Source organism: Culex quinquefasciatus, chromosome 2 (genome assembly GCF_015732765.1).
Source record: "Culex quinquefasciatus strain JHB chromosome 2, VPISU_Cqui_1.0_pri_paternal, whole genome shotgun sequence".
Classification (NCBI taxonomy): domain Eukaryota; kingdom Metazoa; phylum Arthropoda; class Insecta; order Diptera; family Culicidae; genus Culex; species Culex quinquefasciatus.
Window position 1 is genome coordinate 131,378,561 of NC_051862.1, and position 72,089 is coordinate 131,450,649.

A 72,089-nucleotide genomic window follows, 5' to 3' on the forward strand; every position below is an offset into this window, starting at 1 on the left:
GATTACACTCAAATATACTTTTCAAACCGCCCAAAATTTATATATCTTTATTTTTTTTTATTTTTCCCGTGATCAGGAGGTCATTCTGAGCAATTATTGTTCTACGGAAAACATTACTTCTCTTGTATTATGTTCTTCTTGTTTCATTTTTAGTATTTTAATTTGTTTGTTTGTTTGTTTGTTTATTATTTCTAGCAGTGTAAGGTTTCCACCTTTTAAAATTACTGCTTTCGATGTTAAATTGGTTCTTTACATAAAATTTGATAACCTAAATGAAAAACTACATTAAAAACTAAAATTTCAAAACTAGGATTTCACTAGACGGATTAGTCCTCAGGCACGTGTCATCTTCCTTGTAGTCGTCATGGGTTGTATTACTCAGCGTCGTCCAGGGTTCGTCCGAGGGGATAGGGGGTTTGCCCCTTTATACGACCTCTTCCAGGGGCACTCGGGAGCCCGGGGGGTATTCCCTATTCCACTATTCCTGTAACGTGTGGTTAGGGGGGTCCCAGGTCTCCCGAGCGCCTCAGTGGATTCTCCAGTTTGCGTCGTGTCTTCCAGGCACCCCGGAGGAGCCGGGGGGTTGTCCCTATTCCACTCTTCCTTTGGCTTGTGGTTAGGGGGGGCCCGGGACCTCCGGGCGCGACAGTGGTTTGACTTTTTGCGGTTTCCTCAGGCAAAGTTAAAGCTGGTTAAAAAATTCAAGGCAGCCTCTCTTAAAGATCACTTCCGATGTCGAACATTTTACTGCCACGGGTAATGAATTCCAGTAAGCCACACCTCTCACGAAAAGGGAATTTGCGTAGGTCTGCGTGCTGTTTCTTGGAATCACAAGGTTCTGCAGACGGCGACCTCGGCACGGGATAAGCTTTTGATACAGTACAGGTGGAAACTGGGACGCCATCAGCCTTCTCAGGAAAACGCAGCAACGATACGCGTACAAGTTCTGTATGGGGCATCCAATCAGGTTCTTCTGCAGATGACTCACGTGGGCGTAGCGGTTCAGGTCGTATACATAGCGTACACAACAGTTGAGAGCAACTCGAAGACGATTGAAGCAGCTTGCGCTTGGATTAAGCAGGAACGAGTCTCCGAACAAAAAGTGGGGCAGGATTAATGTCTTGAACAGCTTTAGTTTAGTTGAAACAGGCGCGGTTGGCACACAGCTGTACAAGGAGCGCAAACCAGCGTATATCTTCCCGCACTGTTGCGCCACCAGGCCATCCCATTTCAGGTCGTTTTGGAACACGAAACCCAGATTGATAACTTTATCAGCCCATTCGATTCGCATGCCATCCATCTCGATGTCTTGCAAAGGTTGAGCAGCAATACTCCGATTTTGGCTTCGGACGAACACTGCTTTGCTTTTGGTGGGGTTTACGAGAAGACCATTTCGTTGGGACCACTCGGAAACTCGCTGAAGATCGGCGTTCACCATTCTGGACAGCTCCCGTACGCATGGGCCAAGACCTTTAGCATACAGTTGAACATCGTCGGCATACATCTGTATGGAACAGTGTTTGAGCTCGGTTGGGAGGTCATTTATATGACAGCAAAAAAGTAAGGGTCCGAAAATAGAGCCTTGAGGGACACCTGAGGTAACCTCACCACAGCTAGAGGATTGATCGCCACAGAAAACCGTTTGTTTTCTGTCAATCAGGTACGACTTGAGCAGCAACAGAGCAGGGTCCGAAAAGAAGAACTGGTTTTGGAGTTTTTCACAGAGTTTGTCGTGGGGGATGGTGTCGAACGCCTTCGAGAAATCCAGTAGCACTAGAATAGCAGCTCCTTTTTTGTCTACTGTAGAGCTAAGATCGTCGTGGACACGAAGTATTGCCGTTTTGATGCTTTGGCCTTTCCGGAAACCTGCTTGGTGCTCGGACAGTAAACGGTTTTCGTCGATGAATTGGGTCATTTGTCGAACAAGCAGCTTTTCAAACGCCTTGGAGATCGCACACAGAATAGAGATTGGACGTAGGTTCGTGATGTTGTTCAGGTTTTGTTTCTTCTTCAAAGGCAAGATCTTTGCATGTTTCCAACGGGTGGGAAAGACTGATTTTTCGATCAGCATGTTAAACATGTGGGTGATGTGGCGGAAAACCAAAGGAAGAACGATTTTCAGGAAGTTTATGGGTAGCCCGTCTAAACCGGCTGCATTCGAACCAATGTCGTAAATGGCATTCACCACTTCCCAGTACTGCACGGGACGAAACGAGAAGTTAAACGGTGTGGGTAGCCTTCGTCTGGAGAAACCATCGCCGGTGCTGTTTACCGTGAAGTTGGATAGAAACATTTGATTTATTTGGTCAGGATCGAATTCGCAAACATGCTGTGCTTTCTCCTTTCCGATCCCAAGACTACGTACTCGTTTCCACAAAGTGTTCGAGTTGGTGTTGCTCAGAAAGCCGTTAAGATGTTGCTCCTTAGCACGTTTCACAAGAGCATTAGCTCTGTTTCTCAAAAAGTTGTAAAGTTGTCGCTTCTGTGCCTTGGAATCGGGTGTAGCGTGTTGCCAGTCTTTGTACGCCAAATCCCATTCGAGCATGGATCGCTGTACAGTCGCTGTGAACCAAGCGTTGGCTTTTTTACGATTTGACCTGGTTCTCAGTGGAATGTAAGCATCGTGTACCGTCTTGAGCTGATCCGTGAAGAAGTCCACAGACTCTTCTGGTTCGGAAAACTCGTAAAATCTGTTCCACGGAATACAGAGCACAGCGTCCTTCAGACTCTGCGCATCAAAGTTGACGTAGTCACGGTAGGTTGTAGTGGTAAGGGGTTCTGCTACATCAAAGTCCAGCGACGCAAAAATCAAGTCGTGCTGAGACAGCCCCGGGAAGCTTACTTGTCCAAAACGTAAAACTTTCTCCGCACTGGTGGTGAGCAGCAGGTCTAGTTGAGAGCAGCCGTTGTTGTGAAAGTATGTGGCTTCTTCACTGACCGGACAGATTGAGAAATTTCGCAGAACGGATTCGAATTGTGAGCGTTTGTTGCTAGGCCTCAACAGGTCCGTGTTAAAGTCTCCTATCAGAAGAATGTCCTCATATTTAGTAGCGAGTTCAGCGAGTTTAGTCTCTAGAAAGTTTGAGCAGTCATTTCCGGGTGGGTTGTAAACGACGAACAGCAGCAACCGATGTCCTGCAACGTGTAGGTCCAACGCCAGACCTTCCGTCCTGTCAGCAGAACCCGCAGTCAATTCAGTGTGGAAAACGTTCCTACACGAAACACGTTTTGAGTAGTAAACTGCAATTCCTCCACCAGTCGTGTAAACTCTATCGTTGCGAATCAGAGAATATCCATCAATGCTGACGCTGCGGTTTGATTTCTTCGTTGACAGCCATGACTCAGTGAAACACGCCACGTCGATATTTGCTACTGTCAAAACTTGTCGTATTTCGTCCAGTTTCCCGAAGCTCCTTGCACAGATGCTCTGGGCGTTTCCGTGGCAAATGCTCAATTTACCGGGGAGTAAAGCTGCGTTCAGAACCGCTCCAGGAATATTCGTGAAGGTTTGAATCGGTTGGTTAGGCATCATGTAAAGTAAGGAAAACAATTTTTAGAGGGCTGTACTAATATACTATGAAATAATTTGATAGGTTTACAATTTTCACAATTTTACAAATTTCAATTACATACAACATTTAGACAAACTTCAAAAATAAAAGGGCGATTCAATAGTTACGTAAATTTGTTCAGATCTTCTTCGGAGAAAATGGCTACAGATGAAGTGCCTCCAGCCTGCTTCACGTAGACTATCCCCTTGCTGGTGTAGACGGATGCTAGCTTGCCGGCCTTTTTCAGCCTTAGAGCAGCAGACTTCAGCTTACGCGCGGCAGTGTCCAAGTTTTCGTTGATGTAAACGCGCCGATCCGAGTTTAGTCCCAGGTGTCGCAGTTTGAGGTCACACCTGCGCATGTACGCACTGTAAACTTCGTCTCGGGCTGATTTGAGGGCAAACTCTACTACGACGAGGCTTTCATCACCGTTCTTCAGGCTCTCCAGTTTCATCCGTTTACAGCTGGCCAGGGGGTTACTTGTCGAGGGTAAAAGCTCCTTACAGATTTCTTGCAGGTACGCGTACAGATTTTCGCCGGACTGGAACGGGATGCCGCTGATGATCAGCTCGTTGCGGAACTCCAGTGCGCCAACGTTTTGTGAAACACTACCAAGCCTGTCGTTTATCGATTTCAGTGCAGCATCGTTTGTAGCGAATTTGGTAGTGCACTCCACCTTCAGTGAGTTGATATCGAGCTTCACATCGTTCAACTTTTCCTCCAGGTCAGACTTGACGGCATCGATTTTAGTATTGATGTCGTTGCGAAGACCATCAATCATAGCTCTCGTTTCGGTGAACTGACCCATGAGCATTTTAACCGCCGCTCCCAACGTCAGTGAGTTTGTAGTCTGACCAGTTTCGGTTTCCAGCGAATTGTCCCAGGATTCCCAGGACTGGTTGTTTACCTCCTCTCTTCGTCGTTTTGTTGCTGAATTTGCTGAATTTACGTCGATCAAGTGACCAACACCAGGAGGGGTCCTCGACAGGCTAGCCATACTATCTCAGACGAGCGTGAGTACCAAGCAAAGTGTGCGTGGTATCGAGGACTGATACGGTCAACTCGGGAGGCAGCAACAATGGCAGTGCACGTTATTCTACTGGATACCGAAAATTTGTCGTCAAAAATAACAGCACGACAGGTGGGCTCGTACGAAACTAGCACTCGCGGGTATCACACGGGGACTTAGCGATCACGACGGTAAGAAACCAGTGTCTTGCGAACCTTCGTGGTGAACGGACACTAGAGCTGCGGTATTTTTTACTACCTAAGCTCAGAGTTATTTCAAAACAAAATTCACAATCTTTTTAAAGACTACCTGAGTTATTTTCCAAAATTCTAAACAGTCTTTTCAAGACTAACACCACCTGAAATTTTGTTGTATTTTACAAACGAAGCCATCTTTTTAAGAGAACTTTGCTTGCAAAATGCGTCAAAACAAAGGTAAACGCAAATCTTCTGAAGATTTGGTCGTTACGTCGGTGAAGCGTTTGAACGCTAAACCGGCTAACGGAAACAGAAAAAGAAAACAGCCTCTTCTGAGGTCTGATTCTGATTCTGAATGTGAGGTCAATCCTCCAATTCCATTGACAAACAGTTTCGGTGTTTTATCCGAAACTGATGACAAGGAACCTTCTCCTCGTACTGAGCCTTCTGCCGTCGAGAAACGAGTAAAGGCTCCGCCAATTGTAGTGACTTCCGTCTCCGATTTGGCCAGCTTTCGAACGCAACTAAAGAATTGCAAGGCAACTTGCAACTTGAAGGTTTCGTTCCAGCTTGGTCGAAGAGGAGAATGTCGCTTGTTGACGGAATCTTTACAAGATCACCAAACTTTTGTTGGTTATTTGAAAAACCACAAACACAATTTCTACACGTATGAGACCAAGAATGCTCGGCCATTCAAGGCGGTCTTGAAAGGTCTCTCCAACGACTTGTCGGTGGATGAGATCAAAAACGAACTTAAGGTGTTGCTTGGCTTTGCCCCATCCCAAGTAATACCAATGAAGAAAAAATCAAACGGGAATATTTCTCGCTTTGGTTTGACTTCACAATTTTATCTGATTCATTTCAACAGAAATGAAATCAACAATTTGAAACTTTTGGACAAAGTACAGTTTTTGTTCCATGTACGGGTAAAGTGGGAGCATTTTAAGAAACATGGCGGTAATGGCCAGAATCTGACCCAGTGCCGGCGTTGCCAGGCATTCGGTCACGGTACTGATCATTGCGCCATGGTTCCAAAATGCATGGTTTGCGGGGATTCTTCTCACGACAAGGACAATTGTCCCGTGAAAGAAGTCACCCAATTTAAATGTGCAAATTGTGGTGGAAATCACAAATCAAATTTCTGGAATTGCCCCATCAGAAAAAAGGTTTTGGATTCTCGTGCTAAGCATCAGCCGAAATCCAAACCGAAATTTTCTCAAAGTCAGGTTGTACCTGCATCTTTAAATCAAACGTTCGTGCTGTCTCACTCGAACAATTCTAGAAATACCCCTACCGTGGAAAAGTTAGGTAACAACAATGGCATTTCTTATGCTAACGTCGTTTCGGGTTCATCCACGAATTTTAAATCCTCTACCAATCTTTCTGAAATTGGGCAGGTACCTCAAATCTCATTTGAAAATTTTTCTGCTGGCAACGCTTTGGGATCTTCTGATCTCGGCGATGTTACGTTTGAAAAATGACTTTTTGCAAAACTCACTGTTTGGTTTGATTCAAACAATGAGTAATGCTACATCCATGATGGAAGCTATCCAGATTGGATTAAAATTTGCGAATGATGTTGTTCTTACCCTGAAGTTTAATCATGGATCTAAGTAATTCCATCAATATTATGAATTTTAATGCTCGCTCTTTAAAAGCGAAAGAAAATGAATTTTTCAACTTTTACGAGTTCATAACGTGCATGTTGCTGTTATAACCGAAACATTTTTAAAAACTGGCACTTATTTGAAAAGTGATCCAGATTATAAAGTTATAACTAATAACCGAATGAATCGAAATGGCGGTGGAGTTGCAATAGTTATCCACCGTAGTATGACTTATAGCACGTTACGTGACTTTAAGTTAAAAGTTATTGAAAGTTTGGGCATTGAACTTGAAACTTCTTTTGGGAAAATTATGATTGCAGCTGCATATTTGCCATTCCAATGCACTGGGGAAAATAAAAATTATTTCAAAGGGGATTTGAATAAACTTACTCGGCATAGATCTCGATTTTTGATCATCGGTGATTTTAATGCCAAACACCAATCTTGGAATAATTCAAAAGTAAATTCCAATGGTAAAATTCTGTTCAGAGATTGCACTTCTGGTCTTTATTCGGTTTTATACCCGAATGGGCCAACTTGCTTTTCTTCTGTTAGAAATCCATCAACAATTGATTTGGTGTTGACAAATCAAAGTCAGTATTGTGGTCCTTTAGTGACTCATGCTGATTTTGATTCTGATCATCTTCCAGTAACTTTTTCACTTTCTCATGAAGCAGTTACCAGACCCAATAGTTCTGTGTTTAATTACCACAAAGCTAATTGGGACAGGTATCAGCATCATATTGAGAATAATTTAAATCATGATTTTGTTTTAGAAACCAAAGCTGATATTGATTCAGCCTTGGAATCTTTAACTAATGCAATTTTGGATGCTAGGAATATTGCTATTCCTAAAGTCCAAGTCAAATTTGATTCTCCCATTATTGATGACGATCTTCAGCTTCTGATTCGTCTGAAAATGTTCGCCGAAGACAGTATCAACGTTCTCGTGATCCTGCACTGAAGCGAATTCAAAAGATTTGCAAAAGGTTATTGACCACAGATTCACTCTCCTGCGAAATGAAAAGTTCGCAAGAGATGTCGAACAAATTAAACCTTATTCCAAACCTTTTGGAAACTTTCAAAGGTTCTTAAGAAACCTCAAAACCCATCCCTTCTTTAAAAGATGGTGATAATATTCTATTAACTAATGGGGAAAAAGCTCAAAAACTTGCTCAGCAGTTTGAGAGTGCTCATAATTTCAACTTGAATGTTTTGAGTCCTATTGAAAATCAAATTTCAATAGAATTTCAGAATATTGTTGAACAAGAATTTTCATCAGATGAAGTTTTTAATACGGATCTGAATGAAATAAAATCTATTATCAAAAAATTTAAAAATATGAAAGCCCCTGGTGAGGATGGCATTTTTACATTTTAATTAAAAATTACCAGAAGCAACTTTAAGTTGCTTGGTCAAAATTTTCAACAAATGTTTTGATTTGGCATATTTTCCCAGTAGTTGGAAAAATGCCAAAGTAATTCCGATTTTGAAACCGGATAAAAATCCTGCTGAAGCCTCAAGCTATCGGCCCATTAGTTTGCTTTCATCTATTAGTAAATTATTCGAAAGAATAATTCTTAATAGAATGATGACGCACATTAATGAAAATTCAATTTTCGCTGATGAGCAGTTTGGATTTCGCCTTGGGCATTCAACTACTCATCAGTTGTTGAGAGTTTCAAATTTAATTCGAAGCAACAAATCTGAGGGCTAAAAAAAGCATTTGACAGTGTTTGGCATAAAGGTTTGATTGCAAAATTGAAAAGGTTTAATTTTCCGATTTATATCGTGAAAATTATTCAAAATTATTTGACGGATCGTACTCTGCAGGTATGTTATCAGAATAGCAAATCTGATCAACTACCTGTACGTGCTGGCGTCCCTCAAGGAAGCATTTTGGGTCCAATTTTATACAATATTTTTACTTCTGACTTGCCTGATTTGCCCCAGGATGTCAGAAATCACTTTTGCTGATGACACAAGCATCTCCGCCAAAGGCAGAAGCCTTCGTGTCATCACAAGAAGATTACAAAAAGCTTGGATATTTTCAATTCTTATTTGAAAGAATGGAAAATTACTCCAAATGCTGCAAAACTCAACTTATTATTTTCCCTCACAAACCAAGGGCTGATTTTCTTAAACCAAAAAGTCATCACATTATAAAGATGAATGAGGTAAATTTAAATTGGGAGGATCAAGTGAAATATCTTGGACTTGGTTTTGACAAAAACCTTACTTACAAGGATCACATTGAAAGTATCCAGGTTAAATGTAACAAATATATTAAATGTTTGTATCCACTTATAAACAGGAATTCTAGACTTTGTCTCAAGAATAAACTGTTAATTTATAAACAAATTTTCAGACCTGCCATGCTTTATGCTGTGCCGATCTGGACAAGCTGTTGCTTAACCAGGAAGAAAAAACTTCAGAGGATTCAGAACAAAATTCTGAAAATGATTCTGAAACTTCCTCCCTGGTTCAGCACCAGTGAACTTCATCAATTAGCCGAAGTTGACACTTTGGATGTTATGTCCAATAAGATAATTGATGCATTTCGACAAAAATCATTGCAGTCTTCAGCTGCATTGATCCGCTCTTTATATAGTTTATAAGTTAGTTTTAAGGTATCCCTTTTCCCTTTTGTACATGTAGGACCTCCTACATTTGAAATCACTGAATAGCGAAAGCTACAATATTTCATGAATAAATGAAAGTTGCTAGTATTTAAAATTGAGGTGAAAAGTCATCGTTTGTGATTGGACACTCAATAATATTTTAACTGAATGAATGTACATGGAAAAGAAATTTCAATAAATATAAATTAAAAAAAAAAAAAAAAAACGACGGTAAGAAAAGTTTTGAGCGGTGCAACGTTTTACACTTTAATTTTTGAAGTTTTGTTTGCTTCAACTATTCACGACACATCTTACTAGCTTGATGTGTGATTCCATTTCGTTAATCGTAACCCATGATATCTTATCTTTGCAATGACCAAACTAAATCAACTGTGGTCAAGCTTCATATTAAAAATATATTTAATTTTCTACATTCAAGATACACCTGTGACTTCGTTAATTATAAGAAAGATTTTTAATAGAAGGAAACGAATTGTAATTGTAATTGTAATTTTATTTAACTACAATATCCTGTAAGGGGTCGTGCATAAACCACGTGGCCTTTTTTTGGTGAATTTTTGACCCCCCCTCCCCCCTCATGGTTTTTCGTGGTTTCACGCCAACCCCCCCCCCCCTATATGGCCACGTGGCTTTTTCCTCCCAGGTGAAAAATCTTAAAAAAAAAAACAAAATAAGTATAGATTTCAAAAATGTTTATCCACAAATGATGTACCGTCAGTGGTGGTGACTTTTGGTCAAAAAACGATATTACTGTTGTTATTTTAACACAATAAAAACATTTCAAATTATATCGAAATAAATATTGCTGGGGAATGCTCCTAAATTCACCAACATTTTCCCAGAATATGGCTAGTATAATCACACCGTTCATAAATGCCAATCGTTTTAAAATTAACTCAAACTCACCCTTTAGAGGGGGTGACATTGGGTCAAACAGAAAACATTTTAATTTGTGTAGGTGCTGTAACACCATTAAAACCAATTTAATAATATATATAAAAAAACAGAAATTCACTTAAAAGTGTGAAAAAAGTATCATGTCTCAAAGTTTAAGGTAAATAATAACAGTATAACAATTTTTTGAAATGGTACAGAAAGTAAAAAAATACTCTCAACAAAACAAGCAACTTAGTTAAACATATGTATTCAAAATTATGGAATTGCAGTGCAATTAATTGCATCCAGAATAAATATGCTTTAAGAATTAAAGCTATTTTGATATATAAACAGAATTCCTGATTTAATTTAAATGCGCTTTAAAATATTTTCTTAAAATCTAAATTAATTAAATAGAAAATTTTTGTTTAAGGAACAAAATATTTTCATTTTATTTTAAGGAAAATATCTAGTTATGAAAGCTCCTAGTGAATATTTATTTTATTCCAAACATTCATAAAAATCCAAACTAAAGCAACTTTTCTTTTTAATTAAGCATGATTGATTCCAATGATTCAGTGTGTCCAAAAAAGTCGAGCTGTTTAATTTTTTTCTCCATACCAGAATCAGAGACAGGGACAAACATTCAATATTACGACCTTTTGAAATGTTAGTCTTATTTTTTTTTTGAAAATATTGATTTCGAAAAGATTGGAAAATTTCACGAATGTTTTATTTATAAACATTGAAAATCGCACCATTAGTTGCTGAGATATCGACTTAAGAAAATTATCGGTTGTTTGGGTAGTAAAAATCAATTTTTCTGTTTTAAAATCTTTGCATGGCAATATCTTAGCAACAAAGCAACAAAGAATTTTCTCAGCATTTCAAAAATATTTTTTTTTCAAAATTAGGCAAACATGGGCACTTATTTTTAAAATTAATAACTGCAACTAATTAAAAAAAAAAGTTACCTAAAAATAGCTTTAACTTGAAAACGGTGCACTTTGATTAGTGTGGTGCTTTTCGGGACGCGCAGTCCTGTTTTTTTCGTGTTATTTTCCGTCTCTTTTGTGTCGCTGTTCGAGTGAGTGCATAATTGGCAAAGGGAGCGCGTGGTCGTAAAAAATATTCGGAGTGAAAGGTGATTTTTTGTGTGCCTTTTGTTTCGCATTTTGTCGTGAATTGTGTGCTGCGAGGAAAAGATTACCCTCTGAAAATGTAGCGTCATCAGTGCATAATTGGCAAAGGGAGCACGTGGTCGTAAAAAAATATTCAGAGTGAAAAGTGATGTTTTGTGATTTTCAAAGCCCTTCCTATATCATCGTTGATCGGAAGGCACGGCGTCGGGTGGAATGTGTTTAAATTTTTCGAATAAGGTTTTATTTTTTGCGGTGAAAAAGCTATTTCTATATAATGATCGAAAGACGCACTGACAATTTGGATCGTCGAGTTAATAGTGGAGCAAAATAACTGTGTGATTTTGTGTGTTAACCAAAAGACTTTCCCATAGCATCGTTGCTCGGAAGGCTCGCCGACGGGTCTGTTATGAAAGTCCTTCCCATAGCGTCGTAGCTCGGGAGGCATCGAAAAGCCAATACCTTATCCTACTAACCCAAAAAATAATCACGTGATGCTTGAAGGAGATGCTGTGGATTCAACGGTCTCAAGCGGTATCAACAAGTATATAGCGAAAAACTATGTGCTTGATGAGTCTGCAACTTCAACTATCGGACTAACATTCCTCCCTTTTGTTGAACTGCAGGCTTCTTGGGAGGGCGCCGGTATTGACTTATAAAGTAGGGATCTTCAGAGGTTAAACAGTGAACGGATGGTTGGCTCCCACTGATCATTTTTGATTCATTGCTTAACTTCAGCTGATCCGTCAATAAAGGAGTAGCAGCTCAATGGCAGCCAACCATGCTCATGCTCATGCTCATGCTCAATTTGAAAACGGTGCACTTTATGAAAATTTCACTAATGTACTTTTAGATTGCAAATTCGATTTTACATCGAAAAATAAAATTGAAATTAAGTTGCGGTCAATACTTCGATTTTTTTTTAATCAGTATTGATTCAAACATTCATAACTCAAACAACGATTTTTTGCCCATTCTGAAAATTTCTGAAAAATTGGCAAAATTTAAAAAAAAATAAAAATAGTGTTTTTTTGCAAATCATTTTTAAGTGACAAAAAGTGAAATTAAAAATAAGCAAAGTAAATTACCATTTATCATTTTTTTCAGTGTAGTCCTTATCCATACCTACAACTTTGCCGAAGACACCAAATCGACCAAAAATTTCTTCAAAAGATACAGATTTTTTTAATTTTCATTGCTGCCAAATTTGTATGGAAAACTATATGGACAAACTAATGATGCAAAATGGCTTGGGCACCAAAAAGGTTTCAGACGGATTAAAAAATCAAAAATAAATTTAAGAATAAAGACCGATTTTGTATAGAATTGCTCGAAAATCGATTTCGTATCTTTGGAAAAGTTGTAGACAACGCTTTTAGTCATGGACATCCAAATTGTTTACGTCTTACTCTTACTTTAAATTGATTTTGCTATCGACTACGTGTTTTGATAAATTTACAAAAGATTAAGCTAAAATTTTGAATTTATTTTACATTTTTTTTCAGTTGTTTAAATAGGCAATTATCTACGATTTAAGATTTTTGATCCAACTTTTGGTTGGAGATATTACCTCAAAATAAAAACAAAAAAAAATTAAATAAGTTAATTTTTCAATCTTTTCAAAATCTTTGAAATTATTAACACTGGGACGCCCAACGCATGTCCCACGGATGCCAAAGCCTCCCTAAAACGTTGGAACGGTAACTTCAACTCACAGGTTTTCGGGCTTGTCTCCGCGGATTTTCGAGCGATTTTTTTTACTAGAGCAAACAAAAGTTGGAACGACGTTTTTGATCGCATAAATTACAGATTTGATCATATCGAGTTCTGCAAAGTTTAAGGATCATCTAGACATCCTTATAATTCACTCAAAAAAAAAATGTCCCGGTTGGTTGAGTTATGCCCGAGAACCAGCGAGTTTAAAGTACCGTTCCATCTTTTTAATGAATTTTATTTATGTTGATCTTGACGGCATTGTATTGAAATTTATTTCACAAATTGATATCGGCATTTGAAAATTAAGTGACTCTTTCAAACTTAAATTATTTTAATGTGTCTATATATTTGAGTGGTTTTATCTCAAATATGAAGTTGAGGGTATAGTATATTTTCTCAGCTTAAAGAAAAACCAATATTTTCAGGAAAGGGCACCTTTGGTCCCTATTTATTTAATCTTCTAATTAATTGAGAAACAAAAACAATGTTTGCTTGAAGCTCTTTTTTTTCTCTAAAAATCTAAAATGTTTGCCCATGATTCTCTTTGGCTCAAGAGATGGTCCCTATTAACATAAAAAAATAACCTACTACTTTGGATAGTAAACGTGTATTTTATGAAATGTTATGTAATATAACAATCCGAATTGTGTAACCCATGAAATAAGGAATATATTTTAGATCAAAATATTCATCAAATTTTTTGGTAAATCTTAAAGTATGTATCGTTCGTTTTTTCGTTACTGGTTTCTTTTAAATGCAAGACGTTTCACTTGCAAATGAGGTAGTGAAACTGATATTTTGCGCAATAATCTTGAAATTGGGGTTTTTAGTTTCTTTGAACTTAAAAAATATTGCATGAGATAGGAGATACAAGATATCTTGAGTTTGTTTTAAGTGTCAAAAGGAATTCTTTCGATTAAGATTCTTCGATCACTTATAGGACCAGCTACGGTAATTAGCTAAGATCTGAGATTTTAATTATTTTTTTTGCAGAGAATCATTTTTAGACACTTAATTTATAATACATATTCAGTTTTTTGCCTTGTTACGAAAATCTTATAAAATTGTCAGCAATATTTATTTTTTAAGTTGTTCCAAAATAGAACTATCGAAGACTACATCTACTTTCAATGCAAATTTGCAAGCACATTTTTAGCTACTTGATACCATCAACAAAAAAATTAATTAGTGTTTGCATTTTGGTACGCATTTTTAGGGTATATTAACTTTGGATACTGTCACTTTATTTTTTAACAGCTTTTAAACTTTTGCAAAACGTAGTTACATGAGTACTAAAAAGTGTACATTCAATTACAGGCTCAAAGTATTGATATATATATAATTCAATATTGAATTTGAAAATATTATGACATTGAAATATAAGTAATAATTTTAAACACAATAATTGTATGGTTTTGAAGTGTAACAAAAAATGTATGCATATAAGTAATAGGGTGGGTACGTTTTTCAAAAAGTTCTCGGATCAAGTTTTAGTATGGTTCCCCTTGTAGGGCATGCCCATAGGGACTTTCATGCCAAATATCAGCTCATTTGGTTGTAAACTGGCTGCGCGCATCAGGGTTAAAGTTTACATGGGAATTACTATGGGAAATTGGAACTTTTTGTTCAAACGCTCCTACAGGTCTGGGAAAATCACGCGCCAACTTCTGGTATGGTCAGGCCTATGGGGAATGGTCTGGAGAACACTTTTCCCGAAGAGAGCATATGGATTCGTTGTCCCTAGACCTGGCGCATCGGCAAACAATCCGATGTCTTCGGAATCAACGGTTTTCCCTAGAAAAGCATCAAATTTTTCTTAGCATGCTATGAAAGCTTGATGAACACCGCGGCGCCATACGTCAGGCAGCTACCACGTGGGTGAGAAACGGCTGGAATATTTAATTGCAAACCTTCTTTTAACTAGAAAATGATCATTTCGAGTAATCCTGACATTATTTAGTCGAATTCAGAATCTTTGCATGGTAAATTTGTATTTTTTTGCAAATATTTCAACCACGTGGTAGCTGCCTGACGTATGGCGTCGCGGTGTTCATCAAGCTTTCATAGCAAGCTAAGGAAAATTTGATGCTTTTTGAGGGAAAACCGTTGATTCCGGAGACATCGGAATGTTTGCCGATGCGCCAGGTCTAGGGACAACGAATCCATATGCTCTCTTCGGGAAAAGTGTTCTCCAGACCATTCCCCATAGGCCTGACCATACCAGAAGTTGGCGCGTGATTTTCCCAGACCTGTAGGAGCGCTTGAACAAAAAGTTCAAATTTCCCATAGTAATTCCGATGTAAACTTTAACCCTAATGCGCGCAGACAGTTTACAACCAAATGAGCTGATATTTGGCATGAAAGGCCCTATGGGCATGCCCTACAAGGGGAACCATACTAAAACTTGATCCGAGAACTTTTTGAAAAACGTACCCACCCTAATAAGTAAATTCAAAGCGCGTATTTTTTTGTTTTTTTTTTTTTAAGAAAAGATTTTTTTTAAAGGCCACGTGGTCAGCCGTCGACCCCCCCCCTCCCCCCCATGGCTTTTCATGGTTTTTTTCGGTCGGATTTTGGACCCCCTCCCCCTAAGGAGACCACGTGGTTTATGCACGACCCCTAAGTCAGACTTTTTATCAGGTTAAGGAGGTGTATAACCCGAAAATTTAAATTAGGACAATCGAAATTGACTAGTAGTTACAAAAATTGAGTTTTTTATAATCAAACCTTATTTCGCAATATTGAAAAAAAAAATGATCAAAAATGTGTTATTGGAAGGTAAGGGGTACAGATTGTCGAGAGAAACAGATTAGCCAATGTTTGACAGATCCAAACGCGCTGGACACCAACCGCCCTTTACGCCCGGCAAAACTGGCAGTGTTGCAAGCGCAAAACATACGTTGCCAGTGCTGATTTATTTTGCAGAGTCCAATCTGTTTCTCTCGACAATTTGTAGTAAGGGGTACTTTTTGAAAACTAATCAAACCTCGAGCACATTATAAACAATACCTTTTTGGCACCGTTTCCCGAATTTCCCAAATCAATCTTACACAAAATCACCAAATTGTTTCCGAAGAACATTTAATTACGTGTCACCGTTTGATCCCCGTCATTAATTAGTCGTTTGATAAAACCTCGCCCCTTAAATTGGACGCGGCAGCGCGTTCATCAATCTCCAAGCGTTTCCATCTGATTGATTCACTTCAAACAACTTCCCACGTTGGTCCCTATTGGATGCTGCTGTAACCCTGACCTGTTGCGTTGTCCTCCTGTGGGAAAGGTAAAAAAGGCAAGTCCCAAATTTCGCACTCCCGGCGGCAGCGGGGACACACTGCTAGTAATTAAGTTGTCTGGGACAAGGGACCCGGCTTCCACACCGGTAATAATTCTCCTCTCTGACCTAGCCTTAAAACTGTCCTATTTGGGAAGAAAAGGTTGCTCAGAAGTAAACGAGCAGACAAAAATCGATAAAATTCAAGGTGAGAGCAAAACACCTCCAGGCATTGTGTTGTTGGTGCTGCTGATGTTGCAGAATCAGTAGTTTGGATTCATATTTTACGGTTGTTAAAACCTGTCAAATTAGACAAAATTTATGACGCAATAAAGTCATTCATTTCTTCCTACACGATCCTGCCCACAATTGTTGTCCTTAGCGCCACCGGCAAGTACGGCACAGATTTGAGGAGTCGCCGAGCGGTCGTTGACAGCCTGCCGAGAAGATGTCCCAGGAGAGATGTCGACTGGACCCGGTCATCGAGAGAGATAACAACACAAAAGTAGAGGCTCACGAAAATGATTGTTTGGCGCAAGAATTGGTCCAACAATGCGTGTAAATAGATCTTCGGTAGTGTATGCCTCGGGTTTATCTTTATTGCAGTTGGGATGGCAATAAAATAAACTCAACTGTGGGACTATCGCCGATGGATTTGCTTCCTGATGCTGGGATTGCCCTGAGGGATTCAGCGATTTGACTGTTCAGGAGTTGTCGGACAAGGTCAATTATGTCTGGAGATAAGCCGCGATTCGGTGAAAATTGTCTGGAGTGTAGAGTTTTGAAGGGTCAGCTATGATGCTAGGAACAAGGTTTGACGGACATGGTGCGAAATGTTTGTGATAAGAAGGTGCTAGATGTTCTTAGAAGTATTTACCTGAGAAAATTGAAGTTGGTGAAACTGTTATGTTCAGTTTAGGTGTTGACCTAAATCTGTTCGAACTTTGGCTAAAGATGCAATTAAGGCCGATGTTAATATTTTTCAAAGCTTTTGTCCCTCGGCTCTGGCCGGGATTTGATGAAAAAAAAATTTAGCGAAATAAACATTGAACATTTTCAAACATTCGAAAGATTTATAGGGTACATTACCCAGTAGTGGACCCCTTTCCTATAGTGGACCCTCTGAAGTGTTTTTGATGAAAAAATCAATAAAATCACAATTTCAAGCGTGTTTTTGTCTACAAATCTGTTATTTGGCATGTTCAGCATAATTTTAATCAATGTTGGCTGACATTGACGTGTCCTTTCAGCCAAAATAAGTGTTTTGAGTTCGACATCTGAAATCAGCCATGGCCACTCCCAAGTAACATTTTTTACCAGGAGTTCTACAAGAGCTCTTCAAGATAGCTACAGCATAGCAGTTTGGACCGCGGTAGGATAAAATTCTCTTCAAAACTTCTTCAGGAGTTTGGAAGAGTACTTGAAGAGAGTTTTATCCTACCGCGGTCCAAACTGCTATGCTGTAGCTATCTTGAAGAGCTCTTGTAGAACTCCTGGAAAAAATGTTACTTGGGCTAGCATTTTCACAACAAAACTGTATTTATATTTAATGATTGAATTAACTATTCAATCATTTTTTGACTGATTATTCAACTTCAGCAGGTCGAAATAATGTGAGTTTAAGAAAGTTTACTAAAGTAAACTTGCTCATTTTTGAGCAAAAATTAGGGGGGTCCAATATAGGACAACGAAAATCTAAACTTTTCCAAAAGTGGACCCCTGTTAATTTAACTTACAAAAATAAAGAAAACTGTGTATTTAGGCAAAAGTTTCTCTTAAATATACAATAAATGCTTGTTGTAATCAACCTAAACGCATATTTTTTTCAATTATGAGTATAAATATTAGGGTGTTTCAACCACACAAAAAAGTTCTCAGAATCAGGCCGAGGTTCCCCTAGTAGAGGATACCCATAGGGACTCTCATGCCAAATATCAGCCCATTTGGTTGAGAATTGGCCTGTCCCCAGCGGTTTAAAGTTTACATGGAAATTACTATGGGATTTTTGTGCTTTTCGTTCAATCGTTCCTACAGGTCTGGGGACAACATGGATTCACTCGGAATAAAGACAGGTGTGTAGGGGATGGTCCAATGAACACATTCCAGAAAGAATTAGGCTTGTCCATTCTGTCCCCAAGGTGCGCATTGGATCGACGTCTGGTGTCTCCAAAACCAACGATTCATCCTTCAAAAGCATCGCATTTCCTTAGTATGTTATGAAGGCTAGGTGAAAACCACGACGCCCAATATGAGACGGTGAACACGTGGAGAGGCATCGATTGCATTATTAACACAAAATCATCATTTTACGTTATTTAGAATAGTTGAAATTCTTTCAGGAACAACAATAATTATAATTTTAGTACTTTAAAGAATCTTTCTGAGCCAAAACTCGAGTAGATGTTCTGCCACGTGTTCACTGTTTGACATGGGGCGTCGTAATTTTCTCCTAGCCGTCATAGCATACTAAGGACAATGCGTACATTTGAAGGGTGAATCGATGATTCTGGAGACACCGGACGTCGATCCAATGCGCACCTTGGGGACAGAATGGACAAGCCTAATTCCTTCTGGAATGTGTTCATTGGACCATCCCCTACACACCTGTCTTTATTCCGAGTGAATCCATGTTGTCCCCAGACCTGTAGGAACGATTGAACGAAAAGCACAAAAATCCCATAGTAATTTCCATGCAAACTTTAAACCGCTGGGGACAGGCCAATTCTCAACCAAATGGGCTGATATTTGGCATGAGAGTCCCTATGGGTATCCTCTACTTTGCCTGATTCTGAGAACTTTTTTGATTGGCTGAAACACCCTAATAAATATAGCTGTTTTCATGTTATAAGTACCAAATATGCTGAAGCCGAAAGAATGTATAATTAATCAAAACTTTAGTCAATGGTACTTAACTGAAGCATCATAGTTGCAGTTTGAAATGATATTTTATAATAATAAATCAATTACAAAACATTTTTTTTTTAATAAACATGCGTGGTCTTATCAGCCTGTAAACTGTAAACAAATCTATTGTTTAGTTTCGGTCAATCATTTATGTAATTAATATGGAAAACATTGCATCAAAATTACTTTTTTAAATTATTTGTATGTTTACAGTGGTTTTTGAAACGTTTTCTCTGATATTTTTCGGAAATAAATGTGTTTAATGTCTGTTAGGTTTTTGTTGTTGTTTTAAGCCAAATTTGTTAACAAAACATATTTGTTCATGATGAAAAGTGAGCAAAATCCATCTTTTATTCATTATATCTATTAGGGTGGGTACGTTTTTCAAAAAGTTCTCGGATCAAGTTTTAGTATGGTTCCCCTTGTAGGGCATGCCCATAGGGCCTTTCATGCCAAATATCAGCTCATTTGGTTGTAAACTGTCTGCGCGCATTAGGGTTAAAGTTTACATGGGAATTACTATGGGAAATTTGAACTTTTTGTTCAAGCGCTCCTACAGGTCTGGGAAAATCACGCGCCAACTTCTGGTATGGTCAGGCCTATGGGGAATGGTCTGGAGAACCCTTTTCCGAAGACAGCATATGGATTCGTTGTCCCTAGACCTGGCGCATCGGCAAACATTCCGATGTCTCCGGAATCAACGGTTTTCCCTCAAAAAGCATCAAATTTTCCTTAGCTTGCTATGAAATCTTGATGAACACCGCGACGCCATATGTCAGACAGCTACCACGTGGGAGAGAAACGGCTGGAATATTTAATTGCAAACCTTCTTTTAACTAGAAAATGATCATTTCGAGCAGTCCTGATATTATTTAGTCGAATTCTGAATCTATGCATAGCAAATTTGTATTTTTTTTGCAAATATTTCAACCACGTGGTAGCTGTCTGACATATGGCGTCGCGGTGTTCATCAAGCTTTCATAGCATGCTAAGGAAAATTTGATGCTTTTTGAGGGAAAACCGTTGATTCCGGAGACATCGGATTGTTTGCCGATGCGCCAGGTTTAGGGACAACGAATCCATATGCTCTCTTCGGGAAAAGTGTTCTCCAGACCATTCCCCATAGGCCTGACCATACCAGAAGTTGGCGCGTGATTTTCCCAGACCTGTAGGAGCGTTTGAACAAAAAGTTCCCATTTTCCATAGTAATTCCAATGTAAACTTTAACCCTAATGCGCGCAGCCAGTTTACAACCAAATGAGCTGATATTTGGCATGAAAGGCCCTATGGGCATGCCCTACAAGGGGAACCATGCTAAAACTTGATCCGAGAACTTTTTGAAAAACGTACCCACCCTAATATCTATCATTAGACCCACACAATGCATCAAAACATCAAATATCGGTTAAATTAGGTATAAAAATAACAGTTTGCCTATAGTGGACCCGGGTCCACTATAGGAAAAGGGGGTCCATAACAGGCAAAAAAAAACTTTTTTTTTTCAAATGGCTATTTTTCTGCTCAAAAACAAAAAACTGATGAAACAAATACTCAAAATTGTTCAAAACACTCCAGATTCCATTTTTTTTGTTCAAAGGGTTATGAAAAAGTGCTTAAAATATTGAATACCCTAAATCAACTCAAACATGCTAAAAGTGATTCTAAACGCAGGGAAACGCATTCTCTCTTGATTTCAGCTGATTGTATTTAAATTTCCTTTGAAATTTTGAAGTTTTTAGAAAAACATTTAGTTTGGCCCCCTAATTTTTCGGGACAACTTTGAAGGGGAGGGGAGGATGGGAACAAAAACTTTAAATCAAATTTGTACCTGCCTAATAAGAAATTTGAAAATAGAAGCTAATGCATTTTTAAAAATTATTATTTCTCAACATGTACTATAGATCGAAACAGTTTCAGCAAATTTATATTTCTTCTTTAAAAAGTTAATGTAGTTGGTGCTTCTTGATCTGGATCGATGTCTTTTATAAAAAAAAATGCACATCCCTTTTCTACGACTTATATTCACCACTAAAGAGTAACTCACATCTTGTTGAGAGAGTCTCGTACTGGATTTGCGGCTTCTGGTTTACTTTCTATTGTTCACAAGTTCCATTGCTTCTTTTGCAGGCACGCAATAAGTTGAAGCATGCATTATCTGTTCAACTGGTTTTAATTGTTACCCGCACTAAATTTATTCGTTAATCTAATTATACATAAAATTATTATATTATTCTAGTGTACCTATATTTTTTTATTCTGTCAAAAACAATTGTATTTTATACGTCTACACTAGCAATTTTTTAATCGTGCTAAAATATAACCATTGTGCAGATTTTTTTTCTAACTTTTCCCACGTTTCGAAGCTTTCTTAACGTACAAAAGGTAAGTCGATACAAAATGGTGTCATTCCCCATTTCTAAACTGAAATCTTTTTTTCTGGCATACATGTGCTCCCACCAGAATTGACCATGAGTAGCGGCAATTACTACAATGCCCCGCAGCGGACCATCCCAGATTTGGTGGCCAGTCTGGCCTCCGAGAATGCTAACAAGCAGCACCATGGCCGGCACTACGGTGGCAACCACGGCAACCAGGGCTACAACGTTAAATACTATAACAATTACCAGGTGAGATTAGACTTTTCTTTATAATTAGGATCATGACCATTTTGTATTCCATATTTTCTAAAAATTATCGTACTTTTTCTAGATTTTAAAACATAACCTACTTTGATTCATACTTTATTTCAATAATGTTATCTGAATTTTTCATAAACACGTTGTAAAAAATAAAAAGAGTGTTTACTTTTATTTTGAATATTTTTCCAACCTTTCAGACACCGTACGTTCCGCAGATGTATGGCAATTTTTACCAGAAGCAACGTTACGCGCCCTACCCGAACCGTAACCACGGTCACAATCAACCGTTGCCTCCATCGACCACAGCGTCATCGTCGTCGTCGGCCTCCAATCAGAGTAACCTGTTCCAGCAGTCTTCCTCGGCTAATGTCAGCTACGGAAATGCCAATAAGTCACTGAACTCGTCGCTGAACAGTACCGGCTCGGACTCTGGCAAGAACTCGACCTTCTACAGTACCAGCAGTTCAAACACCAGCTCCGGTGCCATCTCAAGCAACACAAGCCAGTGCAGCAACAGCAGCGCCAGTGGCGGAACCGGAAGTGGGCTGAACAGTTCGTACCAGCAGGGCAACGGGATGGCTTCGACCGGCGGGGACCAGAAGGAGATGGTCGTACTGCAGATCGGGAATCTCGACCCGTCCATCGACGAGCACAAGATGCACCAGTATCTGCTGTGTCAGCTCAAGTCCATCACGCCGGTCATCTCGTTGGTCATCGAAAGTCCTTCGCTGGCGAAGGTCAAGGTGCCCTCAACGCAGGTGAGTTGTTGACCATCCTGCTGGGTCAGTGTCCCAAAGCAATTCTAATCAACTTACGTTTGCACTACAACCCGCAGTTTGCCAAGTTGGTCGTTGCGAATCTACACCGCAAGAAGATTGGCCACAAGCGCATGGTCGTGTCCTACATCAAGGACCCCTCGTCGGCCGAATCGTCAGCGCTGCGCTGCCAGGTGGCCGGTCTGCTCAAGGACGTGCCCTACTACAGCCTGCCGATCAACAAGTTCCGTGAGCTGTTCCAATCGCGCTTCAAGTCGTCGATCAGCGTGCTGGACCTGTACCGCATGCCGGACGTGTGCACGATCACGCTGGACAAGAATGAGGAGAAGTACATCTGCCTGCAGCCGGACGTGATCAACACACTGCAGAGCAATCCGTTGGTCGAGTCGTCGCAGCACAGCGTTCCGTACTGCATCTACCACTTCAAGCAGGAAAAGGAGAAGGGCTGGGCCGAACAGGAGATCGAACCGCTGCCCAACGTGATGATGAGCATCAGTCAGCTGCAGTCGTTGATCTACTCGCTGCTCAAAACCCACAAGGACGACATTCCGGTGGCCAGTATCCTGTACTGCGTGGCAAACGAGCTGCAGATTAAGATCGTTCCGAACGATAACGGAGTTCCGCTGGAGCACCTGCTGTGCTGCATCCGCGGTGTGCAGATCACCAACAATAACTTTGGGATCAAGGTTATGACCTGGTTGGATCACGAGCTCAACTCGACCAAGGATAATGATGGTGAGTTTTGATGACTTTTGGTATCAAATCTATTTTGAAAAAAAAAATATTTCTATTATTTATCTGAAAAACTCTTATCAAGATCGCATAAAGGCAAGTTTGAAACAACGTTAACTTATATTTTTACAAAACAGGAATCTGATAAACGATAATGACTGATCTGATCCACCTCGTAACATCGAATTTCGAATGTTACAGGGCATATCAGAAAAAAATGTCTCAATTTCTTTTGAAAATACGTCTTCGATCTTAATATCCGCCAAAAATCCATATTTTAACCAATTAATGAAATCGAAAAAAAATGAAAAGAAGAACCTCTTGAAGTTTTAGAAAAATAGGTATGGAAGCAAAATAATAATTTGCTGATTCTTGCGACCGTCACGATATCTCGTGAATTCTCTTCTTATATCTCATGTCTTCCAGCAAGCGCATTCTCTTTCTACCACTCCACAGTGGGCGAAATGGAACCCAAAATCGGACTTAATTGAACGCGGCTGGTTCCCTGGTATGAATAATAGTGTTTCTTATGTAAAAAAATCCGGGGAATCGATTGGTAATGGTTTCATCCACCGCACAAAACGGCAAAGGGTCCATTTTGCCCCAATTCCCCATGTTTTCACATTTTTTCTTGAAAATCGGTCTGTATTTAGAGCGGAGACTTTATGCGGCCTTCCAAAATGCACTCAACTTATGTGAAAATGTCCCAGGAATCCAGTAAAAATAATCACTTGCACCGCAAAAATCATCTAGGTTCCATTTAACCCCATTTTCGCTATAAAAGCGTTTTTGGCCGTTTTCAAATGTTAGGTCAGATTTTAAAAATCTGAAAATATTTTTGTCGTAAAGATCAGACAATTTTACATAAGAATGACGATTTGCACTTGATAGTTTGACACATTTATGTTGATAAAAATAAAATGTATGTGAAAGGCAGTTTATTCGGGTGTACCCCATTTGGCATAATGGACATTTGGCATAACGGGTTTTCAAGAAGGACGTTTGGCATAATGGACGTTTGGCATAATTGGTCCAAGACATCAGGGACGTTTGGCATAATGGACATTTGGCATAATGGACGTTTGGCATAACTTGTTTAAAAACCATCAAGGACGTTTGGCATAATGGACATTTGGCATAATGGACGTTTGGCATAACTCGTTCAAGAACCATCAAGGACGTTTGGCATAATTATTGCTATCTTTTTTTGTTTTATTAAATTAGTATTTATTTTCTGTAAAGTATAATAATTTATAGCTTTTTTCCTATTTTCTACACAGATAATTTTACTTTAAAAGATGATTTTTTTCAAAGATATCATGTATCTATTTTTTCAATAGATGTACTGCCGTTCTACGCATAATTGTCCCATGTTCAAAAAAGTGCAACTGAGAAAAACGCGATTGAAATTTTTCGACCGATTTCTGTGTTTCTACGCATAATTGTCCCGTGGGTTCCTATTCGCCCTATGTGTCCCTAATCACCCCAATTAGCAGTTTATCACCTTTATTTGTGATTCTCTTGCTTTACAAAAGGTAAACAAGACATAATGTTTAGTAAAACTAATGATTCCGTGTAAGAAAATACTTGGTGGGACAATTATGCGTAGAAGTTTAACGATGGGACAAACATAAAATACGTAAAGTAAGTACCAGATTTTATGTGTTTTTCTTAAAGTACACATCAAACTAAACTTAAAAATGTCATAAAGTCAAAATCGACCAAAACTGACATGGGACAATTATGCGAAGAACGGCAGTGTAATTTTTCCCCTTTTTGGAATATTTGTTTATAAAGCTTTAAAATGCATTTTTTCATAAATTTATTTAAAATATTTTTTTAGAATAAGTTTGCAGCTATTTTTTTGTATGATATTTTTCCTTCTTTTATTTCAAATTCAACTATCAATGAGATGGCAGTTTTGCCAGTCTTTAAATATTTTGCAATCAAGATTTTATACTATTTTCCCTTTTCCCTCCTTTTTAGAATTCAACCTGAAGAATGTATGAATATTTTGCTCTGCTTTAAAGAAATTCAATTAAGATTTTCAAAGCAATTTTCTTCTTTTATTTTAAAACTAAAAGAAGGCAAAATCTCTCAAAAAAACTGCAGTTTGTTTTTTTTTCAATATTTTGCAATTATTTTTTTATGCAATTTTCCCTTCTTAAATAATCAACCTAAATAAGGGAAGTACATTTTTTCTTACTTTAAATATCTGACAAATAAGTAGTTATGAAATTTTCCCTTCTTTTATTTTAAATTCAATTTTTAGAAGGGAAAATCTCTAAACAAAACTTTTTGAATATTTGACAATTGAGTTTATTTATGAAATGTTCCCTTCTTTTATATAAAATTCAACTTATAGAAGAAAAAGTTTCTTTACAGATTCACAATATGCTACTCTTTAAACGTTTGATAATCGCTTTATTTTTATGTTTTCACCTACCTCTATTCAAAATATCAATTTAATTGAACAATTATCCCTTCTTCAAGATTAGTTTTAAATATATACAAGAAGGAAAATTGCATAAACAACTTTATTGCAAAAAAATAAAGCAACAGAGAAAAATGTGCAAAAATGATAGAAATGTTAAAGAGAACATCTATAAGAGAATTTCTCTTCTTAAAGTTGAATATAAAAAAGATGGGAAAATTGCATAAAAAAACTTAATTGAAAATATTTGGAAAATATTTAAAGAATAGCAAAATCGACATCCCTTCACCCAAAATAAAGGGTCAAGAGTATTGTTCCATCAACATTTATAGGAGTTCAATGCTAAACTCGATAGAATAATGGTTCCAACTCATACCTGCAAAACAATCAATTTCATTAATTAATTAAAACAGTAAATCTTCAACAAGAGTCATACATCGACATCTCACTACTCTTGTGTCACCAAGCTGTTGTGGCCAAGGCAGTTTAGTCATTGAGTTATTATATTAAAGGTCCCTGGTTCAATTCCCGTAGACAACACTTCTGGAGTTTTTTTTTTTTGATAAGGTCCAATAAACCAAATTTCCAGTTTTGCTTTTTCGGTGTTTTTGAAACCGCCATGAGTCAGGGTTATTTAAAAACACTCAAAAAGCAAAAACTGAAAATTTGGTTTATTGGACCTTTTTTTAAAAAAAGCTCCAGACTTTTTGTTTTGAAGGATGAACTTTTTCTTAGAATGGACTCGAGGGCATAATTCTCTCAGTCATCTAGAACTGTGTTCTCTGTGTCTGTAAATTTTGCCGCTACTCTCGTGTCGGACGAGTGCTGCCCAGTTCTGGGTGTTCTTTAGGTTGAATTCGAAAAAAGAAGGGACAAATGTGAATTTATCTACAGATTTTTCCTTCTTCTAGTTAAATTATGATCAAAAGAAGGGAAAATTGCATTATAACAGCTCAATTGTCGAAGATTTCAAGAGGTTTTTTCATCTTTTAGTTGAATTTCATAAAAAAGAAGGGAAAATTTTATTTAAAAAATATTATTGCTAATTATACTGAAAGGGGAAAAATGTAAAGCTAACAAGAGATATTTCCTTCATTAAACTAAATTTTCAATAAAATATCGCGATTTCATGAAAAAATTTATTGTGAATAATAATCAAAAAGGGAAAAAATACTATTTGGGAAATAATATAGAGATACCAAATTTTCGAAAAAAAATAATAATCTCTTAAAGGTATAAAAAAGGTAAATAAACAATACATTTTCATTCGTGAAAATAAGAAATACTCATAAAAAAAACAAAAAAATCTAGAAATAACTATGCCCAACGTTCATTATGTCAAACGTCCTAGATGATTTTTAAACGAGTTATGCCAAACGTCCATTATGCCAAATGTCCATTATGCCAAACGTCCTCGATGGTTTTTGAACAAGTTATGCCAAACGTCCATTATGCCAAACGTCCCTAATGTCTTGGAGCAATTATGCCAAACGTCCATTATGCCAAACGTCCTTCTTAAAAACCCGTTATGCCAAATGTCCATTATGCCAAATGGGGTACACCCAGTTTATTCTGCGTTTGGGAAAATTGGGCCAAAAGTGATTCTTCAATCTTTTTATTTAGTTTAATTTCTATATCAACATAAATGTGTCAAACTTTCAAGTGAAAATCGTCATTCTTATGTAAAATTGTCTGATCTTTACGATAAAAATATTTTCAGATTTTTAAAATCTGACCCAACATTTGAAAACGGCCAAAAATGCTTTTATAGCGGAATTGGGGTTAAATGGACCCTAGATGATTTTTGCGGTGCAAGTGGTTATTTTTACTGGATTCCTGAGACATTTTCACATAAGTTAAGTGCATTTTGGAAGGCCGCATAAAGCCTCCGCTCTAAATACAGAGCGATTTTCAAGAAAAAATGTGAAAACATGGGGAATTGGGGCAAAATGGACCCTTTGCCGTTTCGTGCGGTGGATGAAACCATCACCAATCGAATCCCCGGATTTTTTTACATTAGAAACACTATTATTCATACCAGGGAACCAGCCGCGTTCAATTAAGTCCGATTTTGGGTTCCATTTCGCCCACTGTGCACTCCTTCTCTTTTCCTCATTTACACTCACTCGACGAAGAATCATTTGCTTTCTCAGAAAACCGGAAGGAATGAACGTGAAAATGGATTGTAAATCGACGCATTACATTACGTTAAACTGGTAAATTTTTTTTGTGGTGGCTTTTGTGGATACGCTCTGGGAAAAGCATTAATAAAAGACAACAAGAAAATGTCACACGGGATTGTATAAACACGAGAATTTCGTGACACAAAATTCGCAGTGAAAATTTGGAGAAGAGATGTCGGACATGATAATTGTAGTCGGTGAGAACTGAAAGTTTGGTATTTTTACAACACTGCTGTTTTTTTTACAATAATGATCAACAATCTCAAATGACAAGACGGCCTACTTTTTCACAAAAGATAACAGAATCGTATAGTTTTACTTTTTGATACAAGTTTTGAAAAAAAAAAACTTCTTTTCGGTTCTTTTATCGTGTATAATATGAGCTTGATTGGACGTAACAGGAGCTGCTGCTCCGCTCTTCAACATTAATTGGGATTTAACCCGTTAAAAATATTTTTTCAAAAATGTAAATTTTTGAGGCCCTTGGCCACCAATGCGTTTACCAAAAACATCACTGGAATGTATAGGTCATTGCTGAAATTTGAAAGTTATCGCAGTTTAAGTTGTTTTTTTTGTAAATTTTGTCATTTTCCCGTTTCTGCGCGTCGAAAAACACGGATTTTATTTTCAAAAAATCATATCTCAGAATCCTGTTAATGAACATCTTCAATTTTTTAGTATGTTACGTTAAAATGTTCGGGGAATCCGATAAAAATATTTTCAGGCATAGGCTCTTTGGTTCAGACACCGTGAAAACGGCATTTTAAAGTTTCATACGTGCTTTTCATGTGTGGGTCTCGTGGCGCAGGGGTAGCGGCTTCGGCTGCCGATCCCGATGATGCTAAGGCGGGTTCGATTCCCGCCTTATCCACTGAGCTTCTATCGGATGGTGAAGTAAAACGTCGGTCCCGGTTTCTCCTGTCTCGTCAGAGGCGCTGGAGCAGAAATCCCACGTTAGAGGAAGGCCATGCCCCGGGGGGCGTAGTGCCAATAGTTTCGTTTTACGTGCTTTTCATATGTTAGGCTAGATTTTTTAAATTTTTCACTATTTTCCTTTGAAAGGCCAACCTATAAAATTGGCCCCAGCAAAAAAGATAGGCGTTGCACCTCGCGACGCCTGAGACGCCATTTGAATGTAAGAATGTATATTTTGATGTACAACGATTAAAAACTCGCTTAAAAACCATTTCCGATTACATTTTTTTTTATTTTAATGCAAAAGACAACACTTTTTCGATGGATCAACTATGGTCCCCTAGGAAAAAGTTGTCAAGTAGGACCTTTTCTCTCAAGAAGGACCACAAGGTTTATTTTTTCAAAATTGATTTAGAAATCCATTTTAAACTCTTTTTTGTCATACACAGGGTCATTGTGCTTAGAAAAATAAGCTTTATCGCTGTAAACAATAATATCAGCAATCTAAGCTTAATTTTAGGACCCAATTGTCCCAACCCAAGAGCTCTGAATCAATTAATCAATCTTGTTGCCTTCCTCACCTTACTGAGGATAAAATCACTCGAAAAATGAACATCTCAATTAGACCTCCTAGACCCACCTTCATGTATACCTATCGACTCAGAATCAAATTCTGAGCAAATGTCTGTGTGTGTGGTGGGATGGTATGGCGGTTGTCCACGCTCCATATAAAACAGTTTTTTTGTATGGAAATTATCCACGTATCATTTTTAAAGAACCTTTTGCAATGCAACAGATAGAATAAAGTTAAATACATGACAGAAAAATTCTTTTTTTAAATTAAACTTGATTGGAAAATGGCGCGTTGAAGTGTTAGTGTATTTTTTACAATTTGTCCGAACAAAGTACATTTCTTGAGAAAATATTCTAAAAAAATACACTTGAGCAGACTACTACTTGGCGATCAACAAAATGTAAAAATAACATGTGACAATTATGCGTAAATTCCAAAAGTGTTCTTTAGCATCCTAAACAGATATATGGGAGAGTTTAAAAGCGAGTTTTTCTCCAATGTGAAACAGGTCGTATTTAGGTGCTCTGATTTGGATTAATCAGAGTTTGTTTGTCTATACATGAGATAAACTCATGCCAAATATGAGCCCTCTACGACAAAGGGAAGTGGGACAACCATAAATAATCTTAAAATTGCTCGCATGTCGGTAAAATTCATCAATTCCAAATCTCTTAGATGCATTCGATAGGCCTTTTGCACCCCTTCAAAATGTGCCATAAACATCCAGGATTGTTTTAACTTTTTCTCATAGCATAGCTTAGCTCGACACGACCTCTAGAACAAACCGAGCAAAATCTACAAATACTGCCTCTAAAGCAAAATTGTCTTTTATAATCAGAAGAACTATCTTAACCGTTCTTTCCCAGATGCCTCATCGGTGAACTTGCGCTACATGCCCAAGGGCCCGAACAGCGACTTCCTGCAGCAGATCTCGCGCGAGGTGGTCGAACTGATCAAGATGTCACCCAAGTCGACGATGAAGTTCACGCGCTTCATTCCGGCCTATCACAATCACTTTGGTAAGCAGTGTCGGGTCGCCGACTACGGCTACACCCGCCTGATCGAGCTGTTTGAGGCACTCGCGCCGGTGGTCCAGGTCATGGGTGATGGTGAAAATCGCCAGATTACGCTGACTCATCGGACCCAGATTCGTCGATTCACAAGCGACCTGCTGAAGATTTTGCGCGGCCAGGCAAACAAGTCGATTCTGTTGTCCCAGCTGCCACTCATCTTCTCGCAGGCCCAAAACCGACTGTTTGACGTGACGGACTATGGTGTGTGCGACATTTTTGACATCATTGACGGGCTGGTGTACAACAACTCGATCGTCACGAAGGTGTACAATGATACGGACGTGTTGATTTCGATCGTCAAACGGAAGCAAACTGCGACTGAGCTGGAGAAGACGTGCATATTCGCGGGCGAGGTCGTTGAGCTGTTCAAGAATGCGCCCCAGTACTCGATCCTGTTCAAGAAGTTTGTCCGATCGTACCATTATCACTTTGGGTACCAGTGCCGGCTGAGTGACTATGGATTGATGAAGTTGGCCGATCTGCTGGAGGCCATCTCGGGGATCGTTGAGGTGAGCTTTGGCCGGGTGGTGGTTGAACAATGAGTTTGATTCAACGGTTACTTTCAGATGGAGCAAACCAACGATGAGGATCGTAAAATCTTCCTCAACCACAAGGTGGCGGTGCGCATCTTTGCCGAGCAGATCCAGGACATCATCAAGCACTTCACCGGAAACAGCATTTCGATGATTCGGCTGAGCGAGATTCTGAACTTCCACAAGAACAAGTTTGGCTATCAGCTGCAACCGTGCTGTCTGGGCTTCTCCAACATGTTGGACGCGATAAAGGCGCTACCGTACATCGAACTGTTTGACTCGGGCAACGATTTTATGGTCATTTCGCACATGGAGAATCCCGTGTTCCGGATGCGGTGCTACGCCGCGTGCATTTGCGTCTTGGAATCGCAAAAGGATCGTATACCGCTGACGGACTTTCTCCGCTGCTACCTGGCCAAGTTCAAGGAGAACATTACCGAGAAGCAGATTTTCGACATGAAGCACGCCATAACGGTAGAGGAAGATTCAATTTGTTCCCACGGGGATTGAGCTGATCCTTTTCTCTCTTAACTTCTGCAGATTGAGCTCGATAAGGGAACTCAAACTGTGGCGATGACACCACTGATGAGATTCGTCGTTCGCATCGTACAGGTGCTCAAGCAGCGAAGTCCGATCAGTTTGTTCGATTTGAAGAGTACGCTCAAGATGTCGCTATGCACGTGTTTCGAGTATGGTAAGTTCGCGGAAGGACGAAAACCACAAAATATAAATTCGGAAGATTATTGATTTTTTTATTTAGTACGATGCGAAATCGGTATGATTATTTTTACTGAAGTAGATATTTTTCACGTTAAAATAGATGAAGTGAGATTTTTTTCCCTTTGCAATATTCTGCCTTGACCATTCTTTAGTAAAATCATAATGACATCAATTAATTATGTACAATGTATAATTTTCTACAAACGCATAGCCAAAAAATATCAAACATGTTAACTTCACAACGAAAGTCATCACAATGACTGTCACGTTTGTAATTCTCACCCTTTCCAGGATATCCCAACATTTCCTCACTAATCGGCGCTTTTCCGGACATTTTCGTCAGCAACAATTACCTCCACGAGCGGGCCGATATTGAGCTGAACCGTGACTGCATTTGTAAGGAGCTCCGAACACCGCAAAACTCATTAATAACCGAAAAGATAATTTTTCATCCCGGTCTCATTTCAGTGTGCAAAGCTTGCTTCACGTGCGAGGACAAAACATCCCCCACGCTCGGTCCGGGTGCCATCGCTGGCAATTGTTCCACCCCCGCGAGCTCCAAGATGGCCACCTCCGCTGCTGCCGGAGGAGCCATTGACGAAAATAAATTTTCCCACGTTTCGATGACTAATGATTTTAGGAATTTATTCTACAGCCGACAGGAAGCAGTTGCTCAGCATAATTTGCTGCAACAGCAACAGCAGCAGCTCCTGAAGCCTCTTCAACCGTTGCAACCGTCGCAACAGATGAACCTCCAACCGACGTCCAATGCTTCGGGCCAGGTTCCGTTTTTCGCCAACAATCGCTTCAACTATGGCAACAACTACAACACCATGGTGGCTTCATCAGTGTCGGCCACCGAAACCACCATGGCCGCTTACAACCAACCGCCGTTGGTCCTGAAGAACCAAACCGCCAACAAGGAGAACCTGTACTACGGTTACGGCGCAATGCAACAGCAGCAGCAGCAACAGCTCCAACAGTGCCAACAGTTGCAACAACAGCAGCAGCAGCAACTTGCCCAAAACACCCAGGTCAAGTTTGCCTCAACCGCTGGCACGAACTCTTACGGATCGGCACCGACCACCATCAGCGTTGCCGCGATGACCGCAGCTCTTGGGACCGGAACACCCGCCGCCTCCGCCTCTGCGTCAACCAACGCTGGGCAGCAGGACCAGGCTGCTGGCCAGACCACGGCTTCTGCGACCATGACCAAACTGTACGAGCGCAGACAGCAACAGCAGCAGCAGCAACTTGCGTCGGGCTTACAATACCTCAATTGTAACAGCTTCGCGTACGAACTGTTGTCGGAGTTTTACGAGCCACCGAAGCCGGACACGCCACCGGCCAGGGTGAGTTGAGCAGAAAAAACATTATCCACCATTAAATTAAATTTTTTTATTTACACTTTAATTGTACATAATTTCATTCAAACTTCAGTAGATTGGTAGGTACTTAAAGCCGTTTTTTTTTATTTTAAAAAAATGTTGAAAAATCAATAGATGTGAAAATCCAATTGCATTCTTATATGAAACCTTACTGCTGATCAGGAAAATTCAAAGCAATTTGTTTTATTTTATTTTATTTGACAACAAAATTTCTGACTGATTTATATATCCTCGAGAACGAAATTGTTTAAAAATTACTTTAATATTTGCAAACTTTTTTTTATGGACAGCTGCTTAAATTGTAAAGAAAAAAAAGGAAGCCCACACAAAATTTCAATCAAAATTAAAAAAAATACAGAAAAAAAATCGTAAAACGACCAATGAGAAAAAATTTCAAATAAAGAAGACAAAACGTGTTATGGCCGAGAAGCAATTTGCATCATAAGTTCGTCCAAACATGATATATTTTGGCAGCTGTCCATACAAAAATGCTCACAAAATGTTAAAAAAATTTACAGTCTAGACTCAATTATCTGAAGGTTTGTGTATGGAACTTCTGTTAATCGAATCATGAACAAAAAAATTTCACTTCATATTTTTTATTTTTTTTCATCAATATCGAGTTCTGCGCCCCATTGACGAATTTGAGTTCTTGATTACTTTTTAGAAAAACGGGTTTTGAATGGAATTTCATGTCAAACATATGTTTAGTAAATTCAAAACAAAATAAAATTTTTGCTTTTCGATACTAGTGCTGAAAAGTTCAATCTCTCAGCAACCATTTCAGTGCTGTAAAGTAGACTTTTCAGCATTAGTATTGAAAGGTATTAATTTTCCATTCTGTTCCCCTGAACAATTCTCTTCGAAATCGGCCGATTTCGATCATTGTTTTTTTTGTATTTTTTTATTTGGCTCAAACTTTGTCGGGGCCTTCCCTATGACCAAAGAAGCTATTTTGTGTCATTGGTTCAACGATACAAGTCTCCATACACCAAATGGTACGTATATATTCGAAAATCTATAAAATACGGAATTTGGGAAATTGACTTTTTTGTGATTTTGAACTAAACTGCATCATTAACTCAATATTTCTATGTTCATTGAAGTAAGCGGATATTTACATTTGTTTTTAGGACCTAATAAAGATACTCAAGCCCCGATGGTTTGACACAAAGTGTTGTCAAACGAACGGGGTCACTTTTTAGTTTGACACCCCATTTACACGGAGTTCACAAACTCTATCAAACGTTTGTTTTGATTGTGTGCGTGAGCACCGTGTAAAAAGTGGCAGTTCGTCACTTTTTAGTTTAACTTTGACCAACCAACGGGGTTCAAACTAAAAAAGTGCCAATCGAAAAAGTGAGCAACCACCGGGGTTTGAGTGTTATTTTCGAAAATTGTTAATAAATCTGACAGCGAAATAAAATTCGACGGCTTATAAATAAATCGAGTTGATTTCAACATTTCGAGCTCAATTTAAACTGCTTGGATTCCAACGAAATAAACATTCATCATTCGAATCTGTTCCCAGAATATCCCATACTGGATTGATCCAATCTGGACCAGCGAGTCGACCCCGGCCGAAAAGGAACCAACGACGGCTTCTTCGGAGGAACTCGTAAGTAACACCGTAATGTCCCCTTTTGCTGCCATCAATCAGCAGCAAATTGGAATCTCTTACTTGAGTTAACATACCCTTTTTTTCACCCACAGCTCAACATTCCGATGCCGGAGCTGAAGACGTACAACAAGCTGCCGATCATACTGACCCCGTATGTCCTGTCACTGACGAAGAACTCGTCCTTTTCCTTCGATCTTGATAAGTCTAAGCAGATTTAAATTAGGAATCGAGATGTTCCTCACACCCACACACACACAACCCTCTCTCTCTCCTGCGTCTGGATCTATTCGCAACGTACGAAAAGGAAAAAGGACATCACGGAACACAAGGACAGGACACTTTCTCCCTCTCCCCCGTTTCAAGTGCTTATCTTGATCAATCAACTTCACATCACTGTGACCGTTTGTTTTCTTATTGATGTTAACTCTCAGGATCTTGTTTTCTACTCTCTTTTTTTTATTTGACACGTTGAACGTTCTTTACTGTAGTTTGTTAAGTGCCGTGTGTAGGAGTTTATTATGAGTATATTGTACGGATGCTTTCGCCCGCGCCGTTTAGATAGGGTATTTAATTGATGATATGATTATTAGTTTTATAAAATATTCAAACAAAAAAAAATTAAAAGAAAAACAATGCTAAGGATTGTGAGCCAAACCATAAGGAAACGTTTTTTAGAAAAAAAGCAAGCTAACAATGTTTCGTCGAGGATGATAGTTACGATGGCTTTGCTTTGATCTCAGCCAGTTGTGGAAGATGAGATTTAATTGTGTTTTATAATCGTTTAGGATGTGTAGAAGCGTAGCTTGTTGTAACCGATGGACATATTTTAGGAGCTAGCAGAATACCACATCACCAGTGTTTTGTTATTTCAAGAAACCATGTTTTCTCACTTTATAGGCACATTCTTCCTTAGGCATTGAACATTGTGTATGGTTTAAATGAATCGAGTTTATAAATTTGCATGCTTCTTATCAACAAAATGTGTTTTTTTTGCAATTCCGTCGTGAAACTACTTACTTTTCTTGTCATTCTTGAACGACAAAATAGCCTACTTTTCTGTACCAAAAATAACAGAATCGAATAGCAACACTTTTCAAAATAAATGCTGAAAAGTTCTACCTTTCAGCACTGAAATGGGTGCTGAAAAGTTGAACTTTTCAGCACTTGTTTTGAAAAGTGACACTTTTCAACATTTTATCGATTTAAACGATTTATTGACAAAATACATGAAAATTCGACTTAAAATTTCACTCAATGGGTGTTTTTCGAAATTGCAAAAAAATTTGTATGGAGCTCGTTGCAAAACTTGATTTTTTCAGCACTCGTCGTATTTATCCAACTCGGTGAACCTCGTTGGATAAATGTACGACTCGTGCTGAAAAAAAACTCTTTTTGCAACTTGTTGCATAAACTACCGTTTTTGTATTTTAATTTGAAAAATATCTAAATTTGTTTTACAGAAATGTTTATTTGATTCTTTAGCCAAAATTAAGTACTCTCAACGAGGTATCTTGAATAGCCATGAATTTGTTTTGAATAGTTTATCAAACTCCCGAAAAAATCATAATTTTATTTTACTTTTTTTGAGTACCGTTTACCAGAGAGACATTGATGTAATTTCAATTATTTTTTCAGATATTATTCATCAATTAAGACTTTTATCAAGCTTTATATAATTAACTTATTTACTAGGGTAGACTACGCATTGTCCATGCACGATTTAAAAACAAATGCTTTTAAAACATTTTTTTTGAATCGTAAATTGTATTTTCAAATCCGGAATGACTTTGATAGTCAAAAATTTAATTTATTACCACAGTGTTCTAACGGTTAGAGCATCCCCCCCTTGAAAAGGGGATCCATCGCCAAAACGCGATCAAAGTTGCCAATTTCTTAGCCTGCAGAAAAATTACCCGGAATCGTTAATTTTTTTCGCTGATTTGAAAGTAAGTTGAATTTGATCGAACCAGTGAAAAAAAAAATTTCGATGTTTGGGGGATCGGTTTCGTTAGAATTAGCAATTAGTTTTGCTGGTTCAGGAGAAGCTTCCAGAATCCACAATCATCCAGGAGATTCTTCTGCTGGTTTCGGGAGACAATGCGCTGGTCCAGTGGATTGTTTTGCTGGTCCAGCGATTTCTGGCACTGAATCAGCGTAAACACGTAAACGTAAACAATGCAAATTAACCCCTTCCCGAGAATTTTAACTTTTTTCACCATTACTCGTAACTGGATCGACCAAATTGGATGAAATTTTCATGGTTATAAGCTAACATTCTATAGAAACTAACGCAGCTTGAACCAGGTTGAAAAATTGAATGGTTACAGAGAAATTTAATTTTGAAGTCAAAAATTAGTGGTGCTCTGGAGTTACCATGGGCGATAGAGGGTTAATAGAACTGGGAGCTGTGGCAAACGAAAACACAATATTTGGAAAGTAGGATAGTTCTAGCAGCCGGGTCCGGTGGTTTAGTGGTTAGCGTGGTAGTCTCTAAACCCCAGTATGGCCTGGGTTCAATCCCAGACGGACCCGGTGGCATTTTTTCGAGACGAGATTTGCCTGACCACGCCTTCTATCGGATGAGGAAGTAAAACGTCGGTCGATTTGCGTAAAAGAGGTTTTGGGTGACTCACCACTCATAACCTTCGGACGCCTAGAAATGAGCAGAAACTTGCAACAGGGACCACAAAAGACCCGGGGGTCGTTAAAGTGGATTACTTTGCTTTGATAGTTCTACAAGTTATAGTCATATTTCTCAATTGATGAAAGTTTGTTAAAAAAGTTTTCAAAACATATTTCTGTTTGTTTTGATTGAGATGAGAATGACAACTGTCAGCTTTACAGCTTTCATTTAGTTTTTTGACTGTTCCAAAGTAATAAATAGCTCAAATAAAAGTGAGCAAGCAACTCTCCATTTTTGATACATCTAAAAATGTTGATTTAATAAAGGAAAACGGCAAAAGTGATGAGAATTGGTCGAACGGCTAAGAGTGCTTAAAATGGGTATATTTCTCCTACCTCTACAGCAGAATTTATGCCAGAGTAGTAGAGAACTACGCTGTAAACAGCGAAAATTTTTACTAGATTTTCAACTGTCAAATATGTTAAGCAGTAATTAGCGAAAACAAAACAGCAGAACTATGTTTTGCTGGATTTGATTTTGCTCAGGCGTTGGCTTCAGCGAAAAATTTCGCTAGTTTAGTGAAATTTTTCACAAATATCAGAAAAATCAAACCAGGAAAATCCTTCTGCTGATTTGGCGATGGATCCCCTTTCCGTGCATCATCTAGAGCAAAAATCTCGATACTGACAAAAGTGGATATCGACCGTTTTTCAATAATGGACATCATTACAGGTTTGAATAATGTTCATCAAAAATCGTAAAATAACTACTTTCGCACGTTGTCTATTTCACATACGCACGGGTGTGCTAAGGAGCTTACAATGGACAAGCCAGGGAAAAAGGACCTCTCAAAAGAACATCTACCTTGTCCGGTCAAACGTGTAGGAGTCTCATCATAGCAGGATACCAAAACCAGCAAACCTACGGAGCAAAAGGAATGACAAGGAAAGGGAATCTCCAGAGGAGATCTCGTCACGTTGATAAGACATCGTCATTACGTAATTGTCGTCGCCATAGGCTACCGCGTGATAAAAACGATTTCGATGCCTCTGTGCTCTGATGTACTAACTGACTTTTGGGCCAAAATGAGTTAATGATGACATCTTTTAGCTAATTAAATTCCCTACAAAACGCTTCTAAGAGATCTGAAAAATTCGTTTCCTACGCGGAGTTATCGCCCTGCAACCATTTGTACTAACTGACATTTTCGAACGCATCATGGATGTGCTCTCTTATTTTTCATCATGGCTTGACCTTTTGAAAACACGCAAATCCATAAAAATACGATTGCACTATAATATTATGGTAAATTGCCAGGTGTCCTTACTAGTTTGAGCAATATTATGGAGCACTATTTTGAAGGCAATTAGCACAAGTGTGCACATTTGGATACGTGAAGAAGTTGTAAGTTAGACGAAGTGTGTCAATTAATTATTTAGTGGCAGAGTTTTTTAATTGGATGACCCCTAAGTGTGACATTGGTAGGTGGATGTTATTGTTACGCAGTTTTTGGATTGGACAACCCCTGCAGTTGTTCTAAGTGTGCACAACGACTTAAAAATGTTTTAAATTGGATATTTGGGTTAGGCTAAGTGTGAGATTAATTAGTGGATGTTATTGTTACGTAGTTTTTTTACTGGCTGACCCCTACAGTTGTGCTAAGTGTGCACAACTACTTGGGGGGTTTTTGAATTGGATATTTGAGTTAGGCTAAGTGTGATATTGGTGAATGGATGATGTTGTTACGTATTTTTTTTATTGGACGACCCCTGCAGTTGTGCTAAGTGTGCACAGCGACTTAAAAAATGTTTTAATTGCGGTGTATTACGGTGTAACGAATGTCACGGTGTAAAGAATGCTACGATGCAACGAATGTTGTGGTATAACAATGTTACGGTGTAACCATACTTCAGTTTAACGAATGTTACGGTGTAACGAATGTTACGGTGTAACCATACTACGGTGTAACCATACTACGGTGTAACCATACTACGGTGTAACGAATTTTACGGTGTAACAAATGTTACGGTGTAACCATACTACGGTGTAACCATACTTTTTTTGTATTTTCATAAGACCTTTTCTTTTGTTAGGTTGGATTTTTCGATCCTCAAAATATTTTAATTGCGGTGTATTACGGTGTAACGAATGTCACGGTGTAAAGAATGCTACGATGCAACGAATGTTGTGGTATAGCAATGTTACGGTGTAACCATACTTCAGTTTAACGAATGTTACGGTGTAACGAATGTTACGGTGTAACCATACTACGGTGTAACCATACTACGGTGTAATGAATGTTACGGTGTTACGGTGTAACGAATGTTACGGTGTAACGAATGGTACGGTGTAACGAATGTTACGGTGTATCCATACTACGGTGTAACGAATTTTACGGTGTAACAAATGTTACGGTGTAACCATACTACGGTGTAATGAATGTTACGGTGTAACCATACTACGGTGTAACGAATGTTACGGTGTAACGAATTTTACGATGTAACGAATGTTACGATGTAACGAATGTTACGGTGTAACGAATGATACGGTGTAACAAATGTTACGATGTAATGAATGTTACGGTGTAATGAATGTTACGGTGTAACGAATGATGCGGTGTAACGAATGTCACGGTGTAACGAATGTTACGGTGTAACGAATGTTACGGTGTAACGAATGTTACGGTGTAACGAATGTTACGGTGTAACGAATGTTACGGTGTAACCATACTACGGTGTAATGAATGTTACGGTGTTACGGTGTAACGAATGTTACGGTGTAACGAATGGTACGGTGTAACGAATGTTACGGTGTATACATACTACGGTGTTACGAATTTTACGGTGTAACGAATGTTACGGTGTGACCATACTACGGTGTAATGAATATTACGGTGTAACCATACTAAGGTGTAACGAATGTACGGTGTAACGAATTTTACGATGTAACGAATGATACGGTGTAACGAATGTTACGGTGTAACGAATGTTACGGTGTAACGAATGATGCGGTGTAACGAATGTTACGGTGTAACGAATGTTACGGTGTAACGAATGGTACGGTGTAACGAATGTTAAGGTGTAACGAATGTTGCGGTGTAATGATTTTTACGGTGAAACGTATGTTCGGTGTAACTAATGTAACGGTGTAACGAATGGTTCATGGTTCACTGAACCAGGATTGAACCACAAAGGAAGGTTTAAGCCGAACCAATAGGTGAACCTAGCCCAACCGGTTCATTTGGGAACTCTTGTTGTGCACACTTAGCACAATTGCAGGGATCGTCCAATCCAAAAAACTACGTAACAATAACATCCACTAGCCAATGTCACACTTAGCCTAACCCAAATATCCAACTCAAAAACCCTTCAAGAAGTTGTGCACATTAAGCACAACTGCAGGGGTCGTCCAATCCAAAAAACTACGTAACAAAATCAGCCACTAAACAATCTCAAACTTAGCCTAACTCAAATATCCAATTTTAAGTAGTTGTACACACTTAGCACAACTGCAGGGAATGTCCTATCCAAAAAATTACGTAACAACATCATACACTAACCAACCACACACTTAGCCTAACCCAAATATCCAACTCAAACACCCGGGTGTTTGAAGGCCTTCAAGTAGTTGTGCACACTTAGAACAAGTGCAGGGGTCGTCTACACCAAAAAAAAACACGTTACAACATCATTCACGTAGTTGTGCACACTTAGCACAACTGTAGGGGTCGTCCATGTTCAAAGATTTTTTTTGGTGCACTTTTGTTCTAATCGATACAAACTAAGAATCCATTGCAAGAGACACACTTGTTCTAACTGCAATCTACCATAACAGTTCTATGGTTTGTGTCCTGGATATCTAGCATTTCTAAAAAGGTCGTATGACATGATGGAAATAAAATAAACTAGCTCAAAGTTTTTACAAAATCATTTTCTTCTGTTTGTAAGCGTAGATCTATTCGGTTTTCGTCATACTTGATCTTATTGAAGCTATTTCATGGATAATCATACTTATATTTATACAACCTCACACTTCACTAAGTTTTTCTTCATAAAATTCAATTTTTGACGGTTGTTGCTCTCAAAAACTGCAATTTTCACAATAAATTTAATGATAAACAAGTCTATTAAAAAAGTATTGTTGAGAAAAATGTTCCTTAACTAGCAACAATTCTAAGTTACTACGCAAAAAACATTGAAACAACAAATAACTACTATTTTTACAATAAAATGACTCTGCGCACTTTTGTACCAAGTGCCACGTTGGAAGTATACACGACTCTGCAATCGAAGAAGCATTTTAGCTCAACTGCAAAATTCACCCTGTGCACGTTTGTGCTAACTCATACAAATCACTGTTCAAGACACACTTGTGCTAATTGCAAGCATGATTTTTTTTCGTAATTTCTCTGCCAAATTTTTTTTTGCATTTCAAAAGTTTTCATATTTTACCATGTCTTTAAGTTATGTCAGGAGCATACTTTAAAATTATTAGGACAATTGTTTGTCGAATAGTTTCCCAGAAACAGTAATTCAAAGTTAAAAAATCGATTTTCTCGTAACCACCAAAATGTCAGTTAGTATAAGAGAGCACACAAGCATCGATTTATTGGAGGCAATCCGGGGCTTCCCGGTAACAGCCGGGTTGTGACGGGTCGTGTCATGAGCCGTCCGTCAGGCGTGAGATCAAAGTCATCGATAAGATTTCATCTTCCCTTCGAGGGTCCGCTGACTGATTGACGACGATGCTCACCTTAGGGCGCGCGCGTCAGAAGCAGAAGCGGGGTGTTGTAAGTTTGTCCTTAAATTAGTCCCGAAGAATGCTGAAAGGGTCGTCCTTTGGAGCGGACACAGTTTATTGGAGGGATGGCTCAATTGAAGTTCTTCAAGGAAGGTGGCACACCTTCGCAAAGTCAATCAAGGTGAAGGAATGGTGAATCTGTCTGTGCTTACGACCAATGCTGTGAGAAATGGGGTTTGGTTTATGATTAATTAAAATTAAATCCTCTTCTAAGCTGAACAGATGAGAAGTCATTTCTCCAGGATTGTTTCTTGTATAATGGTGATTTTTCCAATTATACTAGCATTCGATGTTTCACCACATTGAGTCTTTTATTCAGGCTTGAGTCATTTTGATCAAATATTCCAACAGTGAAATAAGATAATTCTGCCTAAGTCCAAAGGGAAAAAAATTCAGTATTTTTACAAGGGACCATCCATAAACCATGTGGACACTTTTTTGGAAATCTGTTACCCCCCTCCCCCCCCTTGTGGACAATTGTCCATACAAAAAAAAACTTTTTTGTATGGATCGTGGTCGGCCCCCCTAAAGTGTCCACGTGGTTTATGGATGGTCCCCAAGCTGGCTCAGTCAATACTAATGCTTTTTATATTAAACAAATCGATGCCTCTGTGCTCTATTGTACTAAGCTTGGGGACCATTCATAAACACGTGGACACTTTTTAAAATTTAAATATTTTTAAAATTTAATATTTTAGATTTAAAATTTTCAATTTAAATTTCAACGTGTTTTATTTAATTTCTGACATTTTATAAATGGAAAAAATGTGCAGAAGAAAATGTAACGCTTGGGCAGAAGGAGAACAAGAATTCTTTAAGGCAGATTTTTCAGAGTAAACCAAAAATCAAACTCATTATGTCATCTTAGTTGACTCAACTATAAAATTAATTTATATTCAGCCATTATGCTAGTTATAACATAGATGCAAACTTATTTAACCAAGTTAACATAAGTTTTTGCATTGAAATCTCGTATTTTTTTAGATTGGGTATTCGCCAGTGAAAAGCCCAAAATAATCATGTGGACATTTGTCAAATCACAAGTTTTTCACAAGCTGATCAAACAGCTCATCTCAGCCCACTGGACTTCAATCCAACCTTTTGTTTTGGAAAATTTTCTAAAGGAATTTGAAAGTAACAATTAAAATCAACTTTTGAATGAGGGAAACCCTGAAAACGGGTGTACCCCATTTGGCATAATGGACATTTGGCATAACGGGTTTTTAAGAAGGACGTTTGGCATAATGGACGTTTGGCATAATTGCTCCAAGACATTAGGGACGTTTGGCATAATGGACATTTGGCATAATGGACGTTTGGCATAACTTGTTCAAAAACCATCGAGGACGTTTGGCATAATGGACATTTGGCATAATGGACGTTTGGCATAATCATCTAGGACGTTTGACATAATGGACGTTGGAAATAGTTATTTCTAGATTTTTTTTTGTTTTTTATGAGTATTTCTTATTTTCACGAATGAAAATGTATTGTTTATTTACCTTTTTTATATCTTTAAGAGATTATTATTTTTTTTTCGAAAATTTGGTATCTCTATATTATTTCCCAAATAGTATTTTTTTTCCCCTTTTTGATTATTATTCACAATAAATTTTTTCATGAAATCGCTATATTTTATTGAAAATTTAGTTTAATGAAGGAAATATCTCTTGTTAGCTTTACATTTTTCCCCTTTCAGTATAATTAGCAATAATATTTTTTAAATAAAATTTTCCCTTCTTTTTTATGAAATTCAACTAAAAGATGAAAAACCTCTTCAAATCTTCGACAATTGAGCTGTTATAATGCAATTTTCCCTTCTTTTGATCATAATTTAACTAGAAGAAGGAAAAATCTGTAGATAAATTCACATTTGTCCCTTCTTTGTTCGAATTCAACCTAAAGAACACCCAGAACTGGGCAGCACTCGTCCGACACGAGAGTAGCGGTAAAATTTACAGACACAGAGAACACAGTTCTAGATGACTGAGAGAATTATGCCCTCGAGTCCATTCTAAGAAAAAGTTCATCCTTCAAAACAAAAAGTCTGGAGCTTTTTTAAAAAAAGGTCCAATAAACCAAATTTTCAGTTTTTGCTTTTTGAGTGTTTTTAAATAACCCTGACTCAAGGCGGTTTCAAAAACACCGAAAAAGCAAAACTAGAAATTTGGTTTAGTGGACCTTATCAAAAAAAAAAACTCCAGAAGTGTTGTCTACGGGAATTGAACCAGGGACCTTTAATATAATAACTCAATGAGTAAACTGCCTTGGCCACAACAGCTTGGTGACACAAGAGTAGTGAGATGTCGATGTATGACTCTTGTTGAAAATTTACTGTTTTAATTAATTAATGAAATTGATTGTTTTGCAGGTATGAGTTGGAACCATTATTCTATCGAGTTTAGCATTGAACTCCTATAAATGTTGATGGAACAATACTCTTGACCCTGTATTTTGGGTGAAGGGATGTCGATTTTGCTATTCTTTAAATATTTTCAATTAAGTTTTTTTATGCAATTTTCCCATCTTTTTTGTATTCAACTTTAAGAAGAGAAATTCTCTTATAGATGTTCTCTTTAACATTTCTATCATTTTTGCACATTTTTTCTCTGTTGCTTTATTTTTAGGGATAATTGTTCAATTAAATTGATATTTTGAATAGAGGTAGGTGAAAACATAAAAATAAAGCGATTATCAAACGTTTAAAGAGTAACAAATTGTGAATCTGTAAAGAAACTTTTTCTTCTATAAGTTGAATTTTATATAAAAGAAGGGAACATTTCATAAACAAACTCAATTGTCAAATATTCAAAAAGTTTTGTTTAGAGATTTTCCCTTCTAAAAGTTGAATTTAAAATAAAAAAAGGGAAAATTTCATAACTACTTATTTGTCAGATATTTAAAGTAAGAAAAAATGTACTTCCCTTACTTAGGTTGATTATTTAAGAAGGGAAAATTGCACAAAAAAAATAATTGCAAAATATTGAAAAAAAAAAACAAACTGCAGATTTTTTGAGAGATTTTGCCTACTTTTAGTTTTAAAATAAAAGAAGAGAAAATTGCTTTGAAAATCTTAATTGAATTTCTTTAAAGCAGAGCAAAATATTTATACATTCTTCAGGTTGAATTCTAAAAAGGAGGGAAAAGGGAAAATAGTATAAAATCTTGATTGCAAAATATTTAAAGACTGGCAAAACTGCCATCTCATTGATAGTTGAATTTAAAATAAAAGAAGGAAAAATATCATACAAAAAAATAGCTGCAAACTTATTCAGAAGGAGAAAATTTTTAATATTATTTAGAATCTTTCTAAAAAAATATTTTAAATAAATTTATGAAAAATGCATTTTAAAGCTTTATAAAAAAATATTCCAAAAAGGGGAAAAATTACATCTATTGAAAGAAAATATATACATGATATCTTTAAAAAAAAATCATCTTTTAAGGGCGCACATCAGCCGGGGAAGTTGTTCTCTTCTTCTTCAAAAAATGTTGCATGCGACATCACGAAGAAATGTCGTGCAACGTTTTGAGGTGGTTGGATTGTTCTCTAGAGTGATTTGAAGATGGTTGATTGAAATAGCTTTCAACCTTTATTGGTTTAGTACACATTTTTTGTAATAATTCGTGATTTTACAATATTTTTGAATATTCTGAAATAATGCAACACAAGTGAAACAAGCAATTCTGTTGCGCAGCGCAAAAATGGCAACAGCGCACCATTCTTGGCTGCTGCCGCTGCACACGGCCAGCACAAAGCGAGGACAAAGGAGCGTTATAGGGTAGACTTCACATTTGTGCTCTCTATTATGAAAATAAATTTTAGAATGTTGATATTTTTTCATCAGTATTTTTACTAACATATTGAAAATATATTGCGCAACAATATTTCGTTTGCTAATAAAATTTTGAGATGTCTCAAAAAGACCAAAGCCCATTATTATCCCTTTTGCTGAGCAATTTTTCCTTCTCAAGCTAAAGATAGAAAAATGAATAGAAAAATGCAAAATATATTTTCAATTGGTAGAGCACACTTCGAAATAATAAACATTATATATTCTAGTTTACTTTTTTATGTCAGTGATCGATCGAGTACTGGACCCTATTCCAGCAGCATAGGCTCGCCATGGCCTGCAGGAGCATTGTTTTGAATTTGATCGATTTTGATTGGCTGAAATTTCGAGCACGTGGTTCTCGTGTGTAAACAAACTTACATACTCTCGCGCATGGATATCTCTATACGCATCCTGTCGTAGTAGTTGAATTATTTCTAATTTTGTTTCAATGGAATGCATGATTTTTGGGTTTTTCGCCATGCTCCGTGATGGTCCACGTGACTGCTAACGGAATTGTTTACGGAAGAGTTTTTCATGTGATTACTAACGTGACGACTCAGCCACGTGTCTAGCTACTCACGTGACTGACTTATGGAATGATGACTTTGGACGTTAGATGAAGTGTCGTGGAAATTAGTAGATTGCTCTAATATTGTGCCGTAGTCCAAAGTAGATAATCGAAGAGCTTTCAAATGCTTCGAACCATCGAATCATGAAAAAAATAACGTTTCAGTAATATTTTTAATATTCAGTTCAGCATCCCTAAATGAGACAAATTTTGGTAATTTGATGCGATACCAAATGAATATACTCTACCTACCATACAAAAAAATACAAAAATTCAAAAATACAAAAATACAAAAATACAAAAATACACAAATACAAAAATACAAAAATACAAAAATACAAAAATACAAAAATACAAAAATACAAAAATACAAAAATACAAAAATACAAAAATACAAAAATACAAAAATACAAAAATACAAAAATACAAAAATACAAAAATAAAAATACAAAAATAAATAAAAAATACAAAAATACAAAAATACAAAAATACAAAAATACAAAAATAAAAAATACAAAAATACAAAAATACAAAAATAAAAATACAAAAATACAAAAATACAAAAATACAAAAATCAAAAATAAAAAACAAAAATACAAAAATACAAAAATACAAAAATGTAAAAAAATACAAAAATACAAAAATACAAAAATACAAAAATACAAAATATAAAAAATAAAAATACAAAAATACAAAAATACAAAATAAAAAATACAAAAATACAAAAAAAATAAAAAATAAAAATACAAAAATACAAAATAAAAATACAAAATATAGTCAAAGTGACATAAAATAAAATATAAAAATATAAAAATACAAAAATACAAAAATACAAAAATACAAAAATATAAAAAATACAAAAATACAAAAATCATAAAAAATAAAATACAAAAATACAAAATACAAATACAAAAATACAAAAATACAAAATACAAAATATAAAAATACAAAATACAAAATACAAAAAATAAAAATGTATAAAAATATAAAATACAAAATATACAAAAATACAAAAATACAATAATAAAATACAAAAATACAAAAATACAAAAATACAAAATACAAAATACAAAAATACAAAATACAAAATACAAAAATACAAAATACAAAAATACAAAATACAAAATACAAACAAAATACAAAAATACAAAAATACAAAAATATTAAAATACAAAATAAAAAAATACAAAAATACAAAATACAAAATACAAAACATGTACAAAAATACAAAATACAAAAATACAAAATACAAAAATACAAAAACAAAATACAAAATACAAAAACAAAAATACAAAATACAAAATACAAAATACAAAAAATACAAAAATACAAAAATACAAAATATAAAAAATACAAAAATACAAAATAAAATACAAAAATACAAAAATACAAAATAAAATACAAAATACAAAATATAAAAATACAAAAATACAAAAATAAAATAAAATACAAAATACAAAAATAAAAAAATAAAATATAAAAATACAAAATACAAAATACAAAAATACAAAATAAAAAATACAAAATACAAAATCAAAAATACAACAATAAAAATAAAATACAAAAATACAAAAATACAAAAATACAAAAATACAAAAATACAAAAATACTAAATTACTAAATTACTAAAATACTAAAATACTAAAATACTAAAATACTAAAATACTATAATACTAAAATACTAAAATACTAAAATACTAAAATACTAAAATACTAAAATACTAAAATACTAAAATACTAAAATACTAAAATACTAAAATACTAAAATACAAAAATACGAAAATACAAAAATACAAAAATACAAAAATAGAAAAATACTACAATACAAAATAACAAAAATACAAAAAAAAACAAAAATACAAAATTATTTGAATTATTTGTAATTTGTATTAATTGTTTTATTTGTATTATTTGTATTATTTGTATTATTTGTATTATTTGTACTATTTGTATTTTTTGTATTATTTGTATTTATTGTATTAGTTGTATTAGTTGTATTATTTGTATTATTTGTATTTTTTATTATTTGTATTATTAGTATTATTAGTATTATTTGTATTATTTGTATTATTCGTATAATTTGTATTATTTGTATTATTTGTATTATTTGTATTATTTATATAATTTGTTTTATTTGTATTATTTGTACTATTTGTATTTTTGTATTATTTGTATTATTGGAATTATTTGTATTATTTGTATTATTTGTATTATTTGTATTATTGGTATTATTGGTATTATTTGTATTATTTGTATTATTTGTATTATTTGTATTTTTGTATTATTTGTATTATTTGAATTATTTGTATTATTTGTATTGTATGTATTATTTGTATTATTTTTATTATTTGTATTATATGTATTATTTGTATTCTTTGTATTATTTGTTTTATTTTTATTATTTGTATTATTTGTATTTTTGTATTATTTCTATTATTTGAATTATTTGAATTATTTGTATTATTGGTATTATTTGTATTATTTGTATTATTTGTATTATTTATATAATTTGTTTTAATTGTATTATTTGTTTTATTTGTATTATTTGTATTATTTGTATTATTTGTATTTTTGTGTTATTTGTATTATTTGAATTATTTGTATTATTTGTATTATTTGTATTATTTGTATTATTTTTATTATTTGTATTATATGTATTATTTGTATTATTTGTATTATTTGTATTATTTGTATTATTTGTATTATTTGTATTATTTGTATTATTTGTATTTTTTGTATTATAGGTATTATTTGTATTATTTGTATTATTTGTATTATTTGTATTATTTGTATTATTTGTATGATTTGTATTATTTGTATTATTTGTATTATTTGTATTATTTGTATTATTTGTATTATTTGTATTATTTGTATTATTTGTATTATTTTTATTATTTGTATTATTTGTATTATTTGTATTATTTGTATTATTTGAATTATTTTGTAATCTTGTAATTTTGTAATTTTGTAATTTTGTAATTTTGTAATTTTGTAATCTTGTAATTTTGTAATTTTGTAATTTTGTAATTTTGTAATTTTTAATTTTTAATTTTTAATTTTTAATTTTTAATTTTTAATTTTTAATTTTGTAATTTTGTAATTTTGTAATTTTGTGATTTTGTAATTTTGTAATTTTGTAATTTTGTAATTTTGTAATTTTGTAATTTTGTAATTTTGTAATTTTGTAATTTTGTAATTTTGTAATTTTGTAATTTTGTAATTTTGTAATTTTGTAATTTTGTAATTTTGTAATTTTGTAATTTTGTAATTTTGTAATTTTGTAATTTTGTAATTTTGTAATTTTGTAATTTTGTAATTTTGTAATTTTGTAATTTTGTAATTTTATAATTTTATAATTTTGTAATTTTGTAATTTTGTAATTTTGTAATTTTGTAATTTTGTAATTTTGTAATTTTGTAATTTTGTTATTTTGTAAATTTGTAATTTTGTAATTTTGTAATTTTGTAATTTTGTAATTTTGTAATTTTGTAATTTTGTAATTTTGTAATTTTGTAATTTTGTAATTTTGTAATTTTGTAATTTTGTAATTTTGTAATTTTGTAATTTTGTAATTTTGTAATTTTGTAATTTTGTAATTTTGTAATTTTGTAATTCTGTAATTTTGTAATTTTGTAAAAATTATCTAATTTGATCATTCTCTTTACCAGTCGATAACGACGTGAATGCCAAAATAAATCCAAAACCATGCCTTTGATTGCAATGATTGCAACAAAACAAAGCCTACACACACGCACACACAATCACACACCGAGGCCAGCCGGGCCGGCAAGTTAGCAGAGAAGAAATAGGGTCAATAGTCCACCAAAATTATCAAAATTTTTAATAGAATAAACACTGTTCATTTTTGAAATCAACTGTGATATTTGAAGCTTCAAATTACATTATTATTACATGAAATTTCATTCACTTTTTATCTTCAGGTTGCAGAATGAAAATGCTTAGCCGAGTACGAATTGTACGCTTCCATCTCGCTGTAGAACACCAATAAATTTTATTAGAGTGTAAAATATTATTACATAATTTACTGTTGGCATTATTTCAGTAAAAAAATATTTTGAAAAATATTTGTCGTCCAATATTTATTTTCCTAAAAGCGTACAAAAATATGAAGTCGGCCCTATTTGGCTCCTTTGTTCTCGCTGTGTGCCGCGTGCTGGCCGAGTGCTGAGCAGCAGGCTAGCATGGCGCGCTGTTGCCACTTCTGTTGTAGGCAACAAAATTGCCTGTCGCGTGCCTGTTGCATGATTTGGGCTGGATAAAAATATTTTTTGTAGAATATTTACTATAAAAACGAAAACTCATATCAAAACAAATTTATATTCAATGAATAGATAATTGTCTTGAGAAGCGCGTACCAACTTCCTTTTGGACTGACAATGTGGTTTTGCCCTGTTGGGGTTACACGATCAAAAAACAATATGTAGAGTGCAAAAACAGCATGCAACATTGAACTCTCGGACCCAACATTGAAACAATGGTATTGTAAAAATAGTTTTGCTTAGTTGCAAATTGTTCAGAAATTAAAACTCTAGGGGCTAAATCAAAAATCATATCGATATGTTTTGTAGTTTTCGAGATATACCAGTTTTAGAAAAAAAAAATTCGAGGACGGGTTTCCGGCTGATGTGCCTCGTTAAAGTAAAATTATCTGTATAGAAAATAGGAAAAAAAGCTATAAATTATTATACTTTACAGAAAATAAATACTTATTTAATAAAACAAAAAAAGATAGCAATAATGATGCCAAACGTCCTTGATGATTTTTGAACGAGTTATGCCAAACGTCCATTATGCCAAATGTCCTTTATGCCAAACGTCCTTGATGGTTTTTAAACAAGTTATGCCAAACGTCCATTATGCCAAATGTCCATTATGCCAAACGTCCCTGATGTCTTGGACCAATTATGCCAAACGTCCATTATGCCAAACGTCCTTCTTGAAAACCCGTTATGCCAAATGTCCATTATGCCAAATGGGGTACACCCCCTGAAAACTAACCAAATAACGTCATGATTCGAATTCCCGGACGCTTCGAAACCCGGACACTTCAACTTGTTTTATCAATTATGTGGATATAAGTTCGCATTATGAATGTCAAAACTGTGTTATTTGATGAATTCTAACATCAACTTTCATTTAAAGTTTGTTTGAACGCTGTAGTTAATGCCAAAACAATCAAATAATATAAAATTATAAGTTTACCAGAAATGCGAAATATTTCAACGGAAATATTTCATAAGCGTCCGAAGCACCAGGAAGGCAAAGCAGAAATTTATGTTTTTGATTTCCTGAAAGTCTAGCAAATTTTTGTATAAACTTTCGATTGTTTTGATGTTAACAGCTTATTTGTGACCTAAAGAATGCCATTCACTAACATTTCAGTCCAAATTTGTGAGATTCATAAACAAAATCGAGTGTCCGGAATTCGAAGCAAAAGTGTCCGGATTTCGAATCAGCTTTTAACAGTGTCCGGGATTCGAAGCACAACAAGTCATTTTAATTTTCAAATTCTGATGAAAAATTGTTAGAAAAGACATATTTTGCATGCATTCTCTTAAAACTGACTGTTTATTTTAAATCCTGATGATATTTCTACATTTCCAACTCATTACATGATTTTTTGCCAGCTATAACAAAAATAATGTGGTACTAAGTGTCCGGATTTCGAATCATGACGTTATACTTTAATCAAACTGACTATGAAAAAATGTGCAACTTTAAAAAAATTTGGTCGTGAAATTCCGTACAAATCCGTACTATGCCAAAAATTCCGAACAAAAATCCAGCCCGCAAAAAATCCACAAAGAGGGTCAAAAATCCGTACGGTAGAGATAAAATCCGTACAGTTGGTAGCCTTACGACATTTTCAAAATAAAAAATAAGAACTGCAGGAATGTTCTACACTGATTACTGATACCCGATTTTTTATTTGAAATCCCTTTTTCGTGCTCACACAAACTAAAAATTATCAAACGAACAAGACTTAGTGCTTAACCACAGGGGTTTGAGTGTGAAAGATCTATGTATTCATTTGTAAAAAGGCAATTTGTTGAGGTTTCAAACAACGACTTTTTTACAATTTGAGATGGTTGACAATCAGGGCTGTGGAGTCGGAGAAATTTCTGATTTCCATGTTTATTTTTTATTTTTTAGTATTTGCTATAAAACAGATTAATTTACAAAACTTCTTATATTTTTATTATTTTTTCAAGTTGCATGCGCTGCGTTGCCATTTTTATTTTTTTAGAGATCACTAAATGATAACCTATTGATCAGCTCTTACTCAAGTATATAGTATCATCATAACTAAAAAATTTAAAAACAATATTGGTTTTGTAGTCAGAAAAATTTAATTGATTTTTGACTGCATCCTTTTGCCAATATTTATGTACCCTTTAAACTCAAATTTGACCAAATTTAATCTAGTTCTTTCTGAAAAAGTACACACACAGTCATCTTATACCCCGATAGTGAATGTCTTGGTGGTTTTAAGTAAATCAATGTTCAGGAAAAAAGTTACGAGGTACATCAAAAAATATAAATAATAATCACTATTTATGGAAATCGAAAACAAAATAATCACTGACAGGTTAACTCTTCCAACAAATATTCAACGATTATAACAATCTATTACTTGGAACTCAACATGCGCATTTTGTTTATAACTTTGTACAAAAAAGTGTCTGAGAATGTTGATCCTTAGGCAAACTATTTTGATATTGTTGCAAGTTATCGTTGAAGATTTCAGGATAGGACAGGATTTCAAGATAAAAAAATATCCGTGACCTAGAAAATAATTATCCTGTTGATTTTTGTTTTTTATCCAATTCTAAGTTTTTTCATATATTTTAATGGAGGCGCACGACCATTCATAAAGCTTCGTTTTAGGTGAAGATGCAAGAAGTATCGCGCGCCTCCTTTTAAATATACAAAAAAATTAAAAATTCAAATAAATCCAAAATTCCGAGGTAAAATATTCTCTAGGTCACGGATATTTGAAAAGGACCCCTTAAGCGTTCTTACCACGGAGATGTTTTTAGATACATTGATTTGTAATAATGAACTTCTTTAGTCTTGGCGTGATGTCCATGTACATCATAAAAAATTCAATGGAGCTTTAAAAAATAGTTTCGTTTAAAATAGATATTTAAAAATACAAGGTGTCTATGATAGTCACTGTGCTTCTTATAAATGTCAACTTAAAAGTGAGCAAATTGAATTTATAAGTTAAATCAATCATTAAGGCCAGCTTTCTTTTAATGATCATTAAAAAATAACAATTTAATATTTTAGCTTTTAATCAAATTAACGAAAATTTGAGTTTAAGTAAATAAATCCAAATTTACTTACCAAACTGTTCTTCTGAAAATGCCTTCAAAACTGGCGTTTTTTCTATTTCTGTTTCTAGAACTTTTTTCCGGTTTTTTCCACTAAAAGAGTTTTTAAATAATCCTATTCATCAATGTTTTCGAAATAATAGTAAACTAACTTTTGAAATATTTAAAAATATGTGGAGTCGGAGTCGGAGTCGGAGCCAACCATTTTTTGAAAGCTGGAGTCGGAGTCGGTTGGATCTGAAAGCCGGAGCCGGAGTCGGAGTCGGCTAATCACAGAAAGCCGGAGTCGGAGTCGGAGTCGGAGTCGCTTGAAATATGACCCGACTCCGCAGCCCTGGTTGACAATTTAATGTCACCTTTGCATCATAAGAAATCTCTACATAATTTTGGGAGTTGTTCTTACAAAAAATGCTTTTATTATAAAAATAATATATAAGCTGAGAATAGCTTTTCATGAAATATTGTCCTCAAAAGTTATTTTATTTACACTCGATTAGATTAGATTTTAAAAGTTATTTTGTTTACAAAGCCTGAATCCGATATTTCATGACAGCGTAAAACAGTAAGGTGAAATACAATAAGGATTGAAATCACACTCAATTAAATATAAAACTTTTCATCAAAGAATTTTCAAAAACGCTGATGAGAAAAAAATATTCAAAAAAATCGTCATCGTGATAGTTTTCATACGAATTGTTGATAAACCACTAAAAAGTTTTTTTATATTGACAGAATTTGAAACACCACTAAACCAATTAGAATGAATAATTTGTTTTCACTTCCTACCACCGACTGCGGTTCATAGCTCATAGCAATATATATAATTCAACCCAGTTCTTTCTGGAACGAACGTCCTTTCCGTTATTTAAAATTCGTCATTCCAGATGAGATGTTGGGGTTCAAATTTTCTATTAGATTGGCAAAACAAAATTATTCAAATGTGAGTTGTAAATTCAAACAAGAAAAATATGCATTTCTCCAATTCGACCCAACTTTCCCTATGCAAATCTGACCATGGTCGGGGATAGCAGCATTCCAAGCTATTAGGAAACGTGCAACGAAAGAATCCTCTCGCCGAACGTCCTGACCTGGAGCAAGCAAACTTTGCACTGTTGCGGACGGACGGATGGACTGCGACTCCGAAGCAAACGGATATTCGAAGGTAAACAGACGGGCTGAAGAAGCAAATATCACAAGCGCACACAAACATGTGAGAGAAAAACGGTGCAGAAAAAAAAAACACAGACACACATACACACGCTTGCAACCAATTTGCAAACCGTTCATCCGATCATTTCTAATAAATCACATCAACTCATCAATCTGCACGATCGACCGCAAAGCTGGTGGTGAAGTGGGAGAGGGATTAGAAAAGTGTTTAAAAAATAAAATGCATACCGAACTGTAGGGGACGTTTGTTAATTTTGAAAAAAAAAAATCTCTTTAGTTTTATTGTTGAAAAGTTTTATGTGAGCAAATATTAATTACTCAAATGTGCATCATGAAAAGTTTGCCGTAAATAAACAAATTAACATGTCCAGTGGTGTAATGGTTGCCTCTCACCCTAGTTTGACTGGGTTCAATCCCAGTCGTCCCGGTGGCAATTTTTGAGACGAGATTTGTCCGTTCACGCCTTCCTTCAGATGAGAATGTAAATTTTGGTTGTGTCGGTTCAGGTGTAGAAGTCGTATCCCTGGAAAAGTATTAAAACTGCTTCGGTAGAGTCACTGACTGGCAGTTGAACTCACAATCCAAAGGTTGTCAGTTCGAATCCCGGGGTTGATGGAAGCTAAGGTGTAAATACAGTTTTGGATTGTCTTTCGGACCCTTAGTTGTAAGTAGGAAACTTGTAGGGCGTCCAATTTTCCCGGGTTTTGAATTTCCCGGGAAACGGGAAAAATATTTTTCAAATCCCGGGAATTCCCGGGATCCCGGGAAATTTTCAAAAAAGTCATAAAATCTATATTTTTGTCCAATTTGTTATGTTTTTCAAGCTTACAAACGTAGAATTAGCTTAATACTATTAATTGGTGATAATATTTACTTCAATCTGAACAAGAACAGCAGTTTTTAGTTAGTTTAAAAAAATATATTTTTTTTTGTTTTTTGTTATGCTTTGGATTTTAAATGAATCATAATATAAAATCCAATGGGATTCATATTATTTCATATTAATAATCATAAAATATTAATTATATCTCTTTAATTTTTTTATGTAAAATGACTACAAAAGCTTAGCAAAAATCGTTGAAACTGTAATAAAAAAACAAGAAAGGAAAACAAATCTGGAGTTTTTTTTTTGAAAAGGTCCTATAAACCAAATTTTCATTTTTTGCTTTTTGGGTGTTTTTGAATACCCCTGACTCAAGGCGGTTCTAAAAACACCTCAAAAAAGCAAAAAATTAAAATTTGGTTTATAGGTCCTTTTTTTAAAAAAAAAACTCCAGAAATGAAATGAAACCATCCAATGTTAAATTTTATAAAGTTTAGAATGTCATGTTTTATATAAAACAAATTTTACAAACTATCTTTAAGCTACCACCGCCAACTGGGGGAAATCGGGACAGCAGTCTGAATAGGTACATGATATTTTAGAGCAATTTGAATATTGATGTACTTGTTTTGTTAATTAAAAAAATATCAGAACATTATGCTGTCTTAATTCGTTACTATTGTCCTAATTTGCTCCAGATGCCAGATGAAAAGTAATTGAATATGATTTTTTGCACGTTTAAAATCATCATTAAACGTAAATATTTAAAATAGGCGTTTTGCGGATCCGTAAACTAAAAGTTTAATAATTTTCCATTATAAGCCAAATAAATGTTGATATATGCCGAATACAAATTTGCTAATGCTTTAAAATTGTTATCAATTACTAAGTATTTTACTGTTCATCTGTTTCCACAACCAAATCTGAGTTTTCAGACCAAAAAAATGTTTTTTTTTTCAATTTCGGGAATTCCCGGGACAAAATATCAAAAAAATTCCCGGTTTAGGAAAAATCCCGGGATTTTTGTCCCGGGAATTCCCGGGATGGACGCACTAGAAACTTGCAATAGAAACGCTCACAGCTATCCGCTGGGTGGAGAAAAAGAAAATAAAATTTGTAAATGTTCACATTTTTTCTATCGACCTCTACATTCCCGTAATTTTACAAAAAAAAGTCCCCAATTTTAAAATAGTCAAATGCGTTGAGAAGTCACTTTTGTGCATAATAAAACAATGCCGTACTTGTCCTTTAAAAAAGATTCATTAAAATTATAAAAGGGCGTAAAAAAGTTAAAAAAAATATGAAGAAATAGTTATGGTGGGGGATAATAATTTACAAAAATCTATTCTAAATCGACCCTTCTGAATCCAAGTCGGCCTGTTGATTTGAACGATTATCATAGTAGAACCTAGATATTAGGGTGGGTACGGATTTTGAAAAGTTCTCAGATTAAGTTCTGGTGTGGTTCCCCTTGTAGGGCATACCCATTGGGACTCTCACGCCAAATTTCAGCTCATTTGGCTGAAAACTGGCTTGTCTCAAGCTGGTTCAAGTTAACATGGAAATTACTATGGGAAATTTTGAATTTTCGTTCATTCGCTCCTACAGGCCTGGGGAAAACATGTAGAAACTTCTAGGATGGCCAGAAATGAGCGGAATCGTCTGGAGAACAACTTTCCCCAAGAGACCAGGTCGATTCATTCAACCCCATCAAGTTAAACCAACTCATAAAATTCAAATACAGTCCAGACTCGATTAGCCGAAGACCTTGGCAGAATTTCACTTCGGATAATTTAATAACGAAAAACAATGTTTTTTCGTTGCCTTATTTTTGATTGTTGAGCTATAGTATGACCTCTAAATTACTCTAAGGTGATTAAGAATTTTTAAGTCCAAAATAGCGGTGATGAAATATAGAAAAATGCATTTTTAAATTTAATATGCAACCAACCATTCAAGTTTCACTAAAATGAGGTCATAGAACTCTAATTTGATGTTTAAAGTGAGAAAATGAGAAAATATAAGAAAACATTTTTTTTCGTGATTCGATCATCCGAAGTCCCCTACAAACCTTTGGATAATCGAACTTCGGATAATAGAAACTTCGGGTAATCGAGGCTTCGGATAATTGAGTCTGGACTGTAATTTCTGGTTGTTGAACAGAGGGATGCTGACGGCAGCCATCTTGGAGGGTAGAGATAAATATCGCGCGCAAACCAAGGTGCAAACCGTGCACAAAAGTAATTTGTTTATGTAATAAATTCAGAATAAATGTAGTAAAAGTCAAATTACTCAGTAGTTTAGTTAAACGTTTCATGTGATAAATATAAAACTTGCAGTTTTTGAACCTTTTGACAGTGCGCAGTTGGTTTGTTTTGGTTCCGTAATGAACAGCTGTTCTTTTGTTCTGGCTTTGTTTTGGTGCCGTAAATGACAGCTCCCTTTTGTTCTGACTTTGTTTTGGTGCCGGGAGATATAGATGTCGCCCCTTGTTGTTGAACTCGAAAATGACCCCAAGAATGCTCCAAAGTACTCAAGGAATGTGCAATCCAAGATGATGGCCAATATGGTGGTGGTACAATAAAAGAAATTTTAATACATAAATGTCAACAAATTTAACTACACTCAAACCCCGATGGTTTGACACCAACTGTTGTCAAACGAACGGGGTCACTGTTTATTTTGACACCCCTTTTACACGGAGATAGTGTGCGTGTAAAAATTGACAGTTCGTTACTTTTTAGTTTGACTTTGACCAACCGACGGGGTACAAACTAAAAAAGTGTCAAACGAAAAAGTGACCAACCACCGGGGGTTGAGTGTAATTTGGGTTGCTCGACACGAATATGGTCTGAAGAATTAAAAAAAGTATAAACATTTATATTACGAGCCATGGATTTGATATTTGAATTAAAAAAGTGTTTTGAAATGCATTATACACCTGTCCAGTAGTTTTGCAATAATTAGTTTCCAAAAAATAAAAACTAAGTACAGAAGAAACATTTTTTAATGCGAAAAAAAAAGGTTTTTGCGATACTGTGTATCGGAATTTCATAACAACTTACATCATTTTGAAACCAGCCCAAACAAGCGAAATATGATTATCAATGTAGAAAAAAGCATTTTAGATTGATTTAAGTCGATTGACTTCTATTTTCATTAAAATTTGATTTTTTTGACAAAATGATTTTTTGCCCGTTGATTTTTGGAACAATTTTGAAAAATATTTGCAACAGCCGTTTTTTAAAGGGTAGTTGAAAATTGAATGGTAATCACCTTATGCCTAGCATTTTTCTATCAAAATATTTATTTAATAAATTTAGGTTCACTCGAATATTGAATGCATTTTAGATTAAATTTGAAATGACGGCATAGATGACTTCCCCTATGATTTTTCCCGGTAAAACATCTAATTCTCATGCGATTGGAACCGTATTGCACGCTGAAGCCAACAACAACCAACAACCTGAACCCGCAAAGAAAATGTTTCACCCCAGAGCTGCTAACGTGGCAATCCTGTGATGCCTGTAGAAGGGTCCCAAAGAAGGCGAAGCAAAAAAAAAATCAAATGCATTCCTGGTGGCCTGCAGGTGCAAAATCATTTGCATATTCATGTTTATATTCTACTTTGGTATGCAGACTATGATGACTCGCCACCGTATTCGATCTGATGTCGGGACGTTGTAGACTGGTGCTGTGTGCAGGTTCGTTGATGGTACCCCAGTTGAGTGGCTAGGATGCAAATTTTCTGATTTCCTGGAAAGCGGAGAGATGTGCGGGGTACGGAAACGTGTGGGCAGAGCCTTAGAGGACATTTTGGAAACATCAAACGGAGGATCTGTGAGAGGTCCTAGACAGTGATGATGACGTGATGAGGCTTTTTTCCTGAATTGAAGTTCAATTAGGACTTTGCGTAGGTTCGAAGCTTTACCATGCAAATTTCTAACAAATTGAACGATGATTTTTTTTTATAAATAGCGATGATACAGTTTAGAATTTGGCCAAGGCTTTTTTGAAGCAATAATTTATTTTACTCAAACACGGAGTGAACATTTTCTAAAAAGTAATTCACATACTTTCAGCTATTATCTTTTCCACGTTGACGACCCGGCTTAAATTGCTCCCTCGCGTCATTCCATTATTGTCCGTTTTAATTAACGTCCGTCGGGATCCTCCGTTGGATGGCACATCATTTCTTCGTTACAGCAACGATATGCCGTGTCCATGATACCGGAAGCTTTGGCCAACACCAATTAAGCCATGGGAAACAATCATTGTGCGATTATGAGATCCTGCCAACGAAAGAAAGTGAGCCACCACCATCGCCAAATGACAGGACTCCGGACGTCTGAGCTGGGGCTGGTATTAGCGAAAGGAGAGCCAGTCAAAAAGACGTCAAACCACGTGGCTTAAGCTTCTCTTCCTGCTGTGGCTACCACTGTGATGGCAGTTTGTCCTAATTAAAGCTCCCAGCTGGTCACCTTCAACGCAGCATTGTTGAGGGATTCTCTGGAAGCTTAAATTAAAATTCATCAAATTTTGTAACTGAAATACAGTTTTTAATTTCAAAATGTAGCCACAGAACAATCTTTTAATAAAATTTAATACAAATAATACTTTTCAATAATTTCACTGCCGGCTAGCGAGTATTACATTGGTTGGTTTCACACACGTAACTTATTTCGATTTTTTTTTGATAATATGTAATTGTTTCCAAGTTGTAATTTAAATAATGCCTCACCTTATCTTCATTATCTTCAAATCCCAAAAAAATCATTTACTTTTAATATGCAGTTTTACAGAGAACTTCCTTCGCCGGTTGTCTTCGGTTATCGTTGTCGACTGTTCCCTATCCTAGCCGAACCGTGCACGTTAAAGCTCCAGGATCCACATTAATCGTCTGCCGCGTGTGCTTCACTACAGTCATCCAGCCGGGCCCAGGTCGTCCTGTTCCACTTCTTGAGGTCACTCATCTTTATACGCCTCTTGGCTCTCGTGTTGGGCTATGTCCTGGTGGAATGATAAAAGTCTAAATGGGCACGTTCTGGTCATGCTTTCTCCGGTCGATTGCACACTCTCTTCCGCCTTAATACACTGTAAAATATTAAAGTTTAATTGTCTCTAGTGAATTTTTTTTTAACAATTTGCATGTAATCTTCCTCCATGTTTAGTTAATAAGTACACAACCTTTTTGAAATTTCACAAACCATTTAGGTGTTTAGTAACAACATTTTTTAAACTGTGTAAAAAAAGGAAAAACAATGTTTGAAAAAAACACGTAAGAAAAAACTGGGCTAGATGAAAAGCAGCAACTGGAAAGGATAAGAAGATGTGCCACTCGATTCGAAAAAAGGATAGTGTTAAAGCAAAGTTGTTTTTGTGTGTCTCAGATATGGGCCGGGATGCATGTTGATGATGGGATGTCTAAATTGTTTTATTCATAAGTTTGCGTCTCGCCACTTTGATGGTTGATATCAAGCCAGCAAACATCAACACCAGAGGGCTACGTTTGGGATATCTAGCCGCGGTCATTAGGACCTTTTTTTTCAAGAGATGTTGAGAGAAAAACAAAGTTATGGTTCAATTTATATGTTCATCTGGGAAGTGTAGCAGAACGAGTGAGTTTAATGAAAATCGAGATAACCACAGCTTGCTTTATGTAAACAATCTTATCTTATTGGATACATTTTATCCACCCTGAAATCCACCTGGTATACAACTTCGAAATCACATGTTTGAAAAAAAACTAATCCCTTTATGAATTTCACTATCAAACGGTCATTTTCGAAAGTTAACAACTGTTTGGAATAAAAGTTTATACAGTAGCTTTTAACAATTTAAAAGAGCTTAAGGAGAACTGTTCTCGTAGTCAGATCAAAATTATAATTTAGCTTGGTGATGGGTCAATAAGCAGCACCTGGAATTGTACAACCCTAGTGTTCACTGACAGGGTTGCTAGATCTTCAATATCTTCGTAGTCATTTGATTCTCCGCAAAAAATGGTATTCTTCTGAATTTTTTTTTTTTGCTGAAACTTTTTGTTGCATACTTCATATAGAAATGGTATTTTAATTTTTGAAAATCTGTATATTGGTAAGGGATTTTTTTTATTTATATGATGTCTTCAACGAAGTTGTAGCTGTTGATGAGGACAATCCAGAAAAAAGTCACTCGCAATTACGGTGTAATATCAAAATCGATTTTCCAGCACAGCAATTTTCAGTTCCTTTTAGGGTCCGAGAAAGTTCGGGGACGATTGGTTTAGTCCTTATTTTGCGCAAAGCGATTAAATTTTCTATGGGAATTTTCATGGGAGAAACTATTTTTCACAAGGATTGGACTTAGAACAATGGTCGATATGGAGACTGTTTTGTAAAATTGTCTGGAGAATCGATTCCGACTATCGGGTTTTGAAAATTTTTAAATTTAGAGCACTTTTCAAAAAAAAGAAAGGTTTAGAAAATTATTTTTGTTTTTTTTTTGGGAGAGTTGCTACATCCTTCATTTTTCGTGAGTCTTTTTTTTAACATTATAGTCAATTTCCACAAAAATTTTGCACAAAAAATCGTGAGTTTACCTTTCAATTTGACTTTTAAACTTAAAAATCAAAAAAATCATAAAGGTTACGAGTCATTTTCTTTCAGTGCATTTTTTTCAAATTTTCTATGAGTTTGTCTTTGACTACTTTTTGATACGATGCAACGGCTTCGAGATACAGCAATATTTAAATAACGAAAAAGAAAATATAACAATCGTTCCCAAACTTTGGGCAGTTGTTTAGGATGCCAAAAAGAACTGACAAATTGCTGTGCATATATTTGTCAAACGTTTGTCTGTTGAAAAATTTGTGTATTAAAATGAAAATTAAAAAGAATTTTCTAAACCTTTTACAATTTTTTTTTCAGAAATGAACACTATTAAAAAAATTTAAAAATATTTAAATAATATACTTTTGGGTCGCAAATAAGGTTTCACTTTCAAAAAAGTTTTTTGATTTTTTTAAGAGTACGGTCTAGCATCAAGCATTTGAAAAATCATGATTTTTTTGAAAAATTATATCTATCGGAAACATTTTTTGTCCAAACTTCCTTATGGCTAAAAAGAATAATATTTGCATACAATTTCTTACGATCAGCTGCTTTATGTATTTAGCTGTAGAGCAATTCTCTACCAAAATCGGAAATGGATTTTATTTGTATTTTTTGATTTGGCTCAAACTTTGTGGGGCCTTCCCTATAACCAAAAAAGCTTTTTTGTGTCATTGGTTCACCCATACAAGTCTCCATACAATTTTGGCTGCTGTCCACGCAAAAATGACACGTAAATATTCCAACAGCTGTAACTTTTGAGTGAATTTTCTGATCAGTTTGGTGTCTCCGGCAAAGTTATAGGTATTGTTGAGGACTATTGAGAAAAAAATTGGTACTCGGAAAAAAAATCGCAAATTTTTTAACAAACTTGTTCAGCCAGAGGCTGACTTTGAATTCCCTACGTTGTGTTGTTGTTGTTGTCAAGGCGCGTAGAGCTTCAAATTGAATAGAATAAAACAATCGTTTGAGGTGACTGCTGAGCCAACCGTTTCGGACGGTGGTCAGCACGCGAAGAGGCAGAATAAAGATTTATTGTTCTGATCAGTACAAAAGTAGGTGGGAAGTAAACATACAGGGGACGGACACAAATACCGTCTTGCACGAACAAAATTTGTTTTTACAAAAACTCAATTTCCCATTTTTGATATGCTTTAGGGCACAAAAACCCGCAACTTTTGAGCAATTGAGAATCATGGTCAAAAAATCTGCCGCCGAGTTATGATTTTTTGAAAAAATAGTTATTTTTGGAAAAAAAAATCGAAATTGTATGCAAAAACAAATTTGACGTATTTTTTTAATGCAAAATTGAATTTGCAATCGAAAAGTACTCTTCAGTTTTTTTTATAAAGGGCTCTGTGTTCAAGATAAAACCACCGAAAGTTTGATTTTAGCGAAATATTTGCAGTTTTTCGATTTTTAAAAATAGTGACCATGAGTGACCATTTCTAATTTTTTTTTTTAAATTTCCGAAAATTTACTATAAAATTGTCTAAGAGACGTTGAAGATTGGACGTCTAGTTGCTGAGATACAGTCGCTTTAAGAAAAAGAAACACGAAAATTGAAGTTTTCTAAGTCTCACCCTGGGTGCTGAAAAGACAGAATGCGTAACGTGATTTCCGAATGATCCCCACTGCTCCTCACTAATACAACTGCACTACAGCTGTAAACATAAACAAAGTAGAAGGCTTTGTTCAAGCTCAAGCGTGACATATTTTTTGCTGCTGAAGTGACTCGTTTTGAAACATTTTGTTTTCGCTGAAAAATTAAGTTCTTCGTGCTTTTTTTGTTCGTAGACTAAATGATGGGCGGTTAAAAGAGTCCTTCATTGTTTTTAACATGATGAAATATTGCGTCAGATGTGGGGGAATTTTGTGAATCAGAAGAGCAACCGGATGGAAGTTACGAGATTATGTATCTTTGAAGCGCAGTGATAATACAGGAGTAAGATTATTCAATGTTATTTGGCAGGTGCCATTCACAGTTACTGATAATTCGTCTTAAACAATTTGTAAACATAGGTTTTGAGTGAGACATAGCGCTTATGGAAATGTTAGCAACGAATCAAGACAATCTCGATTTCATCCCTTTTCTTAAGACTGACTCAAAAGCTCGACGCCCTCGACTTTTTTATTCCTGACGAAATAAATTATAGATCGATTACAATACTTGCCAATTCATGGCATCATTTTTCAAACAGTAAATTGGTTCCGCTTTGGCAGTTCTAAATTGAGGCCGCTTTGCGGACAACTATTCTGCACCCAGGTCTCACCCAAACAACCCACCATTTTCTAATGTCGATATCTCAGTGACTATCGGTCTGATTTTCAATATTAAAATATAAAACATACGTGAAATTTTCCGATCTCTTCGAAAAAAAAATTTTGAAAAAAAAATCAAGACTAGCATTTTAACTGGGCGAAATATTCAATGTTTTGGTTTCGAAAATAAAAATATATGTATTTTAGGAAATTGAGTTCTTGTGAAAAAAAAGTTTTTTAAAAAATCTGCAAATTTTTATTCCGTGTCCCTATTTTTCTGAATAGTCCTCAACAATACCTACAACTTTGCCGAAGACACCAAATTGATCAGAAAATTCACTCAAAAGTTACAGCTGTTTGAATATGTACGTACCATTTTTGTATGGACAGCAGCCAAAATTGTATGGAGACTTGTATGGGTGAACCAATAACACAAAATAGTTTATCTAGTCAAAGGGAAGGCCCCCACAAAGTTTGAGCCAAATAAAAAAATACAAAAAATAAGAATTGCCGAAATCGGCCGATTTCGTAGAGAATTGCTCTGTAACTAAAATTTCATGAAATTGGGCGGTTTTAGAAAGTAGAATTGTTGTAAACATGCATTAATAAATCCAGTTTTTTTTATTTCGCATATAATTTTAACACTTTTTATTATTTCAGAACCCTTGTGTTTCATATCTTTTTTGCTGGAATTGTTTGGGTTTGGAGAGAGCATTTCTATAGAACGCTTCATTAAGATCTAAAATTGAATATAGTTTTTCCTCTTCAAAATCATCATATCTTTAGAGTAAAATATGAAATCAACAATTTGCGAGAAACAAAAGCGTTATTCTTCTGTATCAATCATAATTTAATGAAACTGACAAGATAATTAAACATTTTTCTTGAAAAAAACCTCCCATCCATCTCGCTGCAACCGAAAGAATTCCAAATCTCTGTTCGGTCCAGGATTTCTCTTGTCCTTAATGGGTGACCGAGAAGCGCAAGAACAATGGAGTGACAATTTACTTCACCACCGTGAATGGCGCTCTGGTCGTGACGCAGAAAAATTAATAACTCATTATTAATTCATAACTCGCGGGGCCCCCGAACTGCATTCGCCAGTGGAATCCGCCAAACCGCTGGGGACTCCGCAGGACTGACTGACTGGAGGTCCCGAGAGTTGTCGACTACTTCAAACATTGTACCAACCAGCCCAGTAGGAATGTCGATCAAGTGGAACAATAAAGGAATTTATAATTCACGTGATTTGCGGTCGGTTCGTGACTATAACGAATCCAAGGGGGGGTTTGGCAAGGGAGACTCCCAGAAGTGGCCAAAATTGGGAGACTGAACTGAGTCGCGAAAGCTATTTAAATAATTTTGATTTTTAATTAATAATTTTAAGCATGAAGACCTCAAGACTTCGGTGGATCGTTTATTGTTCCTTGTAGGAATGATGGACGCAACAAGAAAAAAAATCTTACGGGGGAACCTAACGGACTTTGGGCACCTTAGACGGTCTGAGGAAAAGAGATGTTATTGGATCGAGATATATCGGGGGTTTGTTTATGGGCGCCAAAATTTGCTGCTTCTGTGTGGACTTTGAGTTTGAAAAGGGACGTGTTTGTCGGTTGGCAGGTATTTCAAATGCTCGATTATCTGTAATTTATGATACAGTCGAGTTATTTTGGACATGATGGAATTATGAATGTCTCCATCACGAGGAATGCTTATGAGTATGATTTAATTGCGTTGACGATGGGAAGCATTTTATGAGTGCAATGCTTTTGAGAATCGTTTCAAAACTTAAAACATAGGTTCAAACAGACAACCTAACGTAGTTCAAATAATTTGCCTTCAAATTGCTTTTAAAATTGTACATTGCAAACTTTATAACTTTTATTCCTATTGAATCTGTTCTAATTAAACGCGGCTCATACCACATTAATTGAATGAGGCGCATGCCCTCAATGAAAGCCTTCCAACGCGGGCTTAACGTAAATGATTCTCCTCCAGAACAGGTGTTAAAGAGGTGCTATACAATTCCTAATCGAGAGTCTGGTGGCCAACAGAAACGCAAAAGCCACGGTACACGTGCTAAAGTGATTTAAATGCCCAATGATCAAGCCGAGGTAGAGCCGTTCAGCAGAATACAACAGGAAGCTCACAATTGTGGTTCTTGTTGAATGGAGAGTACTACGTTCCCGAACCAATCACTCGCCCATTCATGCAAACGAGCGAATCTTCATGCTCAGGCCTCGTTGGTTTTGTTATAGCCAACCGAGGTAGAACGATTTTCATCCACGTTCAAACTAGCAAACTGACTGGATCGGAAGCTGTTTTAAATTCAACCAAAAATTCTACAGACTTTAAAGAAGTAGTGATGCAGCTTGTATAATTTTTCGATGAAAATAGGCAAACATAGAATTTTTTTCCTCAGTCTTAAATCATTTTTCTGCTTTTAAACTTAAATGAAAAAAATAAGTTACTCTCGATTTTCCTCGAGAAGTCGGCGGAAACTGAACTTTTTCTTCTGGTAAAGGTTTCTGTAGCACCTCTTCAAAAGAAGAAAAGAACGAATGGAGAAACACAAAAATTATGAAACCACATGCTCTAACTTTTGAAATGAAATATGTCTTTATTGAACTTTCTTATAATAATTACATTTTTTTTACATGCTTAGTATAGTGGTATGGCTAAATGCTCTTCATCTTTGTTAAATTTTTCGTTTTATTATTAACTGTTCACATTCATTTATTTACTTCAAATTGTTTTACATTTTTGCATTGCATCAAATACATTTGGGTAAAAAAGAAAAAAATTACTTTAACAATTAATCCTAACCTAAAACTAAAAAAAAGTAAATTCTTTGAAATATTCCAAATCATTAGAACGAGTAAACAACGAACTGTATTTTAAGATGAATGCTCCAAGCGTTCTTACTTGTTCCTGGCGAGTTTTGCAACCACGCAGTGTTGTTGTCATCTCGATGAAAATGTCCAAAATTTCTTGTGGTGAAAACAGGTCCTGCTGCCTTCATCCGTTGATGCTGGTTGGTATTCCCTCGGTTGCTGACTGAAGCCAGGAGGTGTTGTATTCTCTGCAACTTTTTGCCGCTGATTCAACGGCAATGGCTGGAGATTTGGAACCACTCGAACAGATCCCGCTTCAGGTGAGGCCAAAGCAGGAAAATCTATGTCCGTAAAAGTTGGTGGTGTTTTGCGACGATTTGGTTGGTGCCTCGTCGTCGCTTGCTGCCGAATTTTTACAAACTCAGCTCGTTTTGGGCAGCTACGATTCTTGGTCGAATGGTCGCCACCACAATTGAAGCATTTCGCTTCAATGTTCTCGTTGATTGTGTTGCAAGCTTGAGTTTTGTGCTCACCTCCGCAGGTTGCACAACGACTCTTGGTGAAACAGTTCCTTCCACCATGTCCCAACTGCAAGCAGTTCGAACATTGTGTCACGTCACGGAGCACTGGACGATAACGTTCCCAAGTCACGATGATGTTGAAAATTGCCCGAACTGGCTTCAGCTCAGACGGCGTTGTCGATCCTTTCTCGAGATGAACCAGGTACAGTTGATCACGATACTTGATGTCCTTGTTGTGTCTCGTCATCTTGAAGACTTCGATCACGTTCAACTTCAGAGTTTTGAGCTCTTCTTTCATCACACTCACATCCATGTCATACAGGCCTCGGAGGAACTGTTTCATGGGGCGTTTACCTGGATCGTCATGGCTGTAGCATTCAATATTTGTGTTGTTCAGGAAATCCCGAACGTAGTTGTAATCCTTTCTGCTAGGTAGCAGAATTTTGAGTCCAACAGCACACAAGCGAATGGAAGCTCGTAAAGCACCAGATTTGATAAACCCTTTCCCATCGTTCCAATTCTTCCTTCTCGCTCACGTCCATAGGGAGGGTAGCGAACTGGTTTCCTGACGATTTTTGAGCATCCTTGCCCAAACTGCCTGGCTTTGCAGGTAGCGCTTCGGCATTCTTTAGCTTCTTCAGCACAGCACGATCCTGCTGGTGACGACTGCCTCTTTTTCTTGCCGTGAGGCATTTTTGCACTTTTTAGCACTTTTCAGGAGCTAATATCCAGGAGTACCTCACTGATTGGTAGTCTTCAAAGGAATACATTCTCTATTAAACCAGTTGAACCAACGAATATTGCCTTTTTTCGTTACTTCTGGAGAAGTATCCAAGTTGTTGATCCGAACTTTGAAAGAATTAGTGGTATGAAAAGAAATTGTGTAATTTACAATATATTTAAACATTTAATCCCAACTGTTATGGTGGTCAAATTGCCCTAACTTCTACAAAGGAAATGTATCATCGTTTCAAGCTTCCGAATACCGATCGCGACCGATTATTATGTAAACAATTTTATTAAATTTGAAGCTCAAACATTAAAAATAATGAATTCACCTATTCGAGCATCCTGAAAATGCATTTGGGTTGGTTTGAATGTGAATGTTCTTCTTAATAAAGAAATGATAAGAAAACAAGTCATTATTTGTGATATACAGTATTTACACCAACCTTTAAAAAACATTAAATGAAATATCGCATTTTATTTAGATTTTCATTTAAAAACGTTACTCAATTCACCGTTAGGTGGTTGGTGCTTTCCTCACATTTAGAAAATAGATACCAAAGGGCGGAACTTTCAGTGGTCTATCAACTTGATCGATTATGCATACCATCAGATTGGATAGTCAGATTTTCATAATTCAGGGCACTTATGTGCTTAAAAATTTTGATAGGGCTGTCAGATCTTCACTCTTTGGAACTTGTTGAAAAGGAAAAATTACCTATCCAACGACAGGTCGCATGATAGATCCCGGACAACGTTTTCATCAAAATATCTGAGATCCGGCCTCCAAAAAGTTCTTAAATAGCACTTAAGTGCTTATAACTTTTGATAACGTTGTCAGATCTACAATTTACTGAACTCGTTGAACGACAGGTCGCATGATAGATCCGGACAACGTTTTTGTCAAAATATCGGAGATCCGACCGCTTAGAAGTTCATAAATAACACTAAGTGCTTATAACTTCTGATAGGGTCTTCAGATCTTTAATCTTTTGAATTCGTTGAAAAGGTCTTTCGAATACCTTTCTAAACCACCCTTTTTACAATCTTCCGGACTTTTGTTAAAATCGTGTTTTAGCATAACTTTTGAAATACTTATCTAAACTTTATCATTTTTAATAGCGACTTATGGGACCTCAAGACGGGTCGAATGAGACCAAAACTGTCTAAATCGGGTCGGCCAGTGCCGAGATAACTCAGTGCATTTTTTTTATCAACGTCCCACCACACACACAGACATTTGCTCAAAATTTGATTCTGAGTCGATATGTATACATGAAGGTGGGTCTAGAAGGTCAAATTAAGAATTTCGTTTTTCGAGTGATTTTATAGCCTTCTGAGGAAGGCAAAAATACTTCAATCTTTTTTCCCCAAAAACAAATCTAATTTTAGCAGTTTGTGAGCAGTTTTCAACAATTTCAAAAAATACCAAATTAAAAAAAAATTGCTGTCAATACGATCAGGAAATTTCCTGAATGTTTTAACATTTAATATTGAAAATCGTAAGAAGCAGCAACTACACAGAAAAAAATATGTGAATTTACTCGACACGGAAAAAATGAATCACATGTAAACTCAGTTGATGTAAACTTGAGATTCGACGTAAACGGTTGAATCACACGTAAAATCACGTTTTTACGTATAATTTGTTGCAAATTTACATCAAATTGCATTAAAATTTAAATGTTTAATGACGTGCAAAAGTGGTACATCATAAATGATGTAACATTCGGAAATATTTTTTTGTGTGTAGATTTTCAAAAAAGTTATTTAATCCACCATGGTTGGTGCCTTCCTCACATTATAATATATTATCATTAGGTTGTATTTACAAAATTGTTTTACCAGAACAGCAATTTCTAACTCCTTAAGCAATTCGCCAAATCTAGGGACGATTGGTTTTGCATTGGATTTTTTTTAATTTAAAAAAATCACTTTAAACCCTACAATAAAAGGTCTTTTGATTACCTATTTAACGATGGGTCACCGATAATATCATTTTCTGCACAAAACGACGGGTCTCATGATGGATCTGGACATCATTTTAATCGAATTATGTGAGATCCGGCCTCTTAAGGTACTTAAATATCACTTAAGTGCTCATAATTTTTGGTACGGCTATCAGATCTCCAATCTCCAGTGCTAATTGAAAAGTTGTTTCAAATACCTTTTTAAAACATATAACAAGACGGGTTTTGTTACAAAACCACCCTTTTTACAATCTTCAGGACTTTAGCCGAAATCGTTTTTTAGCATAACTTTTGAAGTACTTTTCTAATAATAATAAAATAACAATAATAATAAGACTGATCGAATGAGATCAAAATGGTCCAAATCTGTTCAGACAGTCCGGAGATAATCGAGTGCTTTTTCGGTTTTTCGGTGCACGGACTCTGAGTTGATATGTATACTTGAAGGTGAGTCTAGGAAGTCTAGTAAGTTCATTTTTGGAAAAAGTTGAAAAGTTAGTGTTTTACTTGATTTGACATTACTTTTATGCTTCAAGAGTAGTTTGTGTTTGCAAAAAAATGTTTTAGAACTCTTTGCAAATTAAAAATACGACTTAAAATAGTGGAAAATTAGGTCTTTTTTGCCTTTAAAATATTGATAATCTTTTTCTCTTTAAAAACTTTTAAATGACTTTAAAGAATAACTTCCGATCCTGTCGTCATCTTCCTTCCAAAAACGGAATACCGCAAACCAACACGCCCATTAGTGGTTTAGAACTTCTAACCCGAAATGCAACAATAAAGGAAGGAAACAAAAAATAATATTGCACGTTTATCATTTCACTCTTCGTGTGAGTGAACTCCAAATATTCTAAGGGACCACGAACCTAAGAAACGGTTTGTACGCCAAGGGTCCCAACAAAAAGGAAAATTTCGCGGTTGATCGTTATCGGTTTCGTTTCGAAAAATAAACGAACTTGTTTGCAATTTTGAACCTTCTACCACCTTTGGACCAACGCACTTTGCCTTTGCCAGAAGCCGAGGGTCGTGTGAACCTTTCCTTTAGAAGGTTGCTGAGCGGGGTTTCGAGTGCAAATTTTGCAAGGTGTTTAATCAGTGTTCCCACTAGCCTAAGCCATCGGCTAGGCTAGGTTCATTTTTCTGGTTCAGGTTCACTCCACACGTCGGCAAGCATCGTCGGCTCAGGCTCAACGAGCGCCGTGAGCCATGGTTCATTTGGTTCAAACCAGGCGAGGCTAGCCAAAATGAACCATTGGCTTGAACCAGGCTTGAACCTGATCAAAGAATGTTAGGCTAAACGGCGAGCTCTGTTACACCATGATACTGTTCAACCCTAAATCTACAACTGCGTAACACTGTTACACCATAATAGTGTTACACCGTAACAGTGTTGCACCGTAACAGTGTTGCATCGTAACAGTGTTACACCGTAACAGTGTTGCACCGTAACAGTGTTACACTGTAACAGTGTTACACCGTAACATTGTTCCACCGTAACAGTGTTACACCGT

At 36.0% G+C, this 72,089-nt stretch overlaps 1 protein-coding gene across 1 annotated transcript; it reads left to right on the forward strand.

Moving 5' to 3' along the window:
• The first annotated feature begins 21,044 nt into the window (after nucleotides 1–21,044).
• On the forward strand, nucleotides 21,045–35,160 carry LOC6031946 (meiosis regulator and mRNA stability factor 1). The gene is made up of 11 exons (XM_038255265.1): nucleotides 21,045–21,294; nucleotides 21,373–21,539; nucleotides 21,749–22,309; nucleotides 22,387–23,062; nucleotides 30,032–30,747; nucleotides 30,805–31,245; nucleotides 31,312–31,465; nucleotides 31,783–31,887; nucleotides 31,960–32,843; nucleotides 34,411–34,497; nucleotides 34,593–35,160. Exons 2-11 carry the CDS (start codon nucleotides 21,381–21,383, stop codon nucleotides 34,716–34,718), a joined length of 3,909 nt encoding a protein of 1,302 aa, XP_038111193.1. The 5' UTR covers nucleotides 21,045–21,294; nucleotides 21,373–21,380; the 3' UTR covers nucleotides 34,719–35,160.
• Nucleotides 35,161–72,089: the final 36,929 nt, after the last annotated feature.

What these genes read in the sequence shown, in the direction of transcription:
- LOC6031946 (XM_038255265.1), top strand. Translation starts at nt 21,381, where the DNA reads ATGAGTAGCGGCAATTACTACAATGCCCCGCAGCGGACCATCCCAGAT. An exon ending in TCAAGGTGCCCTCAACGCAG is followed by an intron (nt 22,310 to 22,386) that starts GTGAGTTGTTGA and finishes TACAACCCGCAG; the next exon opens with TTTGCCAAGTTGGTCGTTGC. An exon ending in GCTGAACCGTGACTGCATTT is followed by an intron (nt 31,888 to 31,959) that starts GTAAGGAGCTCC and finishes GTCTCATTTCAG; the next exon opens with TGTGCAAAGCTTGCTTCACG.